Source organism: Pan paniscus, chromosome 6 (assembly GCF_029289425.2).
Source record: "Pan paniscus chromosome 6, NHGRI_mPanPan1-v2.0_pri, whole genome shotgun sequence".
Taxonomy (NCBI): Eukaryota; Metazoa; Chordata; class Mammalia; order Primates; family Hominidae; genus Pan; species Pan paniscus.
The window spans coordinates 162,758,288-162,830,376 of record NC_073255.2 but is presented as its reverse complement, the minus strand read 5'-3'; positions in this window follow the sequence as shown (position 1 = coordinate 162,830,376).

Genomic DNA, 72,089 nt, shown 5'->3' with positions numbered 1-72,089 from the left:
GCTGCCATCTATAGGATCTGAGAGTTTAAAATGATAGGACACAGGTATTATAAATGTATTTCTGGATCTTCCAATTATCCTATTGATATCTTCAAAAATAATCACTTCTTTCTATAACCTTATAGCATCTCTTTGTGGGGTCAGATTTTCTTATGTTGTCAGTAAACAGGCTTATAAAAGCATCAGGCAACTTATTTCAGATGTAAAACGAGATCCATAAAAATGAGTATTCTTTCCTAAGATTCTTTAAAGAATTCTGTTACTGTATTTTTTTAGATTGTTTCTTCTACCTGTCTCCAAATTTTCCAAAATTAGATTATTTATCATTATTCGAGGAAACTAAAGATGATCTAAAATTTATGTCATTTTACAGGTCAGTTTATCCTCTTATTAACCTAACTAGATTTTTGCTAAATATCTATAATGTACCCAAACTGAAATGTCCAAAATAGTGCCTAGGTCCAGCCTTCACATTTTCAATATCAAAAGTTAAGTTGAAATATTTGTTTATTGATTGGATTTTATCTCCATCTAGTGCCTACTTGTTTAACAGTTCCAAAATATCATCTTCATTTTTGACCTATGCATTAAATACAAAGGAGGTTTAAGATGTCCAAATATTGACTGACCTCACACAGATTCTGCACCTTCTGCTGTTTTCCCTGCATACCCATATTCCAGGGGACTTTTTTTAGCATATAATTGTTTGGATATGATGTTGTCTGATTCATGGGTATTGCTTGTTTTAATTTTTGTGAATGAACAATAAAATAGCTGGTTTGAAAGGACACCTGTCAATATTTGCAAATATATCTTCTTTGAGGTCATTTCTTTCATCTCTGAATTACTGGATATACACACTCTGGGGACTTTGCACATTTGAGAACCTGTTGGAATGGTTTTATTCTATTGCTGCTTCTAACAATGGTCCCTAAAGAATATAAGCCTCTGTGCTGGAAGACTACAAAAAACTAACTGTAGAGATGAGTAGTCGCTTTTCCTCATAATGATGAAGCAAAACAAAACAACATCATAATAGACCTAGAACAAATAAAGGCTATAAAGAAAGCCAACACATAAGTCTACAGGGGCATAGAAATATGAAGAAAATAAGCCATTCCTACTCACAATAAAGATTATGCATATCAAGTTAACTGAATAACCCTGCTAAGCTAAAATAGTAACTTTTTTTGAAGAAACAACTCATTTATTTTTTTTCTGACAGTTTCAAATTAAACTTAGCTATTAATTTTAATTAATGGTCAGTTTGATATGTCTTTATTTTATAATAACTGTACGCTAATAGCAAACAAAATAACCATAATGGAGACCTCCAAAATAGTTTGAATTCAAATTTAGGAGGAAAAAAATAACTGAAGGTCACATATTTTTGGGAAATGAAGTAAGGTCAAGCCTACTTCCAACCATTTACTAGAAGTGGACTAAAGTGACTTAAAAGAAGCAGAATTGGAGATAAGATGATGCATTGGCTTCAGTTACTATTGAAATGGAATGAGTTGGAATAGTGCTAACCATTATGGGGAAAAAAAAGTATATCAAACACTGTATAGATAGAAAAAAATTGATAACGGATATCAGTAATTCACATATATTTCTTCTTTCTAAAAGAATCGGTTTTTTTGTTATTTTGGGGAGCAGTGTTTACCTACACATTTCACATAGGCCATTACTATGAATTAACTTTAAAAAGGTTTTATGTCATCCATAGAATGTATGGAAGGGTCCGGCATGGTGGCTGACACCCATAATCCCAGCACTTTGGAAGGCCGAGGCAGGTGGATCACTTGAGGTCAGGAGTTTGAGACCAGCCTGGCCAACATGGTGAAACCCCATCTCTACTAAAAATAAAAAATAAAAAATTAGCTGGGTGTGGTGGCGGGTGCCTGTAGTCCCAGCTACTTGGGAGGCTGAGGCAAAAGAATAACTTGAATCTGGAAGGTAGAGATTACAGTGAGCCGAGATTGCATCACTGCACTCCAGCCTGGGTGACAGAGTGAGACTCCGTTTCAATGGAAAAAAAACAAAATTATGGAGGCACATAATTCATCAGAATAAGAGACAAAATGGAACATAAGTAGGAAAATTATGGCATGCAAGGTCTTAAGGTTAGCACTGAAATATTTAAAAATAAAAATAAGTTTAACTGTCACAATGATATCGTTACAAAAGTACAAAAATTAAATATAATTACTCAATGACCATATATAACAATAATATATGTATAATAGACATTTTATTCTCCAAGAAAAACTAGGAGTTTGCAGTAGAGGAATTATAAATGTGTGCCCTATTTCCCTAAAAGATAATATAAAACACAAAACACAAAGAAAAATATGGGAATATTGAGTAAAAAAGTAAGCATTGCAGTTGAACACACACACAAAAATGACAAATATAAGATCAAACATAATTTTATTATAAGAAATGTAAATGGAGTAAAGCTGAGTATTTAAAATATAGGCCAAATTATAAGCACCTATAAATTACAAACTGTGCAAGAGAAACTTAAATATAAAAAGATAAAATATTAAAAACATCCTATTAATCCATAATTAGATCACTCTCAAACAACTAGGGGTTTTTATTTAACAATAAAAGTATAGGAACAAATTGTAGAAACATGAGTTAATTAATGAAAACTATTTAACATGATTATTGTCATATAGTAAGCACTCCTTATTCATGAACCATAATCTTGTAATACAACTGTGAATCAGAACTAGGGGAACTCAAATGTGGCTTTAATATTAGGAAATATATACCACATAATTAGATAGCACAAGACAATATTGTAAAAATGTTATTTATTTTAAAATTAATGTAAATATACCATGTAATCACGATCAAATCCCTATGGATGTTTCAGCTATTTGTTTTTCTGAGGTTTGGGGGAATAAAATTACTCTTTATTCCTCCACTTAAACGTAATTAAGCACATGGATTAAATTGCAATGACAACTTTATTATTCAAATTATGAGGGCTGGATTCTAGAACTTGTCTTGTTTCTGAAAGTAAAATAGGATTGTGCACTCTTTCCTCTTAAACTGAATTTACTTACGTAGTTTCAAAGGGAAAACCTGGATAACTAAGGAGACATAAATTGAAGGAAGGAGGTGACAATGGAAGCAGAAAGCAAATCAAGTAGCAACTTATGGTTCATGGAATGAAAGATCTATTTTGTTTAGGTTTCAAGGGGAAAAAAATCAGACATTTTAAGTTGAGATTATATGATCTGATTTACACTAAATCACTTCTGCTTTCTTAGTGATAGAATACCGTGTGTGTTGTGGGGAGGCAGGCAGTGAAATAGGCCTGTAAGAAGGGGGTTGCAGTTGAATAAATGAGCTACATTTGTGGCTTTGGCTAGAATAACTGTAGTGGAGATAGTATCAGTGGTTCAATTGGAATATATCTCAGAGTTATAAACATCAGGGTTCAGTTACAGATTGGATTTGAGGAATGAGAGAGAGAGATTTAGGAAACTCCAAGTTTTACTGAATTTAGAGCTGAGAAGCTAATGGATGATAAGCAACTCAACTGAGATAAACCTTGGATGGAATTGAAGTGTGTGTGTGCATGTGTGTAAGGGAGGGAACAGTTCTACTCTAGCATTGCAGGGTTTGAGGTACTAGACATGCAAGCTGAAGTAGCAAATAGATATGTGGATATATATAGCTTAGACTCAGTAAAAGAGGAAATAGCTAGTGATGTGAATCTGTGAGTCTTCAGTTTACACAGGTTGTTTTAAGCCTTAGAACTGGATGAGATCATCTAAAGAAAAGATTGTCAGCAGAACAGAGGAACAGGTCTTTCTAAATTAACAGCTATGTATAAGATACAGTCATTGGGTAGATATATTGAGAAAGAGAGTACAATGAGGAGCAAAGAAAACAAGATGAGTGTAACCATGAAAGTATAAAGAAATGTTTCAAGTTAAAATTAAATATTAAAGCATGCCAAATAATCATTGATGACCTCAACAATGTCTATTTCAGCCATGAAAATTCATAAAGGAAAATCAGTGAATGTAATTAACTCTTTTGAAAAAGAGAAGATAAATGGGGAAAAGTATCAATGGAAGTTCTTTGATTTTTATTTCTAAATGTAATTATATACATGTATGAGAAGAAAGCACCCTTGTATGCTGATAGAAATGGACAAGCAGGAAGATAAAAATGATGATGCTAGTAAAAGGAGATAATTGCAGAAAAAAAGCCCTCAAGAAGATGACAAGTGATGGAATTCAATAACCCAGAAAACTTCTGAACAATATATTTTGGCTGTATATCACCTTCAGAAGAAAAGAAAAAAAGAAATTTATAAAGAAATAGTGAATTCTCAATTATAGGTTTTGTGACTATATTTAGCAATATGACTTGGCAGATTTTAGATTAGTTTCTGTGTATTTAAGGCAGCTAATAATGAAATATATCAATATGTTTATTTTAAACATAGAGAAAAGAGAAATTGGAATAAAGCTTGAGATGCTGAATTGGAATGAATTTATGTCTAATAAGATAGATATAGGTATAGATAATATAGATATATATGCATACAGTTGCTAGTTATGTATGTTGAGAAGGACAAGAAGTGATGAAATTCCATAGCAATAATTCCATCTAGCATGTAGAATTTATAAATATACAAACACACATACATTTCTAAATTACTTTCTTTACTAAAGAACTTGGGGATTACTGGAGAAATGTCTTATTCTCATGCTGAAACAGAGGAAGTATTAAATGTAATTAGAACATTTTATGTTAGAAATTAAAAATAACAAACAAACCCACTTGTAGGGTCTTCCACTAGCTCAATATTAGATAATTTGAAAATCAAAATATAATGTTGTTAGTAGATTGAATAAAAATTTAAAAATCCATAAATTTACTCATAAGTATTATATAAATAAATAAATTGTTGTGAGGTAAATATGAGCTCTTCTGTACAGCAGAATCATCCAAAACTTGAAGAATATTTATTACCAGCCTCTGCAACTCCATCTCAAACGGATTTAGAAAACCACTATTTTGTATTCATCATAGTAATAGTTAATTCACACAGCAGTCATTAATGAAAAAAATAATTGGGAATGTTTGATCTGAAACAGCATTTTACATAGTCTCAAGTACCTCCCACAATTCCTTATAGATTGAAAAGTAAAAATGAAACAAAGAAAAAACAAAACAATATTGCTACAATAATGCCACAATGAATAGGATGGCAGATGCCATATTAACCAGTAATCAAGGTTCATGTCATCAGTCATGGTACAATCCAAAAATCTTCCCAGCATGATGCATTAAGAATAAAACATCTCTTGGTATTTCTACTAAGAATTCCTGGTATTTTTATATTCATGAGGAAACATCAGAGAAACCAAAAAATTGAATGACTTTAAGAAAAAAAGAAAGAAAGAAAAAGAAAAATCTTGTCTATACTTTTCAAATGTCAGATTCGTGATGGCCAGATAAAGTATATTCAAGATTAAAGGAGACAAAATGCCATAGCAACTAAGTGCAATGTGCTATACTGAATTTGATCTTCACCAAAATTTCGATATTTTGGGTTGGTGCATTATAGCATTCTCTCAATGTTAACTAATTTTTTAATTGTGTTTAAGCAATTGTGTTGAAACTTGAAGTAAGTAAATATACATTAAACTGTAAAGTAGGAATGGAATACACACTTGTAACTTACTCTCAAATGGAAGAAAGAGAGAGAGAACCCAAATGTTAGACATAATCAACTAGTCACAATATACTAACCTTATATAGATCAAGATATTAAATATCCAACTATGAAACAAACAGAAAACTTTTTAGGACAATTGGGGACATGTCGACACTGACTGGATATTTAATTACCATTAAGGTAATGTTATAATTTTCTTAAGAATTGAGTATCATATAACATAAATAATTCTTATTCTTTAGAGATATTCTAAAGCATTTACAGGAAGCATATATGAAATTAGGCCTTTACTTCCAATGTTCCAGAGAAAGGAGCTTATTGGTTAGGGTATCAATGAAATAAGATTGACCATTAAATAATAATTGCTTAAAGTGAAGGTTGTTATATGAGAGGTTATTTTGCTTTTCTCACTACTTCTTTATACATTTAAATTTTCCATAATCAAAGTTTTACACATTTTAAGAAATTTATTGTGAATTCATAAAGTTTACCATGGAATACTATTTATAGAACATCAAATGGTATATCAAATGCATATTTTTGGAGAATCCATTTTTTAGTTTAATTTAATTTTATTGTGGTAAAAGCAACTTACTGTGAGCCCTACTGTCTTAACAAATTTTTAAGAGTACAATAAAGTATTGTTAGCTATAGGCACAATGTTGTATAGCAGATCTCTAGGACAGATTCATCTTGCATAATTGAGATTTATGCGTACTGATTAACAGCACTCCATTTCTCTCTTCCCCCTGCTCTTGGTAACCACTGTTCTATTCTCTGCATCTATGAGTTTACTAGTTTAGATAACTCACACAAGTGAGATCATGAGGTATTTGTCATTTTGTGACTCGTTTATTTCAGTTAGCACAATGTCATCCAGGTTCACCCATGTTGGTACATATTGCAGAATTTCCTTCTCTTTAAAAGGTGAGTAAAATTTCATCATATGTATATGTCATATTTTCTTTATCCATTCATTCATCAATGGACATTTAGGTTGTTTCCATATCTTAGCTATTGTGAATAATGCTGCAATGAACATGGGCAATACTCTTCAAGTTCCTGATTTCAATTCTTTTTCATAAGTATCAAAAAAGTGGAATTGCTCAATCATATGGTAGTTCCATTTTTCAATTTTTGAGGATACTCTAAACTGTTTTCTATAGCAGCTGTGCCATTTTGTTTTCTCATCAACAGTGCAAAAGAAGTTCCAATTTCCCCACATCCTCCCCAAAACTTATCTCTTCTTCTTCTTTTTTTTTTTTTCTTGAGACAGTTTCGCTCTTATTGCCCAGGGTGGAGTGCAATGGCGCGAACTAAGCTCACTGCAACCTTCGCCTCCCAGGTTCAAGCAATTCTCCTACCTCAGCCACCCCAGTAGCTAGGATTACAAGCATGCACCACCACGCCTGGCTAATTTTGTGTTTTTAGTAGAGACAGGGTCTCTCCATGTTGGTCAGGCTGGTCAGGCTCGTCTTGAACTCCGGACCTCAGGTGATCCGCCCACCTCAGCCTCCCAAAGTTCTGGGATTACAGGCATGAGCCACTGTGCCTAGACTTTTTTTTTTTTTTTACAACCATTCTCACCGATGTGAGGTAATTTTTGTAGGTGTGTGTGTGGTTTTTACCAGTGTTTTCCTGATGATTACAGATGTTGAACATATTTTTATATACCTGTCAGTTATTTGGATGTCTTCTTTGGAGAGACATCTATAAGTCTTTAGACCACTTTTTAGGCTATTGAATTGTAGGATTACCATACATATTTTGAAAATTAATCCTTTATAGATACCTGGCTTGCAAATATGTTTCCCCATTCCATAAATTGCCTTTTCATTCTAATGATTATTTCCTTTGCTTTGTGGAACTTTTCGGAATTTTTGAAGTTTGATACAATCTCACTTATCTAGTTTTGCTTTTGTTATCTGTACTTTTGGTGTCCTATCCAAAGAAATCATTGCCGAGATCACTATCAAGGAGCTTGTCCCTACATTTTATTCTAGGATTTTTACAATTTCAGGTCTTACATTTAGATCTTTAATCCATTTTAGGTTAATTTTTAATATGATAATAAAGGTCCAATTTTATTCTTTTACATGTGGATATCCAGTTTATTCAGCTTCATTTATTGAAAAGACTATCGTTTCTCCATTGTGCATTCTTGGTACCCTTGTTAAAGATCAGCTGACTGTCTATGCATTTGTTTCTGACTCTCTATTTTGTTCCATTGGTCTATATGTCTGTATTTACACCAGTATCGTATTTTAAATTACTATAGATTTTTAATATATTTTTGAAATCAGGAGATGTGATGCCTCCAGGTTTGTTCTTCATTGACAAGACTTCTTTAAAAACCCGTTGACACCAATAAATTTATTCAGTAACATTGCAAGAAACAAATCAATACACAAAATAAGTAGCATTTCTGTACACTAATTAACTACTTCAAAAGTAATTTAGGAAAATAACCCCATTTACAATAGCACCAAAAGGAATAAAATACTTAGGAAAAAAATTAAACTGCCAAGATGAAAAACTTATATACTGAAAATCACTAAAGAATGATTAAGGAAATTAAAGAAGACACAAACAAATAAAAAGCCTGTGTTCACAGACTGGAAGATTTAATAGTGTTAAAATATCCATGCTACCCAAAGCAATTCAATTCAATCCCAATAAAAATCCCAAAGGCCATTTTTTTTAGAGAAATGGAGAATGCCATTTTTTTTAGAGAAATGGAGAATGCATTTAATGTGGTAATTTATATTTTGAAAAAATATGACAGCCTAGGTAGTCTGCTTTAGATAACCTTTCTTTACTCTACATACATTAAATTCCTTCTTCCTTTCCTAGGCTTTTAAAATTTCACAAGGTGAAGAATATGATTTTCCCCATTTTCTGATGGTAGAATAACCTGTGTGTCTGTTTAGCTTCTTAGTTCCTATTAGCTTTTAGCTCTGTGTTGGTGACTTGGTTGAATATTGATGGAGCAGCAGGAGGAGGGAGGGAGTGTAACAGTTGCTAAGATTACGGAACTCAATGGGTAAAACTTGATTTAAAAAAAAATCTCTGAATTATTACTCAGTGTATAGCCTTTTGACCCTATAAATGAGAGCCTATGGTCTATAATGATTTATAAGGAACAAAGTACACCAACATTATGATAGAACTGAGAATGATTTATTATTCCTCTGAAACCACAAGATGGGATTCTCTCAAAATCAATTTCTGCAATTTCTTTAACTGAACATAGAGATTTTTTTTTCACGTTTTGAATTTCAGATTAAATTTTAAATGACAGAATTTCATTAGTATCCTTAATCAAGATATTCTTAGTGATAGCTTTCAAGTTTGCATAGTGACTATTCAGTCATGTAATACAAGATATTATGAATACTTTCATGTCTTAAACAGTTTTCACATTTCCCCTCTCTTTCTCCACACACATATTATACATTCTGTTAAAATCATATCTTTAAATGTTATCATTTTGTACAATCAAAATATGATTGTGAATCAATATTGAGGTATAAAAAGACATAAAGCTGCCAATGTAATGGATTTATCTGAAAGTGTAGCAATATAGTACCTATTTAATTCAATGGAACACACTAGCACCTACAGAAATGTTATTGACTCATTGGTATCAAAATACTGAGATGTGCAGAGGACTGCTAATGAATTTGGTGACATATCATTGATATTCAAATAAAGATACCAGTGACTGGTTTTCTGTTTCACAAACTAGATAACTTGATATATTCTTAAATAGAGCAATTATTTTGTGTCATGTTAAAGTCTATTGTTGATTAATTCATCTCCCCCTCACCCATCCAATTCTCACACTGTTGATCCACTATTCACTGGGGACACATGATCCTGAGGGGCAAAAATAAATTTATATTTTAATTGTTCAAACAAAATTTTTCTTACCTCTGAGAATAGAAAAATATGTAAACAAATTTGAATGAATGAAAATATGATTTTTCTCAACTACTTAAAGCAAGGAAATTAATGGAAAATATCTATATCTGAGATCAGCAAAATTATGATATTAATAAAAAGCCTCACATCTTAAAGTACGGCGGGGAGTGAAAGAGTAAGTAATGATGTATGTCATGGCATCACAACCATATTACAGAGCTATAGATAAATCTTACTGTCATTCAAATAGCATTTAAGAATTTATTAATTATGGCAAAAGTGTTTTATTCTAGTATTCAAAATATAGTAGAACTTCATCATAAACTTTGTGTTTAGCACAAAATATAGTGGAACAAAGAGAAATTCTAAAATCAGAAAATTATGAAAGCATGCATACTGATATCAACATAATGATGTAATATTGTTATCCTTTTTATGAATATTATTATTGTCTATCACCAACCGCTATAAAATAGCTGCATTCTATTTTCTAAATATGTCCACCAGCACTTCAAAAATAAGCTAGAACTTTTTCTCACTTGATGAGAATAAATGTTGTTAATTAATTTTATAAAAGTAAATATACTAAGTATATTATTATAAATAGGACAATTATGTAGGAAATTATATTTGGAAAAATTAAAATAACATTATTATTTATTTAGTAGTTCTTTTATCAAAGAGAAGTTAGGAATTTCATTTATTTGGGAACCTGAATACTTATAGGACTGCTTTATCTGAGTTACAATTTTATTTTAAATTTCTATTTAGTGGGTTCAGATTAATGATGGTATAATAAAATGACAATGTATAACCACATATATTCATATCTGATTTTTAAATAACATGGCCGAATTGAAATAATATAACTAGCCTCACAGCAATCAAATATCATTAGATTAAGTATTCTCTACAATTATACTATCTCAAAGGGTACTGAGAAAACCGTATACCAAGGCATTTCCTGTGACAATTAAATTCAAGAAGCTAAGAAAAAGGGTTTACTCTGAAGAAACAAAATATTGCATTCCAAGTCTCTCCATCCAAAAGGTAAGAGCTTTTTGAAAGCAATGCTACCCAACAGCTTGTGCTTTCTCTGCTGACTGTCATGCAGACTTGCTGCTGTTAGCTATTTAAGCAGCCTTTTGGGACATTTTTCTTAAATTTGCTATGTGAAACCCCTGCCATCCTAAAATAAGATTATACAAGTGCCTCTTTGAACTGTGGTTGACCACCAGCCGATAAAACTTTCTACTTCAGGGGCACCAGCACAGATTTCCACAAATTTCAAAGGATATAAAGAAAAAAAAAACTTCTGAAGCAAACAAGTCTAGCTACTTAAAAAGCTTCTGTATTCCTTTCAGAATATGGATGTTTATGTTTTTCGTATTAGCAGAATATGTAGTCAGCCTTTAAATAAGTTCACCTTGAGTGATCAAGGATTCTTTATGTGGAATACAGTGGTTACATTGATATATGCTTTCTTATTTGCTGTATGCAAATAACCTACCTATTTCCTCATATTTTGGTATTTGTTGCTGCTTCTTGTTTTTGACTTTGGAAGAATTACAATTTGGAGACTTAATTCTCCTAGGCAACATTTCTGCAATTATTACAGTTTTGTAGCAGATGTAGGAATTCATCTTGTGTTTAGTCGCTGAGGCCAAATTTTAAGTAGTTGTGAGAAATATAGTGAATAATAAGCCTTTATTGTATCTATGACTGAATGTAACTCTTAAAAATAATATATCACTGTTAAGTATGAATAAAAGGCAAGATATATAAAAACACAAAATATACCAATATGTCATCCACACAGAAAGTTCAGCTATTATAGATCTCTACTTAATCTTATTGATTTAAATTTCCTGTAAAAATATATTTTCTTTCTTAGTCTACTATTTCTTTTCCTTTCTCTTCCTTCACTTTCTTTTCTCTTCCTTCACTTTCTTTTTTATTCTATCCTCTTTCACTTCCTTTATTTCTGTTTTCTTTTTCTGCACAAACATAGTACCCAAAGAGCCTAGGGCTCATTTGAGTAACATGCAGGTAATACTTTCTTTAATTTTTCCTGCATAAAGTCCTAGGACAGGTTTGGCACCATCAAAGCAGTTGACTATGTGCTTGTTCCAAATTTAAGGATGTTTGACTTTTTTCATAGTCACTCTTTTTAGACCTCCACATGGTTAGTGTATGTTTCTGTTGATTCTATTTACATATGCATGCATACAGGATCAATATTAAAAATTAAAACTATGCAGTGGGGAAGAGACTATTTACCAATCGGTGTACAGATAAGTAATCCTAAAGTAATAATAATATTCTTCTTTATGGAAAATTTTGACCATTTGCTCCTACCTTCTTCTAATCTCAGTGAATTTATTTTTCTCTAATTTATATGTGTATATATATAAATATATATACACATATATATACAGGAAAACAAGCTTCTAAATCACACAGGCCTTTTTGCAGTAGATATCTTATTTTCCACTTTTAAGACCAAGATTTTTGTTGCAATAGGCCTCTTAAAATTAATTTCATCACTTTTATCCTTCATCACAAGGAGTAAGTCTAGAGAAAATTTAACTCAAATGTATAAGTTATTTATAGTTTTGGTAAAAAAAATCTGGAAATGGTTTGAACTGCTAATAAAAAAGAAACATTAAGGACATTTAAGATTGAATATTGATTGAAGAATTTTATTTTTATTTTTTGTATATTTATTTTTGATAAAACCAATGTTATTTTAAAAAGCAATTTGAATGTCTATTCTCTTCTACAGGGGGGTCCAAATCCTATGGAAATGAAAAAATCAGATACCGTGCTTTAACTGAAAGAGAAAGCATTTTAAGAAAGGAGGCAAGTAAGAAGACAAATTTTTCAGTACAACACATACAGACTATAAAAACCAGATAGATGTGATGCATACGTTTTAGTATTATTATTAAATGATATAGATTTATTAATAATGTGTTACATAAGGAAAATATTGCTTTATAATAAAAGTTGATTATATACCTAATAACTTAATCAGACAAGTTTCACTTTATAAGTAGAATGATTTAAAATATAGAGGTAAAATAGAAGCTAATGAATAAAATTAATAATTTGAATAGCTCAATAAACCAATTTCCTTTAGAATTAGTAGATATAAATATACATTAAGTCACAGAGAAAATCTCAAAAATTCAAAAAATTGGCTTTGTGTGGGCCGTATTTTGTCCAAGAGTTAAGAATAGAAAATATTTTAAAATTATAACTGAAAAAAAAACACTTTAGAAAATTAAGTTAAAAAAAGAGAGAATAATAACAATATTTCAAATAACTTGTAGGCAAAAGAAGAAAAGAGACATGCTATTATAAGTAACTTAGAACAAAATAATAAAAAGCTAGAATATGGAGCTGAAGAGGTTGTGGTAGATTAAAGAGAGTCACAAATTCTTGACATTCTCCCTACAAGAAGTAGAATTTATGAATCTGATTGCTTTGGTCATAATACAGAGATGAAGCTATACCTATATGGCATTTTTACTTTCTATCACTTGGAACACTCCCTGTTGAGGAAGCCAAGCTCCTTGCTAGGTGACTCATGACCTAAGACTGTCACATTAGGCCGTTCTTGCATTGCTTAAATAAAGAAATATTTAAGACTGGGTAATATATAAAGAAAAGCACTGTGATTGGCTCATGGTTCTACAGGCTTTACAGGAGGCATGGTGCTGGCATCTGGTTAACTTCTAGGGAGGCCTCAGGAAGCTTACAATCAAGGTAGAAGGCAAAGGGGAAAGCAGGTATGTCACATGACCAGAGAAGGAGGGAGCAAGAGAGAGAGTGGGGAAGGAGGTGCCACATACTTTTAAATGACCCTATCTAATGAGAACTCACTCACTACTGCAAAGACCAAGCCTTGAGGGATCTATCCCCATTACCCAAACACCTGTCATTAGTTGTTAGCTGCAGCATTGGGGATAAAAATTTCACATAAGATTTTAGCAGGAACAGAGATCCAAACTATATTTACTCTCATGATGTGGGAAACAAGAACATGGAAAAGCCTTAGAGAATAAAATGCCACAGGAAGGGAGAGACACTAAGGAAGTTGTCATATGAGTGCAAAAGCTAACTTGGAAGTTGACACTTCAGATCCAACTGAGCCCTTATCAAATTTCTGAGCAACAAAATGACTAAATAAATTATTGTTTTAGGGACTTAAGTCCCTAAATTATTTTAGTCATTTTTGTTGGTCAGAAGTTTAAGTCTTGGAGAAGCTCAAAGCACAAACATTTGATTTAAATAAATGTTTTAGAAATATAAAATATTGAAAATAAAAAATATTGAAAACAATTGAATTTATTATCCACTTCTGGAAAAGAGAAATAATAACATGCTAAAAGAAAACCTTAAATTAAAATGAAATAAAAAGTGTATAAAACAAAGAAACAAATATTATTTGAATATTAAATTTAATGGAAAAAATTAAAAAGAATTCCTTTAAAAGTTTAATAAAATTAACTAGCGTGGCAAATCTGAGCAAGTAATGGAAAGATACAATAGCATTGGAAACAGTTCTCTATATATATTAAAACTATTCTAAAACAATTTTATTTGTCAATTCCTTGCAATAATTTTAAAAATCATATCTAATAAATGGATTTTATATAACTTTTAATTAGAATTAAACTCAAGAAGAAATAAAATTCTAAATAGTATCCACAGAAGAAATGTAAAAGAATTCCTCATGACATAACTTCTATAAAGATAGAATTGAAAGAAATTAAGAAGCAGATATACATTATATCTTTTGAGTTTGCATGTCAGTCTCTGCTAATCATCTTTCATCAAGCCCTGTAGACTACTTTCCATCGTGAGTACTCCAAATACGCAATCTTTCTTCTCTCTTATTCCATTATATCAAAACTGCTATATAAAAGGCATTACTCATGAATTATTTGCCAAGGCTGATGACCATGTTATTTCCTATGTTGTCTTCTAGGATTCATATAGTTTGAGGTCTAAAATTTAAATCTTTAATCCATCTTGAGTTAAGTTTTGTATATGGTGAAAGGTAGGGGTCCAGTTTCATTCTTCTGCATGTGGCTGGCCAATTATCCCTGTACCATTGATTGAATAGGGAGTCTTTTCCCCATTGCTTATTTTTATTAAATCTATCAAAGATCATGTGGTTATAGGTATGCGGCTCTATTTCTGGATCCTCTATTCTGTTCCATTGGTCTATGTGTCAGTTTTTGTTTAAGAACCATGTTGTTTTGGTGATTGTAGCCACATACTATAGTTTGAAGTTGGGTAATGTGATGCCTCTGGCTTTGTTCTTATTGCTTAGGATTGCTTTGGCTATTTATGCTTTCTGTTGGTTCCACATGAATTTCAGAATAGTTTTTTCTAATTCTGTGAAAAATGATGTTGGTAGTTTGATAATGATAGTGTTGAATCTGTAAAATGGTTTGGGCAGTATGATCATTTTAACAATATTTATTCTTTCAATACAGGAGCATGTAATGTTTTTTTCATTTGCTTGTGCTGTCTGATTTCTTTCAGCTGTATTTTGTAGCTCACCTTGCAGAGATCTTTCACTTACGTGGTTAAGTGTATTCCTAGATTTTTTTTCTGCTATTGTAAATGGGAGTGCACTTCGTCTGTTAGCTTTAACATTATTGGTGTACAGAACTTCTACTCATTTTTCTGTGCTTCAATTTTGTATCTTGAAACTTTACTGAAGTCATTTATCAGTTCTAGGAGCCTTTTGTCAGTCTTTAGTGCTTCTAGGCAGAGAATCATATCATCAGCAAAGAGAGATAATTTGACTTCTTTTTGTATTTGGATGCCTTTTATTTACTTATGTTGCCAGATTTCTCTGGCTAAGACTTTCAGTATTATGTCAAATAGGAGTGGTGAGAGTGGGCATTATTGTTTTGTTCCTACAGAATGGGAGAGAATATCCACAAACTATGTGTCTGACAAAAGTCTAACATAAAGAATCTATGAGAAACTTAATTCAATAAACAAAAAACAAGTAATCCCATTAAAAAGTGGGCAAAGGACATCAACAGACACTTCTCAAAAAAAGGCAAATAAGTGTGCAATAATATATAAAAAATACTTTAACATAATTAATCATCAGAGAAATGCAAATGAAAACCACAATGAAATACCATCTTACACCAGTCAGAATGGCTATCATTGCAAAGTCAAAAAATAACAGATGCTGACGAGGTTATGGAGAAATGGGAACGCTTATATATTTTTAGTGGGAATGTGAAGTTAATTCAGCACTGTGGAAACTATGAAGACTGCTCAAAGAACTTAGAACTACCATTTCGCCCAGTAATCACATTACTGGGTACATATCCAAAGGAAAAATAAATAATTCTACCAAAAAGCCATACTCACTTGTATGTTCATCGCTACACTATTCACAAGAGCAAAGACATGGAATCAACCTAGGTGCCTATCAATGGTGAATTAAATAAAGGAAATGTGGTACATACACACCATGGAATACTATGCAGCCATAAAAATGATGAAATCGGCAGGGTGTAGTGGCTCATGCCTGTAATCCCAGCACTTTGGGAGGCCAAGGTGGGCGGATCACAAGGTCAGGAGATGGAAACCATCCTGGCTAACACAGTGAAACCCCGTCTCTACTAAAAATACAAAAACATTAGCTGGGTGTGGTGGGGGGCGCCTGTAGTCCCAGCTACTCAGGAGGCCGAGGCAGGAGAATGGCGCGAACCCAGAAGGTGGAGCTTGTAGTGAGGCGAGATAGTGCCACCGCACTCCAGCCTGGGCGACAGAGTGAGACTCTGTCTCAAAAAAAAAAAAATGAAATCACGTCCTTTGCAGCAATATGGATACAACTGGGGGCCAATATTCTTTTCTTTTCTTATTTTTATTTCTTCTGGAGAGAGAGTCTCGCTATGTTGCCAGGCTGGAGTGGCACGATCTCGGCTCACTGCAACCTCTGCCTCCTGGGTTCAGGCGATTCTCCTGCCTCAGCCTTCCGAGTAGCTGGGACTACAGGCGCCCGCCACCATGCCACTGGGGGCCAATATTCTAGGTGAATTAGTGCAGGAACAGAAAACTACCGCATGTTCTCACTTATAAGTGGGAACTAAACACTGAGTACACATGAACCTGTAGATGGGAGCAATAGACACTGGAGAATACTAGAGGGGAGAGGGTGGGACGAGGGCTGAAAAATGACCTACTGGACACTATGGTTACAACCCGGGTGATGGGATCATTTGTACCCCAAACCTCAGCATCAGGCAATATATTCATGTAACAAACCTGCATGTATACCCCTGAATCAAAAATAAAAGTTGAAATTATAAGAAGTAAAGAAACAAAAGGCATTACTAAGGTAAGAAACACAAATGGTAGATGAGAAAGTAATGTTTTAACGTAAAACTGCCAGCAATGCCATCATGTAGCAACTGCAACAAAAAGCAGTTTTGGTTTCAAAAAGGATTCATCAAAAAGTTCTTCTTTATGGGCAACAGAGATTATATTACATTATTTTTTGATAAATCTACAGCGTCTGTCTTAAAAGAAGTACATTTTGGCTATTGTCTCATGGGAATTGTCTTATAAAGCAATGTTAGGCAGTTTTGTATGTGGTCCTGCATAGTGACTAAAGCCATATGCATAGATCCAGGAGGATACTAGACTAGAAGCAAGTAACTTGAAAACCCAGATTCAATATAAATATCTGAATTTTAGAATTAGAACCTCGACTAAGAAGTCTGATTACAGTTTTGACATAGAACCCTGTCCCCCACGAACACATACACATACTTGGCAAATAGAAGTGGACACAATAAAAGTGTAAATAGTAAAATTCATTTGGAAACTTCAGGGTTATATATACTTAAACAATAGTTTTTATTACAGGATGTCTTAGCAATTTCTTATGCTAATACAATTTGTGCATTACTTTTAAAAAGGATGTAGGTTACAATGTTTTCCAACTACGTTCACTCATTTTCCCCAATGCTAGACTTTGGAAAGGCTAATATAATGGAGAAGATAACAGATGCAAAAATGACAATTTTTGAAATAAAATTTTAGCTCTGCAGCTGATTAATGATTTTTTCAGTGACAAAATGGGTATAAGTAAAAACTACCTGATGGGACTGTGATTAGGATTAAAAAGAATGATCTTAAACTTTTTATCAGAGTTTAACCCTGAGTAAGCATATAGATAAATGACATTTATAATTATTATTAAATATTATCCACAATTTAAAAATAGATATTCTTCATAAAATGTTTCTCTCTCAGATATACACAAAATATAGCTAAAATTATATAAGTATGTTCGAGTACAATTTTCAAAGGGCTTTAGCATGTATTAATTATTTCTTTCTGGAAACAACTTTCTGAATTATGGTTATTATTGTAGCTTACATATAATACAAGAACACTGAAATTTAAATAAGTTGTAAGTTACCTAAGATCAAGAATCTATTAAGTAGTTGTATTCGTCTGTTCTTACACTGCTACAAAGAACTACCTGAGACTGGGTAATTTATGAAGACTACCTGAGGGACTGGGTAATTTATGAAGAAACGAGGTTTAATTCATGGTTCCACAGGCTGTACAGGAAGCATGGCTGGGAGACCTCAGGAAACTTGTAATCATGTCAGAAGGCAAAAGGGAAGCAAGCATGTCTTACTATGGCAGAGCAGGAGAGAGAGTGAAGGGGGAGGTGCTACACAATTTTAAAGAACCAGATCTGGTGAGAACTCTCCCATTATCAGGAGAACAGCAAGGGGGAGACCTGCCCCTATGATTCAATCACCTCCCACCAGGTCCCTCCCTCAACATTGGGAATTATTATTCCATGTAAGATTTGGGTGGGGACACAGAGCCAAACCACATCAGTAGTGGAGTTGCTATTCACTTGTAGTCTAATAACATCAATGCTCAAGTTCCTTCCTCTGTAAGATATCTTAATACTCCAGAAGGCATATAAGCAAGCACATATATAAAGATATCCAAACAACTGAGTACATGTAATTTTATTTCAAGCAATCCCTGCCATTTTTATCCATATTTTAGATCCAATATTTATATAATTGTATACATCCTATATGACAGGATACTTTCGGCTTCTTGAATGAATGTGCTATTATTATGTATGACCTAGATTCAAAATTCAGGTTTATAACAAATATATATGATTAAATATTGGCATACTTAATCAGTAGTCTTAATTATGAATTTGACTAGCTCTAAACTCATAGTTTTAAGTGTTGTGAAAGATATAAAATTGTTCATCAAAGTGACTTTAAGGATCATTGAAAATTATCCAATCAAAATAAACAGTATGTGGAGGCTAATTTGCAAAGAGTGTATACTTATAAAATGTAAATTTTTAAATATAAATAGCCTTTACACATGCTTTAATAATATCATTTATAAAAAATACTGATGGTATTTTAGGTGAGTGAAAAATCTTATTGTTTTTCAAATGTTTCTGTTGGCTTGTTTTTAGTTTCATAGCTTTGCACACTCAGAAATACAAAAATAATAAATAACGAAATAAGAAATAACACTGCCCTTGAGAAAATAAAACTATGATTGTGTTTGTCAAATTTGAAGGTCATGAAATGACCTTATTAGTTCAGATGAACAAGAACCATGTAGCATAGCACTTCCCTTTGTAGTCTGTTTCCTATTCATCACATTCCTGTTATTACATGCCTTCTTTCTACAAGGTTTAATACATGTCAGAGTACTTCATGTCCTTCTAAAATGTGTAACTTCTATGAAATAAAATTATAACAATAGGGTTGTATATGTGAAAATTTAGCCTCATTCTTCAACTGCATTGTAAAAGGAAAGATGATTTCCAGATAAAACTGCAAAGAAAATAAACTTAATTTTGCCCACATTTTTTTTCTGTGTCCATTTTTGGCCTCAACATACCCTCATAAGCTCTATGAATCTGATATTCTTACATTATTCTTTAGTGAAGTTCTTATCCTACAAAGCCTCCTCAACACCTGAAAAATCCAAGCATTGTCTTGTCCTTTTGTCCTCTCTACCCATCATAACAAAACACTGAAAAGTTGTGTAAGGTAGTAGAAAGTTCAAGAAATTGTAAACACAAGCGGAAGCAGTAGAGGTATAAAAATCTATGAACAAACTAAAATTTAGGAGATTGCATAATTATATAAGAAGGCATATAGTCAGTTTAGCTGGAGATTAACAAAAATGGGACATTACAAAATCAGTCAGAAATCCTTCCCATTCATGTATTCAAATTCCTCAGTCACAAATTCTTCCCATTCATATACTCAAATTCCTTTTGTAAAGTGATTTTTGCCATTTATGCCATTAAAAAAAGAGGACTATTTTTCTGTCTCTTGAAATGGGCTTGCCTGTGTGACATGCTTTGGCCAATTATGACGTTAGCAAACTTGATAAAAGCAAAGGCATGAAGCACACTCATTTGGACTTGCCTTCTCTTGCTTATGTTTGGAACCCTGCAACTGCCATGTAAAAAAGTCTGGCTGGCCTATTGGAAAACAAAAAAGCTATATTTTGTAGAACCAAGTAATCTCACCCAGCCCAACTCACCCACCAAACTGACAAGCCATTTATTACTAGACAAGCTATGGTCTATCCTAGACCATCTGGGTCCAGCCAGATTAGTCCAGACCTGAAGAACTGTCACACTGTCTCCAAGAAGAGTGAGAGAAAAATAAATGTTTCTGTTGTAAGTCATCAAGATTTGGGGTAATTTTCAGACCGCAGTGATAAATGATACAAATATTTGGGTTACTTTTCATCTTTATTTTTCTTAAGCTTAAATTATGTTTAAATTATTTTCGATATTTCACGTAATTGTAGTTTTGAAAAATCTGCAATTACCTGGAAGATAATTTAGCCTCACACTTTAATTTTATAATTCAGAAAAACAAGTCTTAGAGAGGTTAAACTGATGGGTCCAAATCACACATTTAGGGAAAAAAAAAAAAACTTAAATTCATATATTCTAATTTTTAGTATGAAACTCTTTCTACTAGGCCATGCGGTAAACCAGCATTTGACATCTATAATCATTTTTCTTTGTTTCTAAGAATGAAATATGGAGCATGATAATTAACTCTCTAATTTTTAAATTTTACTTTTGTAACCCCAATATACCAGTTATGATTTTCAAGATTGTCAATATTAACACAGCAGAAGTATACTTTCCTATACAAATTTTATTATTAAACTTTCTCATCAGGAAATACCTCTGGTCTTTTACAAGTAAGTATTGCTTCATATTGATTTATGGTCTATAATACTTTTACATTGGTATACAGATGCTTTTACATTGGTTCTTAAATTATGTATACTTTATTTGTATGCATATCAAATATATACATATGTTTACTTACAAATTTCTGACATATATTTCTATATGTACATGTATTTCTTATTTTTCAGTGTATATTTATTTTATAAATATATTATATATATTATTTTCATATGTACATATACATACATTTCATATAAGTATGTATGATGAAAGAGAGCACATGGAAAGATTTAGAAAATGAATAAGTGAGAGACAAAGAGAGAGAATATGAAACAAACTCATTTGAAGTATTGACACATTGGTAATGACATGTTTGACATAATTAATATTTTAACTGTCATTCAAAACTGGGTTCATATATTAGGCAATTGATGTGATAGCTTCAGCAAAAACTCTTTTTAAGAGAGAAAATAGTCTTTTTAAAATATGCATATGTGTGACCTGTAATTTCGTCTAATGTCCATTAAGTTCCAGGTTAATTTCCTAATCCTTAGTCTACATATATAAAAATTTTGATTCAATTTAGAATGCATAGAGATCTCAGACTGAGGAACTCAACTGATAAATCTCGGAGAATTCACAAATGTTTACTTGTGTAAGCATGACCATGCTGAATCTTCTCCTTTTCTTTCTTTCCTTTTCTTTCTTTCCTTTCTTTCTTTCTTTCTTTCTTTCTTTCTTTCTTTCTTTCTTTCTTTCTTTCTTTCTTTCTTTCTTTTCCTTTCTTTCTTCCTTCCTTCCTTTCTTTCTTTTTTTCTTTCTTTTCCTTTCTTTTTCTTTCTCTCTCTCTTTCCTTCCTTCCCTTCCTTTCTTCCTTCTTTCTTTCTTTTTCTTTCTCTCTCTCCTTCCTTCCTTCCTTCCCTCCTTCCTTCTTTCTTTCTTTCCTTCTTTCTTTCTTTCCTTTCTGTTTTTTTTCTTCAGTCTTGCTCTGTCGCCCAGACTGGAGTGCAGTGGCGTGATCTCGGATCTCAGATCACTGCAAGCTCCGCCTCCTGGGTTCACGCCATTCTCCTGCCTCAGCCTCCTGATTAGCTGGGACTACAAGCGCCCGCCACCACACCCAGCTAATTTTTTGTATTTTTAGTAGAGACAGGGTTTCACCATGTTAGCTGGGATGGTCTCGATCTCCTGGCCTCGTGATCCGCCCACCTCGGCCTCCCAAAGTGCTGGGATTACAGGCGTGAGCCAGCATGCTCATCCCATGCTGGATTTTCTATCGTTAGTTCAGCTTCACCATATTCTAAGGCTGATTACAATGTTTCCAAGAATCCTCTGGTTCTTTGCCCAAAAGAGGACCTTCTACAAGAATAGCAGAAGCCATTGTTCTCTGTAGGTGTTTGCAGCTAGGCTGGTAGGTAGACAAAAGATTCATGGTAACTCCCTTGCAAGCTTGTGAGAACCACCTCACCACTGTTTCAACGTCAAATCCTCTGACCTGCAGTGCAACCTCTTTGACCTCTCTTCTCTTTCAACTTAATTCTTTGTTTTAATTCAGGTTATATAGAGTAGCTTCTGTTTTCCTGGACAATCCTTGCTCAGTACCAATTTTAGCATGTGAATAGGGATGGTCTTGTTATAGTGGGAAGCTAGTCAGGCATGAGCAGGGCAGGAGAGGGCTCTCCCCCTACACACACACCAGAAATGTCTGGCAACCATTAGATGATGGTCAGGTGGTTATTAACAATCTCTCTAAAATAATAATTGGTCACAGCCAACACTAGGAAAAGGCAGTCTCCCAATAGAAAGAAAACATCTGAAACTGGTTTTCAGCAGCTTCTGATAAGATCTTAGGAGTTGGGCAAGTGGGTTCAAGCATGCGCATTAAGAGGCAAATAGTAGAGTTTAACTGGTATATGACCTCCTATGGACATTAGACTGGTAAGGAAAGGACACCTCAAGTGAGCATGCGTACAGCTCCAGTAACCACACCGTTCATGCTCTCCACCCAAGTGCTAGTAGGCCCTACACCTGTGGGAAGAATCAAGGGAGAAATAATGCAAGACCCCAGAAGTATGCCAACATATAAAACCCCAAGTCAAAAGGTCAAACCATGCATTTCATCTCTCAAGTCACCCACTATGCCCTATTCCAAGTGTACTTTACTTTGTTCACTCCTATTCTATAGCTTTTCAATAAACTTTCACTTCCTTTCTAAAACTTGCTTTTGTCTCTCCTTCTGTCTTATGACCCTCAGTCAAATTCTTTCTTTTGAGGAGGCAAGAATTGAGGTTTCTGCAGACCCGTATGTATTCGCCACCCATAACATACTTTGGTGTCATGTCTCAGATACATTCTGCTGCTAACAATGTCAAAACAAACAAACAAACAAAACTAAAAAATGTACATTGGCATATGACAAAAAAAAATCAGAGGCAAAAATTACAATCTATAATGTTCTGTAGTAATAAAACATTTAGTAAAAACTATTTCTACAGTAACTTTCACATCTGAAATGTATGTAATAAGTGTGCTGTGTTGAGTAAGAAAGTTTTGATGCAAAGATTTGAACACATGAGGTAGCTTCCATAATAAGGTACAACAAAAGGAAGGTGAGCAGAGAAAACATGGCCTAATTTAAGGGGAATATTAGGGGGAATATAAAAAGACCAGAAGTTTCAGTGTTTTAAAATATATCTGCAGCACACTAAATCAAAGGTGGATGACATAGCCTTGGGTTATGTGCAAGGAAAATACCTAATTGTTTCTAATAATGTCGACTATGGCTTCCTCGGTCATGGAATATGCTGCTTCTCCTATTGAGGTTTTCTATGTGACTTCTTTTGAGCAACGAGATATTAGCAAGTATAACATGGAGAAAAGCTTATATTTCTTGTACAGTTTCGTTGCCTTATTGTGCAACTGCCTTTGTCATAGAAAAAAATACACTAAGGATACACATGGTCTGTCTCTTGGTCCAAGAGACAGGGAGCCAAAGTGGGTCCTCCATAGTCCCATAACTTGAAGCAGAGGCATCCCAGCCAACTATAAACATGTAGGCAAGAAATACATGTTTATCATTGCATGGTATTGAGATTTCTGTGGCTAGGTATAAAACATTAGGTAGTAAAAGCTAACTAATGAAATAGGCCTGACCAGGGAGTATGTTGATTGGTAGAAATTCTTCCTAAGGAAGAGAAGAAGGTCAAAATACACACATTTCTTCCTGAATTAATAGATTCTCATCAAAAGGAAATGTGAAAGATTGAATTGTTATTCTTTTTCTTTTCTTTTTTTTTTTTTTTTTTGAGACAGAGTCTTGCTCTGTTGCCCAGGCTAGAGTGCAGTGGCGCGATCTCGGCTCACTGCAAGTTCCGCCTCCTGGGTTCACACCATTCTCCTGCCTCAGCCTCCCAAGTAGCTGGGACTACAGGCACCCGCCACCATTCCCGGCTAATTTTTTAAATAGAGACGGGGTTTCACCGAGTTAGCCAGGATGGTCTCGATCTCCTGACCTCGTGATCTGCCAGCCTCGGTCTCCCAAATTGCTGGGAATACAGGCGTGAGCCACCGTGCCCAGTCCTTGAATTGTTATTTTAAATATTACTCCATATGATATATCTACACATTTAAAATATTTCAACTTACGCATTTGCAAAGTTTCCCTCTCTAAGAGGAACATGTATTTCCACCCCATTGAATTGGGTTTGGCCAGTTTACATGATGCAGGGAGAGGTTTTTAAAATGCTTCCTGCTTTGGATTATCTCCTGCTGGCCTATGATCATCAGTGAGAAGCATGTTCTACAGCAACCACTGATCTCATATTCATGAAGACACACGAAGCAGACCTGGCCCAAACCGAAAGCCTTAGGAAGAGTCATTCCACCTGATCTACAGATCCACCAGCTAGAGAAACAAACTTTTTTTTTTTTTTTTAGTAGTAAGTATAGATTATGGAGTAATTTGTTATTCAGCAAAAATGGACTAATAAAGGGTAAGTGTGATATTAATAACAAAATGCTCTTGGTTATTTGTATGGCCTGCTGTCTTTGAATCCAGGTTAAATATTCTAACAGTGGCCATCCAATAAAACAAAATAAAGTAAAATAAACAACAATGAGATCCAGTCATATTGACCAGGCTGTCCTTGACTTTCAGAGTAGCTGGGACTCCAAGCACATGCTACCATGCCTGGCTGCCCTGTGGCTTTAATTTATGTTTCACTAATGACTTTTTGAGCAAAATGACATAATGACTGACATGGTTTGGCTGTATCCCCTCCCAAATCTCATCTTGAATTATAGCTCCCATAATTCCCACATGTTGTTGAAGGGACACAGTGGGAGATAATTGAGTCATGGGGGCCGTTTTCCCCATACTGTTCTCGTGGTAGTAAATAAGTCTCACAAGATCTGATGGTTTTATAAGGGGATACCCCTTCCGCTTGGTTCTCTTATTCTCTCTTAGCTGTAGCCACCTAAGACGTGCCTTTTGCCTTCGGCCATGAGTGTGAGGTCCCCCCAGCCACGTGGAACTTTGAGTCTATTAAACCTCTTTTTCTTTATAAAATACCCAGTCTCAGGTATCTCTTTATCAAGAGCGTGAAAACAGACTAATACAATGAGTAATGATTAATGTTAGATGTTGAACACCTTTACATTTGCCTATTAGCCATATATATTCCCCAAAATCAGATATTTTGCCCATTTTTAAATTGAGTTGCTTTTCATCTTCTTTTTTTGAGCTTTATTGAGATGTAATTGACAAACAATTATATATATTTATCATGTACAAAGTGTTGTTTTGATATATATGTGTATATCACCACAATGTACAATGATCACCACAAGCAAGCTAATTAATACAACTTACAGAGTTACATTTTGTCATGATAGCACTTAATATCTATTCTTTGCAAGTATCAAATATACAATATAATATTATTAGCTATAGTCATCATGCTGCACATAGATACATAAAAATTATTAATCTTATAACTGAAAGTTTATACCCTTGACCAACATCTCCTCATTCTCCCCTCACCCCCAGCACCTGGAAACTATCATTCTACTCTATTTCTATGAGTTGGACTTTTTTCAATTCCATGTATAAGTAAGATCATGCAGCATTTGTCTTTCTATATCTGGCTTATTTTACTTAGCATAATGTCTTCCTGGTTTATCCACATTGCAAATGCAGGATTCTCTCATTTTATAAACTCTATTGCAATTAAATATACATGTATGTGTGTGTGGGGTGTTATATGTATATATGTGTATATATGTACATATGTGTCTGTGTGTGTATATACATATATACACATACATATATACGTATATATACACACACATATTATATATATGTTATATTTTATGTATCCATTTATCCCTTGATGGACATTTGAGTTATTTTTATATTTTAGCTGCATTGAACACAGATGTGCAGATATCACTTCAAGGTACTGATTTCATTTTGGGGGGGATATATACACAGAAGAAGAATTGCTAGATCATATCATAGTTCTGCTTTTAATTTTTAAGAGACCTACAAACTGTATTCCATAATGGCTGAACCAATTTATATTTCACTACTAGTGTACACACACTGCCTGTTCTACACATCTTTGCCAACACTTGTTAAAATTTGCCTTTTTGATTATAGCCATTTTTGGGGTATGATGTGATAGCTCATTTCAGGTCTCATCTCTTCACAGTCTTCTGCCTGCTTTTTATTCTGGCTGTGCTGGCAGCTGTTTAGATGGTATTCACACAGATTAAGGGTGGGTCTGCCTCTCTCAGTCCACTGACTCGAATGTTAATCTCCTTTGACAACACTCTCACAGTCACACCCAGGAACAATACTTTGCATCCTTCAATCCAGTCAAGTTGACACTCAGTATTAACCATCACAATAGGACTTTATCAAAATTAAAATGGTCTGTTTTTTGATATACACCATTATATAAATGAAACCTAAGCAACAGGCTCAGTGAAAATTTTTTTATTCAAAACAAAAAAATTATATGTCACAATAAGAAAATGACAAGACAGATAATGAAGTATCAGGCTGTTATCATGCAAGTGGCTGAGCTGCAATTAAAGGTGCACTCACAGCCTCACCAGGTGTCTACTGTTAAAGTGAGGGCATCAGTTGGTAAAGAATGGGACCCTGCAGCTTGGAATGGGATGTATGGGAGGACCCTAATGAAGCTGGGAACACTGAGCTTGTAAACTCCGATGAACCTTTTTTGCCAGAAGAAAGAGCTTCCCCATCCCTGGTAGTGGCAACATCCCCTTCCTGACCCATGCTGCCATCAGCCTTTCCACCTTTGTCTGAGGAAATAAACCCTGCATGGCTGAGGTAACAGTGATGGCCTCTCCTGAGGAAGTTGTGAGGCAAGACAATGTTGATTCTCTTCAGGACTTACTCTGAGCACCCCTGTTTGCTTCTAGTCTATAACTAGGCTAAACTCCCAGCAAGCCCCTAGAGGTGAGGTTGAGAGTGTGACCCATGAGGAGGTGTGCTACCCTCAAAAATAACTGCTTGAGTTTTCTAGTTTATATAAGCAGAAATCTGGAGAGCAGGCATGGCAATGGATATTAAGGGTGTGGGATAATAGTGGAAGGAATATAGAGTTGAATCAGGCTGAATTTATGGATTTGGGCCCACTCAGCACAGATTTTGCATTTAATGTTGCAGCTCAGGTAGTTAAAAAAGGTTCTAATATTTTATTTGTTTGGTTGGATGAAATATGGCTTAAAAGATGGCCCACTGTGAGTGAGCTGAAAATGCCTGATCTTCATTGGTTTAACGTAGAAGAAGGGATCCAGAGGCTTAGGGAGATGGGGATGCTGGAGTGGATTAGTCACTTTAGTCCTAATCATTCCAGCTTGGAGGGTCCAGAAGATATACCTTTGACCAATACTTTGCAAAATAGATTTGTGAGGGGAGCACCTGCATCCTTAAAGAGCTCTGTGACTGCTCTTCTTTGTTTGCCAGATCTTACAGTAGGAACCACAGTCACTCAACTACAAAATTTAAATGTAAAGGGAATACTTGGATCCCAAGGTGGCAGAGGCCAAGTGGTGACACTCAACCATCAAAGGCAAGGTGGATGTAGCTACCGTAATGGACAGCAGAGGCAAAGCAGCAATCAGAATAGCCTGGCTTGTGTAGAGCTCTGGCATTGGCTAATTAATCACGGTGTTCCTAGAAGTGAAACTGATAGAAAGCCTACTGCATTTTATTTAATTTATATAAGCAGAAAACTTTCAGGCCAAGTGGACAAAAGACTAATTTGAATTATAGAAACCGAAAATCAAGATCCTTTAATCAATTTCCAGACTTCAACCAGTTTACAGACCCAGAGCCCCTTGAATGAATGGGGGGCCAGGTCCCCTTGAGGAAGGACCCTATTACACTATCAACAATTTATGCAGTAAATTTTTCTCCAATCTTTCCCCAAGAGGACCTACAGCCTTTTACCAGGGTAACTGTGCACTGGGGAAACGGAAATGATCAGACATTTCCGGGACTACTGGCCAGTGGCTCTGAGCTGACGTTGATTCCAAGGGACCCAAAACATCATTGTCATCCTCCATTTGAAGTATGGGCTTATGGAGGTCAAGTAATTAATGTAGTTTTAGCTTGGGTTCGATTTGCGGTGGGTCCACTGGGTCCCTAGACAGCCTGTGGTCATTTCCCCAGTGCCAGAATGCATAATTGGCACAGACATATTAGCAGCTGGCAGCATCCCAGTATTGGCTCCCTGACCAGTAAGATGAGGGCTATTATGGTGGGAAATGCCAAATGGAAGCCATTAGTAAATCAAAAACAATATTGCATCCCTGGAGGGATTGCAGAGATTAGTATCACCATCAAGGACTTGAAAGAGGCAAGGGTGGTGATTTCCATCGCGTTACCATTCAACTCTCCTATTTGGCCTGTGCAGAAGAGAAACGGATCTTGGAGAACGACAGTGGATTACTGTAAGTTTAAACAAGTGGTGACTCCAATTGCAGCTGCTGGACCAGATTTTGTTTCATTGCTTAAGCAACTTAACATATCTGGTACTTGGTATGCAGTGACTGATTTGGCAAATGCCTTTTTCTCCATTCCTGTCCATAAGGTCCACCAGAAGCAATTTTCCTTCAGCTGGCAAGGCCAGCAGTATACCTTTACGGTCCTACCAGGGGTATATCAACTCTCCGTCTTTGTGTCATAACTCTTGTTTGGAAAGAACCTGATCCTTCACCTTAGAAGGACTATCTCGTCAGGCCCCACACCACTGGACCCCTAGAAATTTTACTGAGGTAGAAGTTTCCTGAATTTTAGTCTAATTTATTTCCCATCCTCTAGCATGCAAATGTCTCACTAATAAGTCCAGTATGTTTTCTACTTCTCACTCACTGGATCCAATCAGCATAATGTCATCAATGTAAAGTGAAGGGGGCCTGCCTCTCCACACCTGTGGGTATTTTTCGCAAGGTGGAGACAAGAGACTGAGAAAAGAAATAAGACACAGAGACAAAGTATAAAGGAAGAAAAGTGGGCCCAGGGGACCGGTGCTCAGCATACAGAGGACCCACACCGGCACTGGTCTCTGAGTTATCTCGGTATTTATTGACCACTATCCCTACTATCTCGGAGAGGGGGATGTGGCAGTACTATAGGGTAATGGTGGGGAGAGGGACAGCAGGAAAACGTGAGCAAAGGACTCTGTGTCATAAATAAGTTTAAGGAAAGGTGCTGTGCCTGGATGTGCACATAGGCCAGATTTATGTTTGATTTTATACAAACATCTCAGTGCAGTAAAAAGCAGTATTGCTGCCAGCATGTCTCACCTCTAGCCATAAGGCGGTTTTTTCCTATCTCAGTAAATAGAATGTATGATTGGGTTTTACACTGAGACATTCCATTCCCAGGGATGAGCAGGAGACAGATGCTTTCCTCTTATCTCAACTGCAAAGAGGTCTTCCTCTTTCACTAATCCTCCTCATCACAGACCTTTTATGGGTGTTGGGCTGGGGGACGGTCAGGTCTTTCCCTTCTCACGAGGCCATATCTCAGGCTGTCTCAGTGGGGAGAAACTTTGGATAATACCCAGGCTTTCTTGGGCAGAGGTCCCTGTGTCCTTCCGTAGTGCATTTTGTCCCTGGGTACTCAAAACTGGAGAATGGCGATGACTTGTACCAAGCATACTGCTTGCAAACACATTTTTAACAAAGCATATCCTGCACAGCCCTAAATCCATTAAACCTTGAGTCAATACAGCACATGTTTCTATGAGCACAGGGCTGGGGCTAGGGTTACAGATTAATAGCATCTCAAGGCAGAAGAATTTTTCTTAGTACAGATCAAAATGGAGTTTCTTATGTCTTCCTTTTTCTACATAGACACAGTAAAAGTCTGATCTCTCTTTCCTGCACATAATGGATAAGTGTGATATCTTGTGGAAGGGAAAATTGATCAAGTTCTCTTGTTTAAGCTTACAGTAAGCAGTCTTTGACTGCTCTCAGTAACCTCCACTGTGGTGGACCTACCATTCTGGGGTCTGGAGGGTCTGGAGGATGGTGGCCCTCTTCTCACAGCTCCACTAGGTAGTGACCCAGTGGGGACTCTGTGTGGGGGCTTTGTCCCCACATTTCCCTTTTGCACTGCCCTAGCAGAGGTTCTCCATGAGGGTTCCAGCCTTGCAAAGCACTTCTGCCTATACATGCAGACATTTCCATACATCCTCTGAAATCTAGGCAGAGGTTCCCAAACCTCAGTTCTTGACATCTGTGCACCTGCAGGCCCAACACCATGTGGAAGCTGTCAAGGCTTGCAACTTGCACCCTCTGAAGCCATGGCCTGAGCTGTACCTTGGCCCCTTTTAGCCATGGCTGGAGTGGCTGGGACACAGAGCACCAAGTCCCTAGGCTGCACAAAACACAGAGGCCCTGGACCATCTTAGGCCTCTGGGCCTGTGATGAGAGGTGCTGTCAGGAAGATCTCTGACATGCCCTGAAGACATTTTCCCCATTTGTCTTGGCAATTAGCATTTGGCTTCTCATTACTTATGCAAATTTCTACTGTGGGCTTGATTTTCTCCCCAGAAGAAATTGCATCATCAGTCTGCAAATTCTTCAAACTTTTATGCTTGGCTTCCTCTTGAACACTTTGTCCCTTAGAAACTTTTTCCACCAGATACCCTAAATCATCTCTCTCAAGTTCAAAGTTCAACAGATCTCCAGGGCAGGGGAAAAATGCCACCAGTCTCTTTGCATAGCAAGAGTGACAGTTACTCCATTCCCAACAAGTTCCTCAACTCCATCTGAGACCACCTCAGCCTGGACTTTATTGTTCATATCACCATCAGCATTTTGGTCAAAGCCATTCAACAAGTCTCTAGGAAGTTTCAAACTTTCCCACATTTTCCTATATTCTTCTGAGCCCTCCAAACTCTTCCAAACTCTGCCTGTTAGCCAGTTCCAAAGTTTCTTCCATATTTTTGAATATCTTTACAGCAGCACCCCACTCTGCCAGTACCAATTTACTGTATTGATCCATTCTCATGCTGCTAATGAAGAAAAACCTGAGACTGGTCAATTCATAAAGGAAAGAGGTTTAATGGACTCCCAGTTTCACATGGCTGGGGAGGCCTTATGATCACGGTGAAAGATGAAGGAAGAGCAGAAGAATGTCTTACATGGTGGCTGGCAAAGACAGCGTGTGCAGGGGAACTCTCATTTATAAAACCATCAAATCACCTAAGATTGTTCACTATCATGAGAATAGCATGGGAAAGACTCACCCCCATGATTCAATTACCTCCCACTGGACCCCTACCATGACACATGGGAATTATGGGAGCTACAAGTCAAGATGAGATTTGGGTGGGGACACAGCCAAACCATATCAAATTATAACAATAATTTCAGCAAGTTTTTTTTTTATTCTACCAAGGACAACAACCAAATAATCATCGAGATAAAGTTTCTTCACATTTTAGTAGTTTTGAGAGAAAAAATAGGATTTTAAAGAAACAAAAGAAATGTGTGATTTTATATCTCAGGTTGGAGAGAAAAGTTCATACCTGCTACAAGTGGAAATCCCTAAATATAAAAGTGATGTTTTGTTGAAATAAATCTGGTTTCTGTATTTAAAATGAATTTTATTAGAATAAATTTGGCTTATCAATGTAAAGGAACACAGCATTTACACATTAAAGTGTTTGTCAAGAAAAATTAGATTTTTTACATATACATCAAAACGTAGATCCAGGCTAGAAGATAATAAAAAAATGTAATACAATTGATTGGGCTATTTTTGGCTTGTAGACCATGGAGAAAAATTCTGTTTCACAAGGATAAGAAGTTGTATTTTAATGGCTCATGTTTGGACTCTTCAAATAAACTGATAAATCAGCTTGAAAGAGAAATAATAAGACATGTGGTTTTAAGTCAGGCCACTAAGAGCATCACAGAACTGTTTACTTTCTGTGATAAAAATAAAAATTCAGACACAAAGGCTTAACATTTAAAACTACTGAAGAATTTCTAAAATATAGATTTATCTTACCATGGTATGTTATACATTTATTTGTCATTGCACAATTGACTATTAGTCTGTGACCAGAATATGCACCCAGCAGATGTGCTGGAATTGTGCTTGCCTTTTAATTGAGCATGGCACTCAGGTTCCGTAGAAGGATATTACTTCTACATTTTTACATGAGCAGACATGTGTTGTTCTGAATATTAATAAGCCTTATTGCAGAGCTATGATTGTCCTTTATCAATGGCATGTTGACAAAGTTCAAATATATGCGCAGAAGTGCAGGGAGTGCTATGTTCAGGCATGTGTCTCCAAAATGAGGCAGGTTTGTAATATAAGGTAAGGATCTGGCCCACAATGTAAAAAAACTGGTAAATGGTCAATAATTTAAATGCAAATATTTACTAGCTCAGTATAAATTTAAATAAAATTATTAGTAATTATTCATAGAAACTTTGATGGAGTACTGCCAAAATGTAGTATTTCTTAATATGTAAAAATAACTTATTTATTCACCTGCCTCCCGAGGTTGTTACAAGTGACAAGAAACTAACTCCACTGAGGATTCCTCAATGCTATTTCCATTATATTTCAATATTTTAATCAGAGTATGAGTCTTTCTTGCCATCATCTCCATGAAATTTAACTTCTGCTCTTTGCACTTTAAAAATGAGACTATTAAGGAATATTTATTATACACATTCATCCATTGTTTAGCTCTCTGATATTGTACACACTATTCCCTGTTGCTTTTAAGTTAATTATAATTAAATAAAATTTAAAAATCAGTTTCTCATTCTCACTAGCCACATCTCAAATGCTCACTAGGCACATGGACCTTGTAGCTATGATGTAGAATGCTTTTATCACTGCAGCAAGTTTTATAGGGCTGCATTCCTCTAATGTTTTTCTGAGAGTATATGTAAATTTCATGCTTAATTTAAAATAAATGAATTTTTTAAAACTGTAAACAATACTATTCTCCTTATGATTGTACTTATGATAAGAATCATTATAGAAATGAACACGTTTCTTAGTAGCCTTTTTAATCTTTTATTGTTAAAAAGTATATTTAAGATTTTTGTATTTAACTATTGTCACCAATTAACTAATAGTTATTACCTTCTAATTATTCCGTACCTCCTGTTTGGCTTTAGGATATTCTGATTAAGATGACAGGCATGATCTCTGCCTTTATGGAGTTGACATTTCAGTGGGATAAAATGAACATTAAACATACTGTTAATCATAACAAAGTAGGATTTAGTGAATATTGGGAATGGAGGTGGTTAACACATTCTGAGAGGGTTGGAGAAGTTTTCCTTGAGTGTCTGACTCTACTTGATGCTTTGATAATCGAATAAGAAAATAATTTACACTGGTAAAGTTGTATTTATTGGGCACTGACAAAAGGCAGCAGTGGTAGGTCACTGAAAGGGTGATTAAGTGGAATGAATAACCTATGTGAGGGTCTTGAGACAGAGAGACTGAATATCAGCTAATGTTGCTGTGACCAGTGTGGCTTGTTTCTAGGAACAATTTTTAAAGGCTGAATAAAGAAATTTAGGGTATGATCATGCAAGCTCTTATTTCTGCAGTGAAGATGTTTGATTTCGTTTTAGAAATGATGGCAAACCATGGGATAGTTGGAATCATAAGAATTCATGGTCAAGTTTGCAAAACGATTTTGTCACGAAATGATAAATATGACGTGGAAACATTAGAAATATTCAATTAACCTACAGGGATGCTTTCTGTTCTTTTGTTTTTAGACCATCAGTGGAAGAAACAGTGGCATTGATTCATAGTCCTGGTGCTCTTTCATGGATTTGCCTGTGCCCTCTTTCCCTATTCTTCCTTCCTCAATTTTTCTTCCAAGTCCTGTTACTAGTCTTTTTATATCATGATTTCAAAGACATTTTGGTGGTCACTCCCAGATAGAAGACCTTATGCACAACCATAGGCACATCTCCTAGTCTCAGGTAGGAACGTAATATCAATGGCTTCTATCAACACAGATGTTCTTGTTCCTTTACTTCAGGGTGATCTAGGAGAGAATCAATCACTCTTCTTCTCAGTATTATCTTGGATTATTCCAGAAATTCCAATATTTTCATGTAATTTCACATCTTTTAAAAAACAATTTATATATCATGTTATGAGACACAGAAAACTCTGCTGTCTAAGAAGCCTACTTGTGTGTTCATAGACCATGTTGATTCCTAAAAAGGCCCCACATTCTACTAGAGAAACTTTCCTAACTCACTACTGGATTAAAGAAGAGAAGGACACATCTCTATTCAGTATCCGCTATCAGTTTTTTTTTTTTTTTTCAGAAGTTGCAATTTCTCCTATGTAATAATGCTGGCAGCAAATCATGTGCTAAGTATATGGCCTGAAAATTTCTGACTCAGATCTTGGCCTGAGACCCAATTTAGAACTTCTTGAATCCTTCTGGGTTTAAATATTCCATTCAGTAAACAAGAAAGGATTAGAGGATTATGTGATTGCAATTTTCCTAGCAGGTTTTGCTGATAAAACATGAGATCCAACGTCCTGCAAAGTGTAAAGATTCCTGTTTGTAATTTGTCTTATAGATTTTCATTTAAAGCATGTGTGCTCAAAAATCATTCTTTGAAAGAGAAAAAGGCAATTGTTTCAGTGGTGGTTTTATTACATCTTTTTTCTTTTGATCGGTTGTTTTTAGTTTATATTTTATCTCCTGCCTTGTTTTCTTCTGGATAGAGGCAGCTGTTGAGTCAGCAATGTGTAGGCAACTCAAGTAGGACATGATTACTGAGATACCTTTTATGTTCCCCTCCAGGGCAGCCACCTGCTTTGTCACAGGAAAAAAATGACTCATGTGGCAGCCTGACAAACACCTCGTTGCTCAGCATAACCCTCTGTGAGACTCACTTGTAGCTCTGCTTTAAAAAAGGGTAAAAATGAATATTAAAAATTCATTGAGATATCCCTGTAGAGCCCAGCTAAAAGGCAAGGAAAAGGCCTTGATACCATAAATAAAACATTAGTGGAGTCAGTACAGGGCAATGGGCCTGTTTTATGATTATTATACCTAAACGATGCAAGAAAACAAGACAACAAGATACAAACATATGTCAAAGCAATATCTGAGTCCCGAATGTGTTCTTTGATCCAACAGTCAAACTCTTTTGGTCATAAGTTTCTTTGTAGTTTAGCCTTTAAATCAGAATATTCTGTTATATATGTGCCAAAATTTCAGTATAGTTGGCATATGTTGCATAATTTAATGTGAAATAAATTCTCCCTCTCTTCTGAGTGGTATTAAAAATGGTTTCACTTATTTATTTTGGTGGAACATACTGCCCCAACATTTTGAGGCTCATAACACCTATTTTGGAAAAACAATTTTTCTTATGATATGTGCATCAGGAATTCTGTAAAATCTTGACTGAGTGGCTTGTTTCTGATCCATGGTGGTATCAGCTGAACACGTGGAGCTGGAGACACCAATTCCAAAATGATCATTTCATTCAAATATCTAGTGCCTCAATTCTCTTTGACCTTTCTTTCTTTCCACACAGTGTCTTAATATTCCTGGTTTGTCGTATAGCTTGTATGTCTCATCACATGGCAGTTTCAGGGTAGTTGGACTTCTTATACATTAATTTGCTTTTCCTAGAGAAAATGCTCCAGTAGGTCCAGGAGAAAGATGAAAGGATTCTTATAATCCAGCCTTAGGAGTCCCAGGATGTCACTTTCACCCATTCCATTGGTCCATCAAGTTACATCCCAGATGCGAGGTGGAGAGAAATAGACTCCAATTCTGGATGCAGGATGGGAGATGGATCATGGACATATTGAAAACAAACTGCCATGGAAACATTTCAAGCATTTCCCTTACATGGTATTTTCTCTGTAGTTTGTGGGCCTCCTGTTATTTTTGGCTCTAGCCCTTGGCTATATGGTTTAAAGTCCTTGCATTTTAAAGTTGTTTGCAATCATGAGTTAATTACCATATTGTTTTCTCTGGCAAACTTTTCTCAGTAGAGCCTCCACTCACTCAATAATAATTTATTACACATTTACTATGCATCACTTTTCTAGACACTGTGCAATAAAGATATTCTTCTCTTAGAAATGTTATTCTAGTGGCTATGATAAACAAATACAAATGTATAATATGTCAGGGGGTGATAAGTGCTAAGGAGAAAATATATCAATTATTAAGAAATTCCAGGAAGTCTAGGTCGAATTTTCTTTCCTCAGGGCCAAGCTATCAACTTATGTAAGCCTCTTATCACCTTCTTCCACTTTGTTCAGTAGTTAACTAAGCCACATTGCTGATGTAATAAAAGTAATAAGATTATATGGCTTGAAAAGTGGTACTTAATTTTAATATTACACAGACATATTTGAAAACTTTATGGGTACTTCTGTCTATAAAAATTTATTATTCACAATAGCAAAGACTTGGAACCAACCTAAATGTCCAACAACGATAGACTGGATTAAGAAAATGTGGCACACATATACCATGGAATACTATGCAGCCATAAAAAATGAAGAGTTCATGTCCTTTGTAGAGACATGGATGAAACTAGAAACCATCATTCTCAGCAAACTATCGCAAGGACAAAAAACCAAACACTGCATGTTCTCACTCATAGGTGGGAATTGAACAATGAGAACACATGGACACAGGAAGGGGAACATCACACTCCAGGGACTGTTGTGGGGTGGGGGGAGGGGGGAGGGATAGCATTAGGAGATATACCTAATGTTAAATGACGAGTTAATGGGTGCAGCACAGCAACAGGGCACATGCATACATATGTAACAAACCTGCACCTCGTGCACATGTACCCTAAAACTTAAAGTATAATAATAATAAAATTTAAAAAATGTATTATACATTTTTTGGTGTACAATTTAGTATTCATATAGTCCTTGAAACGCTTCCAGGGTTTTCAGGCCAGATAAAGAATAAAGAATCTGAGCTTTTACACCCTTATTGTAGAAATAATCCTTAATTAACAAAGGGATATTGTTTTTTACCAGATTCTACCAGTGGGATCACATGGATAAACTTTGCACAAGATTATACATACACATACACACACACCTGAACACATGCACATATATGTGTGTCTGTGTGGTGTGTGTGTGTTCATGTATCTTAGAGCTCAAAAATAGTCCATTTGCTTAGTATCCTTATGCACTTTATTGTGTAAGATTACATTGAGGTAAAACCTCAAAAAAGGAAATAATATTATAAGTTATGGGATGGACTTCTACATATATCCTTCATGAGAAGACATAAAATGTCAATAATGCAGAATTTGTTTGACTGAGAATTGTTGTTGAAATATGGTCCTGTTCTCTTTTCAATTATCCACATGTATTTCTTCTAGTGGGCTATATTTGCAATATCTACAATGAGTAGATGAAGTTGTTCATAGTTCCTGTATGTAGTCAGGGCACTCTGATAAAAAACTTTTTGGCCCATTTTGTTTCATAAGCAATATATAATCATTATAGATTTATGGAATTTCATTTAAAAAACATTCAATATGAATTACCTAAAGTGATAATTTACAGATACATTTCTGTTAATACATGAGACATTTTCTTGTAATCATTTTTATAAATCAATGTTTTATTATATAATTACATTTTAAATACTCTATTTGTGTTACTTTTAAAAGTAATCCATTGGGAGCACATTTTTCTCATAAGAAAATGATTATTCTAAATTTTAAAGTGATTCTCCTGATGCTACTCTTATTAAACTATAGACATCCATAAGAGAATATTTCTTGTTTTTATCATACTTGAGAATTTGGACAAAGTATATTTTGTGTGTTCTACAACCTGTAGTTATTTCATGTAACTAAAACATTATAGATTTATATTTTTAGGATAAAAGGCTGACTGATTTTACCAGTGAGTTTGTGAAAATTAATATCATAAATACATATTTTCAGATGAAGAAAGATGACAGTGAAAAATAGCTGTTGGCATAATGTCATGGGACATTCTTCAAAATTCTTCAGAGGTAAAGATTTGGTGCTTAAAATGATTATATAACTACACTGTATGCTACATAGAATTGATTGTGATACTGTTAGAGTCCTCTGTTAAACAATTATATACTACAGAGGGACTTATTCTGCTCTTTAAAGCAGGCTTATAATACCTTTGTGGGCAGGGCAGTTAATGAGGAGATTCTATGTCATACCTTGAATGACTTATTGCCAAATTTGTTTTGTAATAATAGGCATTCACTGCCATAATAGACCAATGGCTTAAAAATATCTTAAAACATAAGATTATTCACATAATTAAGTCACAACCTAACTAGATTCCAAATATGGTCACTTAAATAACTCAATTAATTTTGGACTTACGGGCTCTAATAATGAAAGTCAGCTTCTGATCTTCAGGGAATTCTCATGGAAGTTTTCTGGCAAATAATAGCACCAGTGCTGACTCATATGGTTTGGCTGTGTCCCCACCCAAATCACATCTTGAAATGTAGCTCCCATAATTCTCACGTGTTGTGGGAGAGACCCAGTGGCAGATAATTGAATCATGTGGGCAGTTCCCCCCATGCTTTTCTCATAGTAGTGAATAACTCTCAAGAGATTTGATGATTTTATAAGGGGTTTCCCTTTTCACTTGGCTCTCATTCTCTCTTGACTACCACCATGTAAGATGTGCCTTTCACTTACCACCATGATTGTGAGGCCTCCCCAGCCACATGGAACTGTAAGTCCATGAAACCTCTTTTTCTTTATAAATTACTCAGTCCTGGATATGTCTTTATCAGCAGCATGAGAAAGGACTAATACTAATAATATTATTATTGCTGCTTCTACTATGACTACTATTGGTAAATTACTACCATAGAAACAATAACGATTGTTTTGCAGAAAATTACAAACTATAGACATCAATGTTAAATATTTATCACAGTAGCATTTTTTATATTTTCAGCTAAGGACTTTTTAAAGTTTAATTTCACCAATTTCTAACTTAGATAATTTGCCAATAATTTAAAAGTCTCTTTCAAAAAATTTTGATGTGAATTTTCATATATCATCATTATTTTCATGAAGAAGCTATAAAATAGAAATTTAAAATTCAAGAAAAAGCTTGTTTGTTCAGCAATATACTTTGAAATTAGTATAAAGGTAGAAAAAGCATTGCACATTTGGAAATCACTCTTCTTACTCTTGCATTGTGCCTGTAGGCACCACAATATCCAATTTTTATCATCTGCCATTATTTGATTTATGACATCCCATTAATTGTACCACATAACGTATTGTCTTATTTTATTGACTTAAACAACATCAGTTGTGGAATTATGTCAATATAGCTATAGAGAACTATACAAAGGAACAAATAAAATAAGGATTGCTTTTATTTATTAATTGTACTTTTCCATTATGAATATCAACTCATCCTTTAAGTGATAGCTTACACAAAATTGAACAAAATTTACAGCTTTGAAACATTAGGATAATAATACATGATTTAGTAAACATGGGGAAATAGTTGCATTGATTAATTTGAGTACAAAATTTTTACCAATATCATTCATAAAATCTCCTAGATTCAAGATTATAGATTTTACATATCTCCTACCTAGCTATACAATATTCCAATTAAAAGGTTTTTGTTCTTTCTGTCATATGTTAGTGCCTATGTAAATTTTCTTAAGAATCGGAATTAGAAAGTAGGGAAAACATTAAACATGCCATTTTTTATCTGGTATTTTATACTGCACTAATAGTGTTTTATATGGAGAAACAAAAATCTACTGTTCTATTTTTAAACTTTGATTCTGGAAAATTATGCAGTATACATTCAGAGATTGGATACAAAAATCTACTAATTATTAGTACATTTGACCTTCTGAAAGACCTTATTTGTTCTATTATTCTATTATTTTTGGGGTTCTTTATAAAACACTGATTAAAAACAATACAATATAATTAATGTCTAGTTTTCAAGGCTGAAGACAATTGGAAATAGATACAAACTATGTCTCATTGAAATGTACTTTTTCTATATATATTCCAATATACTTTGTGTCAAAATATAATTGCTTTATGTATTATGAATGTCCAATATGATTAGATAATAATGTTATAATAATCTTAACAATATTTAATGAGATGCCAGTATTTGTTGCCACCAGAAAAAGGAACGGGTAATGATTGTTATATAAGGGCAGAAATGAAAATATCACTGTCTTTCAATGTATCTAGCAAATATTGCCCTACTTTCACTAAGGCTGACACCTTTAGCCTCTTTAGCCATATCCATACATAGTATTCTAGAAAAGCTTAAACATTTAGAGCCAGAGAACCTCCATTTCATTGGATAAAACAACTTGATGTACCAGTACAAATCCAAGCTGTTAAATAGTACAAAAAGGTGAGTGAGTGTATTTGACAGTTAATGGTACTCATTTTCTTTCTTTCTTTCTTTTTTTATTATACTTTAAGTTCTGGGTTACGTGTGCAGAATGTGCAGGTTTATTACGTAGGTATGCATGTGCCACGGTGGTTTGCTGCACCCATCAACCCGTCATCTACATTAGGTATTTCTCCTAATGTTATCCCTCCCCTAGTCCCCCACCCCTGACAGGCCCAGGTGTGTGATGTTCCCCTCCCTGTGCCCATGTGTTCTCATTGTTCAACTTCCACTTATGAGTGAGAACATGCAGTGTTTGGTTTTCTGTTCCTCTGTTAGCTTGCTGAGAATGATGGTTTCCCACTTCATCCATGTCCCTACAAAGGACATGAATGGTGCTCATTTTCTAAGAACTAACAAAACAATTTAAAAACCTAGGAGAGAAAATGCATAAGAACCAAATGAAATGCTTCTTACTAAATATAAATTTACACACTAGAAGCTCACAAAATCTTGCAAAATGCAAAACAGGGCTGACAATGGTGTAGTGCCATTGGTTATGTGGTCAAATAGACTTTGGGAATGATGAATACCACATATCCTACTTTTTCAAAACTGTGAAGGATCTTGTAAAATACTTAATAAAAGAAATGTGTTTGTTAAACGATTTTTATACCTAAATCTCCCCAATATATCTAACCTTCTTTTATCTCTTTGCTTAACACTTTTAACAAAAAAAAAATGCAGTTTTCTAAAAAAAGATAGACAATAATGTAAATTCCAAATTATTTTGCATAGTTTAATTGTACAGGGTAAAGTTAAAAGAAATGCATCAGTATTTAGAAATTCAGATTCTTTGACAACATTAGTTTGAACTTCACTATATTTTAAAAATAATTAGTTGAATGTGTTTTAATTTAATGTTTGATATTCATTGTGTATATGTAAGCATAGAGCAGATGTTATTTATACACGTAATCATACATTTTTCTTTCATTTTCTACAATGAAGTTTTTATTTTATATTATCTGACACTTCTGCTCTAATCACTTCAATGAAACAAGTTAACTTATATCCTGGAAATCTTGGTTTGGAAGGCTTCTAGAGATTTAGTCATTTATTCACAGTGATCTGGTTTCTTATCTGACTTACTGCTTGTTTGTATTTCAAAGATAGCATAAATCATAAAAGATCTTTCTGTTTAAAATATTAATGAGTTTTGATTTTGATAATATCATCTCTACTATTACCCGAGAATAATTTCAGAGAGCATATTGGAATTCTGTTTTGTTTCGCTATGCTTGATCACAAATACACACAAACTGGCAGGCACCAGCGAGAGAGAGACAGAGCTACTTATGTATGCAGCAGAATAACATCACATTGAATTGAGGAACTAGTCTCTCGGGACCAATTTTATGCCTTCCTCTACAGCTGTATGGAGCCACTTTGGAACATAATATATTCTTTTGAAGTCAATGATCCCTGAGGGTTCAAAGCAAGATAAGAATTTGGCTCTTGATAGAGTGGATGCATTGTGTAGAATAGAGTCTTTAATTCTAAGCCTCACTGAGCACATACACATGCCCACACACATATAAGATGAAGAGAAAGCAGGAGCAAATCACAGGAGAATTCTTAAAATGATTAGGACCCCAAATATAGATTTGACATGCAAGAAATAAAACAGAAGTTTATCCATCCTTTGTATTGGAGGTGAAGTTGTAGCGGTATGTTTCTTAATTTGTCTTTACTTAAATGGAGTAGAAATAATAAGAGGGAAATAAAAGAAAAATGATCAGATGGCCCGAAGGTGTATGTCTACAGAAAAAATGATCAAGCTTAAAAAGGAAACTAGTTTTTCCTGGTAGAAAAATTACCAGATTTTTTGAAATTTGGTTTTACAATATTCAACCTGGAACCAATTTCTAAGAATGACTCAAATTTCCAAAGAGATCAAGTTGCTCATAGTCTTAATTCAAATTTAGGACAATTCATTCAACAAGAGTGTGTGTGTGTGTGTGTGTGTGTGTGTGTGTGTGTGTGTTCAGCATCTTTAGTAGAATTTCTGCTGGTTGAATTATTTATATACAAAAAACAAGGAAAATTAGTTTTTCTATTCATAATGCATGCAGATAAACAGTAAAAGCTGTCAGTTCATAAACCACAGTGATTAGTTCTCTTAGTGTTTATTTACCTGTTTTTGGTTACATTTCATGTCATATAGGATGTTTTCTCCAAAAGCAGTTTAATTGTACCTGGTTTCAGGTAACTTTGCTTTGGAATTCATAGCTGAAGCTCCTGCTTAACATTACTAACACATATTTTAGAGCCTAATCACATGCTAATAAGGAGGGGCTCTAGGGCTCTTATTCAAAGTGGTTTATAATTGGAACATAGTTGAAATTCCATAAAAACTGTTAACAGAAATAAAACTTGTAAAACAGAAACTGCTGGGCAAATACCTAAGACAAAAAAAAAAGACTTGCTTTTGTCAGTAATTCTCCTTGAATTAGAAAGAGAAAATACAAGGAGACATTTGCTCAAGGAAAGGGATTCATACACATAGTTATTCAATGGGTTATAGATGACTAAAAATGTAAAGCTTAAATTGAGAATAATGTTCAAACAACATGTAACAGTGTACAGCCTATGCTCTTTTGTTGCAAGGTTAAGATTTTTGTGTGTGTAGAATTGTGCAAGTTTGAGGACCCCTTTGATGGAAAAGGAAGCAGATATGACTGCACAGTAAAGGATACCCTGGACCAATTCAACATTTTGATTATTGCTGGGTTCCTCCACATAATCAAAGAGTTTGATTGTACTTCAGCTAGAATCTCCTGACTTTTTCACTGCAGTCCGTAAGCTACAAGTTGGAGGCTTCGATCCTCTACTTGTAGCTATCAGAGATAAGTTAGATAGGTTACAGTATCAGATAAATTACAGACTGGTCAAATCTTCTAGGTCATCTGTAGCTATTTCTTGCCCTTCTTCTCCAATTGCTTCTAAGAAATCCCTCTACACTTTCGAGTTTACGCAGTTAACTTTGGCATTTCTCCATTGATTTATTGCACTTATTTAACTTAGTAAACTGCTTCTTGAACCCTAAAGCATATTTATTTAGCAAGGACATGAGATTGTCTTTTTAACTCTTTCTATATGTATAGGCTCCTGGGACAAACCAGGAGCAGACCCGTATAGGATTTGTTTAATGTTTGATAAATCTTTAATGCACTGTCACATTTTGAAACAACTTATGATACCAGTTTCTAATGAACACCAGCAATACAGAGTGTCAGTACTGAGGCACAACTTAAAATTATTTTATCTTAAAACAAACAGGGGGACATTGCCCATAGGTGAACAAACCATATTGAACATATTGATACAAAGAGAGTTCTATTACCCTGTCATTCTAATTGATTTAGCAGAAAGGAATGATGAAAAGAGACAGAGGCATTAGGGTATATCATATATCTAGCACAGCTAGCAGCCACCCTCCATATGCAAAAGTGCAAAATGAGAACATTTCCTTGCCAACAAAGGAAGGGGGAAGAAATTATGCATTATGACTTAAAAGGTGGAGATTTTGTGAAAACAGAAGTCAGAAAACAGCAGGATGACATCAAAGGATGGAAAGTGATATAAACCCTTCACATTGAATTCATTTTCACAACGCTTCTAGATTAACAATTCAAAAATGCAAATCATATTATTTCAAATTAAAATTCTTTTATGAGACCACATCTTTGTGAACAAAATTTTAATTTGATCATAAATGGAAGCTCTTCATGATCATGCCACCACTAGGTATGCTTAAATTCACCAAGCCAACTCCTGCATGTCTGCTTATGGTTAGACATCTTTTCCCTCAAGTTGCCTTCTTTGCCTGGATAATTCCTTTTTCAATCACAACTCAAGTTTGATATATCACTGACCTATTGATGTCCCCAAGGCTGGACTACATAACCATTCTTTATATTCCCATAGTATCCTGTGCTTGACTCCATTACACCATTTTAAAAACATCTTTTCATTCTTTTATCTACCATGAAGTAATTCATTGCTATGTGGGCAGAGCCTATCACAGAGCTTCCTACATAGCATCAACTCACTTAATATTTTCTGACCAAGTGGGAATGAAATAGTTGGTTTAGAGGGTCATTAGAAAGTACTTCAGAGGATTCTGGTATGCCTTTTACAGAAACTTGAATTTTATGGAGGACTATCCCTGTAGACCTGTAATTACTATATAGTAATATAATAATAGCATTTATTAATCAATGCTCCTGGTAAAGCATTTGGCTTTTCTTTTTATCCTTTTTGCTAATTTTAATATCTGAGTTGTTATATAAATTACAGCCAAAAAATGGTGCTCCAAAATATTTTCTACTCTTTTTTTTGTTTGTTTCATTTGTAATGTTATGTGCAGTTTGATGAATTTGCCTTAGGACAAAAGAACAAAGTTCAAATCCTTCATGAAACAAAGATATAAATTCCTAGCAGCAGAAATTAGTAACACAGTATGATGCCATTTGCAAAATTTTTCTCTTTGCAGCCCACACCAACAAAAAATAAAAGATTAAGTATTTTCTCAGTGCCTGGCAAATTGGCAAAAAGTATCATATTTGTAATAGCTGGGAGAAAATACAGTTTCTGGAAACCCAGAAACAATTCTGTTTTGTTATTCTTAAGCATTTCTGTGCAGTGAGTATCTAAAGGAGCAAGTTGAAATTAGGAAGCAGTAAGTAAATACATGGTCATAAACTGAAAAACTTACATTTTGTTTTCTTCATGCAAGAAGTGTTGGATACTTTCTGCTTTCCCTTCCAGATCTACCGTGTACGCATGTACTGTTTTTTCCTCATGTCTCACAGGAGCAGACTCCAACAAAACTTGGGTTTTCACCAAGTAGGGTTCTTTATGCAGGTGGCAAATGTCAATCTTCCTCAGGACTGGCAGAGGAGAGAAGGACAGAGAGTAAATGAAGAGAAACCTGTAGGCTTTTGTAAATACAATCATTTAATTTTTTCAAACTCTTAAATATAGGGTAGTTTCATGCACTTCCGTGTGAAGAGACCACCAAACAGGCTTTGTGAGAGCAATAAAGCTTTTAATCACCTGGGTACAGGCGGGCTGAATCCAAAAAGAGAGTCAGTGAAGGGAGAAAGGGGTGGGGCCATTTTATAGGATTTGGGTAGGTAAAGGAAAATTACAGTCAAAGGGGGGTTGTTCTCTGGCGGGCAGGTGTGGGGGTCACAAAGTGCTCAGTAGGGGAGCTTTTGAGCCAGCATGAGCCAGGAGAAGGAATTTCACAAGACAAAGTCATCAGTTAAGGCAGGAACAGGCCATTTTCACTTCTTTTGTGGTGGAATGTCATCAGTTAAGGCAGGAACCGGCCATCTGGATGTGTATGTGCAGGTCACAGGGGATATGATGGCTTAGCTTGGGCTCAGAGGCCTGACATTCCTGTCTTCTTATATTAATAAGAAAAATAAAACAAAATAGTGGTAAAGTGCTGGGACGGTGAAAATTTTTGGGGGTGGTATGGAGAGATAATGGGCAATGTTTCTCAGGGCTGCTTCGAGTGGGATTAGGGGCGGCGTGGGAACCTAGAGTGGGAGAGATTAAGCTGAAGGAAGATTTTGTGGTAAGGGGTGATATTGTGGGGTTGTTAGAAAAAACATTTGTCATGCAGAATTATTGGTGATGGCCTGCATATGGTTTTGTGTGAATTGAAAAACTAAATGGAATAAGAGAAGGAGAAAAACAGGTATTAAAGGTCTAAGAATTGGGAGGACCCAGGACATCTAATTAGAGAGTGCCTAAGGAGATTCAGCATAGTCCTGCCAGCAAAGATTATTTATTTACTTTAAGAGTTAAGAGTGGCAGTTTGGGGATAGCACCAGGAGGTATCAGCTGTGATGGCTTGGAAAAACAGTGTAAACCGGCAGTGTAAACAAGAGCAGGGCACATATGAGTAGTTGAGAACGGTGAATAGGAGTATGACTAGACAGAAGATAGTAGGGATGACAAGTTTTCTGGGGCACAGTCTAAGTTGGTCTGGTGTCTGGAATGAGACTGGGGCCTAATAAAAAGGAGTGTCGATACAGGAGCTCAAATGGGCTGTACCTTGTAGCATTCCGAGGACAGGCCTGAATTCTGAGAAGGGAAAGTGGTAAAAGTATTGTCTAGTCCTTTTTAAGTTGGTGGCTGAGCTTGGTGAGGTGTGTTTTTAAAAGACCATTAGTCCGTTCTACCTTTCCTGAAGACTGAGGACTGTAAGGGATATGAAGGTTCCACTGAATACCAAGAGCCTGAGAAACTGCTTGGGTGATTTGACTAGTAAAGGCTGGTCCGTTATCAGACTGTATAGAGGTGGGAAGGCTAAACCGAGGAATTATGTCTGACAGAAGGGAAGAAATTACCACGGTGTCCTTCTCAGACCCTGTGGGAAAGGCCTCTACCCATCCAGTGAAAGTGTCTACCCAGACTAAGAGATATTTTAGTTTTCTGACTCAGGGCATGTGAGTAAAGTCAATCTGCCAGTCCTGGGCAGGGACAAATACCCGAGCTTAATGTGTAGGAAAGGGAGGGGGCCTGAACAATCCCTGAGGGGTAGTAGAATAGCAGATGGAACACTGAGAAGTGATCTCCTTGAGGATAGACTTTCATGATGGAAAGGAAATGAGAGGTTCTAAGAGACGGGCTAGCGGCTTGTAACCTACATGGAAGAGGTTATGAAATGACGACAGAATAGAATGGGCCCGTGAGGCTGGAAGGAGATATTTTCCTTTGTCTAAGAACCATTTGCCTTGTGTGGGAAGAGATTGATAGGTGGAAGTTCCAGCGGGGGAGTAGGTGGGAGTAACCGATGTGAAGGAGAAAAACTGGCCGTGAGGGACAGAAGTTGGAGAGCTAGCTTCTTGTCTAGCCACCTTATCAGCATAAGCCTTGCTGTGAGAGACAGAAGTTGGAAAGCTAGCTGCTTGTCTAGCCACCTTATCATCAAAAGCATTGCCTAGAGCGATGGGATCTGATGCCTTTTGCAGTGAATGACCCCAGCTTCCTTTGGAAGTAAAGCGGCCTTGAGCAGACTTTTTATTAAAGAGGCATTAACGATGGAGGACCCTTGTGTAGTGAGGAAACTTCTTTCAGCCTATACGACCACATGGTGGTGCAGAATATGGAAGGCATATTTAGAGTCAGTATAAATATTGACGCATTGTCCTTTCGCAAGAGTGAGGGCCTGAGTTAAGGCAACTAGTTCGGCTTGCTGAGAGGTAGTGGAGGGGGGCAGAGTGGTAGCCTCAATAACAGATGTGGAAGATACTATTGCATAGCCTGCCTTTGCTGGTGAGTGGCGATTAGGCCTGGTGGAACTGCCATCAATAAACCAAGTGTGATCAGGGTGAGAAACAGGGAAGAAGGAAATGTGGGGAAATAGGGTGAACGTCAGGTGGATCAGAGACATGCAGTCATGAGGGTCAGGTGTGGTATCCGGAATAATGTAGGAGGCCGGATTGAAGTCCAGGCCAGGAACAATGGTAATTGTGGGAGACTCAACAAAGAGTGAGTACAGCTGAAGGAGCCAGGGAGCAGAAAGTATATGCATCAGGTGTGAGGAAGAAAATAGATTTTGGAAATTATGAGAGCTGTAAAGAGTGAGTTGAGCATAGTTTGTGATTTTGAGGGCCTCTAAAAATATTAGGGTGGCAGCAGCCGCTGCACAGAGTCATGATGGCCAGCCTAAAACAGTAAGGTCAAGTTGTTTGGACAAAAAGGCTACAGGACATGATCCCGGTCCTTGTGTAAGAATTCCGACTGCACAGCCCTGCACTTTGGCTGTGTGTAATGAAAAGGGTTGGGATGAGTCAGGGACAGCTAGGGTCGGGGCAGTCTCTAAAGCTGTCTTCAAGGAACGGAAAGAGGAGTGGGGAAAGGATTTAAGATCTGTGGGGTCAGCTAGGTTTCCTTTTGTGAGTTTATATAATGGTTTTGTTAGGATGGCAAAACCAGGTATCCAAAGGTGAAAGTTTCTAACCATGCCTAGGAAGGAAAGGAGTTGTTGTTTTGTAGAAGGGGTTGGGGTTTGGGAGATTAGTCAGACACCATCAGCAGGGAGAGCACGTGTGTTTTTATGAGAATTATGCCGAGATAGGTAACAGATGAGGATGAAATTTGGGCTTGACTGAAGTAATGGGGGCTGTCTGTGAAGCCTTGTGGCAGTACAGCCTAGGTAATTTGCTGAGCCAAATGGGTGTCAGGGTCAGTCCAAGTGAAAGCGAAGAGAGGCTGGGATTAAGGGTGCAAAGGAATAGTAAAGAAAGCATGTTTGAGATCCAGAACAGAATAATGGGTTGTAGAGGGAGGTATTGAGGATAGGAGAGTATATGGGTTGGGCACCACAGGGTGGATAGGCAAAACAATTTGGTTGATAAGGTGCAGATCCTGAACTAACCTGTAAGTCTTGTCTGGTTTTAGGACAGGTAAAATGGGGGAATTGTAAGGAGAGTTTATAGGCTTTAAAAGGCCATGCTGTAGCCGGCGAGTGATAACAGGCTTTAATCTTTTTAAAGCGTGCTGTGGGATGGGATATTGGCATTGAGGGGGGTAAGAGTGATTAGGTTTTAATGAGATTGTAAGGGGTGCATGATCAGTCGCCAAGGAGGGAGTAGAGGTATCTTATACTTGTGGGATAAGGTGGGGGGATACGAGAGGAGGATGCAAAGGAGGCTTTGAACTGGGGAAAAGGGCAGCAATGAGGTGTGGCTGTAGCTAATAAGGGAACTGGGCAGGTGGGGATAACTAAAAAAGATTGCATAAAAGAATGTTTTCTAAGTTGGCACCAGAGTTGGGGAGTTTTAAGAGATTTAGAAGCCTGGCCATCAATACCTACAACAGTTATGGAGGCAAGGGAAACAGGCCCTTGAAAAGAAGGTAATGTGGAGTGGGTAGACTCCATATTGACTAAGAAGGGGACGGACTTACCTTCCACTGTGAGAGTTACCCAGAGCATCTGTGATGGTCCTGTAGGTTTCGGAGGCAATTGGGCAGTGTCAGTCTTCAGCTGCTAAGCCGAGAAGATCTGAGAAGGAATCAGAGAGCCTTGGGCCGGAGTTCCAGGGGCTCTGGGAGTGGCTGCCAGGTGAGTTGAACAGTCTGATTTTCAGTGGGGTCCCACACAGATGGGACTTGGCTTAGGAGGAATCCGGGGCTGTGGGCATTCCTTGGCCCAGTGGCCAGGTTTCTGGCACTTGTAGCAAGCTCTTGGGGGAGGAGGTTCTGGAGGAACCCCTTGCAGCTGTGGTTCAGGCATTTGGAGTTCTTGTGTGCTGGAGATGTGGCTGGGGTTTGTCTCAGAGTGGAGGCAAGGAATTGCAACTTAGAAATACATTGCTACTTGGCTGCCTCTACTCTATTATTGTGCACCTTGAAGGTGAGGTTAATTAAGTCCTGTTGTGGGGTTTGAGGGCCAGAATTTAATTTTTGGAGTTTTATTTAATGTCAGGAGCGGATTGGGTAATAAAATGTATATTGAGAATAAGACGGCCTTTTGACCTTTTAGGGTCTAGGGCTGTAAAGCGTCTCAGGGTTGCTGCCAAATGAACCATGAACTGGGCTGTGTTTTTATATTTGATGAAAAAAGCCTAAACGCTATCTAATTTGGGGAAGGTTGGATAAAGAAAAAGGACCATTAACCTTGACTATGCCTTTAGCTCTAGCCACCTTTTTAAGAGGAAATTGCTGGGCAGGTGGGGGAGGGCTAGTCACGGAACGAAACTGTAAGCCGGACCAGGTGTGAGGAGGGGAGGTGATAAAAGGATTATAGGGTGGAGGAGCAAAGGATGAGGAAGAATTGGGACCTAGCTTGGCCTGGCGAGGAGGGGAGAGGTCAGATGGGTCTGTAGAAAAGGAAGATTAGAAAGACTCAGCAACGCTTGGGGTTGGGACTGAGGGGACAGATGGGAGGGAAAGAAGGAAGATTTGGGACGAGTTGCATTGGGCACAGACTAGGAAGGGACTGATGTGTAAAAGAATGCCTGGACATCAGGCACCTCAGACTGTTTGCTCATTTTATGACAAGAATTATTTAGATCTTGTAGGATGGAAAAATTGAGAGTGCCATTTTCTGGCTATTTGGAACCACTGTCGAGTTTGTGTTGGGGTCAAGCGGCATTACAGAAGAAAATAAGGCATTTAGGTTTTAGGTCAGGTGTGAGTTGAAGAGGTTTTAGGTTTTTAAGAACACAGGCTAAGGGAGGAGAAGGAAGAATGGAGGGTGGAAAGTTGCCTATAGTGAAGGAGGCAAGCCCAGAGAAAAGAGAGAGTAGAGACACGGAGGGAAGGAGTTCAGGGGTTCTTACCTTCCAGAAAAGTGGGAAAGGGGTTGGGGTGCAGAAATAAGGGGTTGGGGCACAGAGATAAGAGGTCGGGGTGTGGAAATAAGGGGTTGGGGCACAGATAAAAGAGGTTGGGGCATGGAAATAAGGGATCGGGGTGCAGTTAAGAGGTCGGGGTGTGGAAATAAGGGATCGGGGTGCAGAGATAAAAGGTCAGGGTTCCTGCCTCTCCCCTAGAAAAGTGGGACTTGCTGCTAAGGGTGAAGGGGCAGGGGCTGAGGGGCTCTTACCCCTCACCCAGAAAAGCAGAAAAGGGGTAGAGACATGGAGAGAAGGGGTTGGGGTTCTTGCCTCTTAGAAAAGCGGGACTTGCCGCTTAAGGGTGAAGGAGCAAGGCAGGTGTCCCTGTGTGGTCTGACACCTCTGAAACCTGGGTGAATAATCAGAGAGGTGTCCCTGCCATGATTAAATACCAAGGGAAGGCTGCCTTCCCAGTCTGTGACCAGCGCCGGAGTTTTGGGTCCAAGGATAAAACGTGTCTCTTTTGTCTCTACCAGAAAATGAAAGGAATTGAAATTAAGAGAAGGGAGAGATTGAAGTGTGGCACCAAGATTGAAAGGATAAAGAGGTTGAGGGATAGTGAGGGAGGTTGGAGAACAGAGTAAAAAGAGGCCGCTTACCGGATTTGAAATTGGTGAGATGTTCCTTGGGCTGGTGGGTCTGAGGACCAGAGGTCGTAGGTGGATCTTTCTCATGGAACAAAGAGTAGGAGGAAGGACAAGGGATTGATCTCCTAAGGGAGGTCCCCCAATCCCTGGTTTCGGCACCAATTTTCATGAGTGTCCATGTGAAGAGACCACCAAACAGGCTTTGTGTGAGCAATAAGGCTTTCAATCACCTGGGTGCAGGCTGGCTAAATCCGAAAAGAGAGTCAGCAAAGGGAGATAGGGGTGGGGCCATTTTATAGGATTTGGGTAGGTAAAGGAAAATTACAGTCAAAGGGGGGTTGCTCTCTGGCGGGCAGGTGTGGGGGTCACAGGGTGCTCAGTAGGGGATCTTTTGAGCCAGCATGAGCCAGGAGAGGGAATTTCACAAGACATTGTCATCAGTTAAGGCAGGAACAGGCCATTTTCACTTCTTTTGTGGTGGAATGTCATAAGGCAGGAACCGGCCATCTGGGTGTGTACGTGCAGGTCACAGGGGATATGATGGCTTAGCTTGGGCTCAGAGGCCTGGCAGGTAGTATGTGAATAAGTGAAATGAAAGTTTGACAAGTATATATGGCCATGATTTTTTTTTTTTTTTTGAGACGGAGTCTCACTCTGTCGCCCAGGCTAGAGTGCAAGTGGCGTGATCTTGGCTCTCTGCAACCCCCACCTCCCAGGTTCAAGCAATTCTCCTGCCTCAGCTTCCCGAGTAGCTGGGACTACAGGAGCCCATCACCATGCCCGGCTAATTTTTATATTTTTACTAGAGATGGAGTTTCACCATATTGGCCAGGCTGGTCTTGAACTCCTGACCTTGTGATCCACCCACCTTGGCCTCTCAAAATGCTAGGATTACAGGTGTGAGCCACCGTGCTCGGCCTGGCCATGACTTTAAAATTAAAACATATACTACAGTTTTTGGAAAAAAAATTATTTACAGTTAGGAATACATTCTTTAAAAAACCTTTTAGAAACTGGAAATATAAATTACCATGGCCTGTTTTAGGTGTCCGTTATGTGTATCAACACACTTCTATCTATTATAATACATGCAAGGATTTATGGCTTTCATTTAAATTCACCTTTCTCCTACTGAAAAGCTTTTGAGAGAAGAAATTATGTCATATCTACTTTTTGTTGTGGCATTTCTCCCTTTAACCATTTCTGGCATATGGTATATACTTACAAGCTTCTACTGAATAAATAGATGAACAGTTAATTAAAAGCAAAAGTTTGTGGATAATCATGAAATTAATATAGTTTCTACCCAGTTACTTTTGTATTCAGATAATTCAGTATAATCATTGGGTTACAACCACAGCAGCAGAAACAATGAAGTGAATCTTCAAATCAGTATGCAACCCTGAATAAAGCAACTTAATTTAAAATTGACTGTGTTTCACAATGTGGAGGCAAATTGTGTGTTTCTTTTTTCTTTTTTATAAGTATACCAGCACTTCTGGGTGCAAACTCATGCCTCAAGATGCTTACAATAATCAGATAGATCTGTGTATTGGGGGCAGTTAAATGCATTAATGGCATGATCCATGACCATCATCCAAAGCATGGAGATGGTAAAAGACATATACCTGCTAATCTAAATCAGTAAAAGAAAATAACCTGTATATTTTCCCTGCTTTCAAAAGGAATGCAAAAAACCATCATCTCTCAGCAAATCAAAACCCTCATATGCCTCCATCTTTTCCTTTCAAATATAAGTATTAAATGTTTAAGGAGAAAAAAGGTCATTTGTCACTATTATAAATCAATTTGATTTAAATTTTCCTCTTGCTTTTCTGGAAGAAGTCTCAAATTTGATGGGTAATGAAGTCAAATAGTCAATGCCAAAGGTTCAGTTACTCTGCATGGTTTTTATTGTAATAGCATTCACAAATGTGTATGTCTAGCTTTAAAACTAATCACTAAAGCACATCTTTTAAAATGCTTTAGTGCAGAGACAGCAATGAAAAGGAGAGATCTCAAATTATTCTGAGTAGAAGTAATTCAGAATATTTTTCTTGAAATTGGGCATATTTTAGTGAAATATTTACAGCTCTAGGGCTCTAGGAAATGTTTTTAATGGGAATAATACACTTAACAAAAAATCTTATTTTTTCTCTGTGATTGTTTATACAATTTTGACTCAGTAATATTATCAGGACAATAAAATAATTAGTAAAATAAAACATATATGATTAATTGAAGTGATAGCCTTCAAATGTGGACACACATGAGCAGCTATAATCATCACCACTTCATGATCATAGCTCACTGTAATCTCAAACTCCTGGTCTCAAGGGATTCTCCCACCTTAGTCTTCTAAGTAGCTAGGACTACAGGTAAACACCACTTTCATGCACTTCCCTGTGAAGAGACCACCAAACAGGCTTTGTGTGAGCAATAAAGCTTTTAATCACCTGGGTGCAGGTGGGCTGAGTCTGAAAAGAGAGTCAAGGAAGGGAGATAAGGGTGGGGCCGTTTTATAGGATTTGGGTAGGTAAAGGAAAATTACAGTCAAAGGGGGGTTGTTCTCTGGCAGGCAGGAGTGGGGGTCACAAGGTGCTCAGTGGGGGTGCTTTTTGAGCCAGGATGAGCCAGGAAAAGGACTTTCACAAGGTAATGTCATCACTTAAGGCAAGGACCGGCCATTTACACTTCTTTTGTGGTGGAATGTCATCAGTTAAGGTGGGGCAAGGCATATTCACTTCTTTTGTGATTCTTCAGTTACTTCAGGCCATCTGGACATATATGTGCAAGTCACAGGGGATGCCATGGCTTGGCTTGGGCTCAGAGGACTGACATTCCTGCCTTCTTATATTAATAAGAAAAATAAAACAAAATAGTGTTGAAGTGTTGGGGCAGTGAAAATTTTTGGGGGGTGGTATGGAGAGAGAATGGGCGATGTTTCTCAGGGCTGCTTCAAGCGGGATTAGGGGCAGGGTGGGAACCTAGAGTGGGAGAGACTAAGCTGAAGGGAGGTCTTGTGGTAAGGGGTGATATTGTGGGGATATTAGAAGAAACATTTGTCATATAGAATGATTGGCGATGGCCTGGATATGGTTTTGGATGAATTGAGAAACTAAATGGAATAACAGAAGGAGAAAAACAGATATAAAAGGTCTAAGAATTGGGACGACTCAGGATATCTGATTAGAGAGTGCCTAAGGAGATTCAGCATAGTCCTGCCAGCAAAGATTATTTATTTACTTCAAGAGTTAAGAGTGGCAGTTTGGGGATAGCACCAGGAGGTATCAGCTGTGATGGCTTGGAAAAACAGTGGAAACCGGCAGTGTAAACAAGAGCAGGGCATGTATGAGTAGTTGAGAACGGTGAATAGGAGTATGACTAGACAGAAGATAGTAGGGATGACAAGTTTTTTGGGGCACAGTCTTAGTTGGTCTGGTGTCTGGAATGAGACTGGGGCCTAATAAAAAGGATCGTCTATACAGGAGCTTAAATGGGCTGTACCCTGTAGCATTCTGAGGACAGGCCTGAATTCTGAGAAGGGAAAGTGGTAAGAGTATTGTCCAGTCCTTTTTAAGTTGGTGGCTGAGCTTGGTGAGGTGTGTTTTTAAAAGACCTTTAGTCCATTCTACTTTTCTTGAAGACTGAGGACTGTAAGGGATATAAAGATTTCACTGAATACTAAGAGCCTGAAAAACTGCTTGGCTGATTTGACTAATAAAGGCTCATCTGTTATCAGACTGTATTGAGGTGGGAAGGCTAAACTGAGGAATTATGTCTGACAGAATGGAAGAAATGACTGTGGTGGCCTTCTCAGACCCTGTAGGAAAGACCTCTACCTATCCAGTGAAAGTATCTACCTAGACTAAGAGGTATTTCAGTTATCTGACTCAGGGCATGTTGAGTAAAGCTAATTTGCCAGTCCTGGGTGGGGCAAATCCTCGAGCTTGATGTGTAGGGAAGGGAGGGGGCCTGAATAATCCCTGAGGAGTAGTAGAATAGCAGATGGAACACTGAGAAGTTATTTCCTTGAGAATAGATTTCCACGATGGAAAGGAAATGAGAGGCGGGCTAGTGGCTTGTACTATAGTATAACCTGCCTTTGCTGGTGTGTGGCGATTAGGCCTGGTGGAACTACCATCAATAAATCAAGCATGATCAGGGTGAGGAACAGGAAAGAAGGAAATTTGGGGAAATGGGGTGAATGTCAGGTGGCTCAGAGAGATACAGTCATGGGGGTCAGGTGTGGCATTAGGAATAATGTGGGAAGCCAGATTGAAGTCTGGGCCAGGAACAATGGTAATTGTGGGAGACTCAACAAAGAGTGAGTACAGCTGAAGGAGCCGGGGAGCAGACAGTATATGCATCAGGTATGAGGAAGAAAATAGATTTTGGAAGTTATGAGAACTGTAGAGAGTGAGTTGAGCATAGCTTGTGATTTTGAGGGCCTCTAAAAGTATTAAAGCAGTGGCAGCCACTGCACGCAGACATGAGGGCTAGGCTAAAACAGTAAGGTCAAGTTGTTTGGACAGAAAGGCTACAGGGTGTGGTCCTGGCTCTTGTGTAAGAATTCTGACAGCGCTAATCAAGCCTAGCAAGAAAAGGAGTTGTTGTTTTGTAGAAGGTGCTTGGGTTTGAGAGATCAGTCGGACATGATTGGCAGGGAGAGCACCTGTGTTTTTGAGAATTATGCCGAGATAGGTAACAGATGAGGAAGAAATTTGGGCTTGATTGAAGTAATGGGGGCTGTCTGTGAAGCTTTGCAGCAGTACAGCCCAGGTAATTTGCTGAGCTTGATGGATGTCAGGGTCAGTCAAAGTGAAAGCGAAGAGAGGCTGGGATTAAGGGTGCAAAGGAATAGTAAAGAAAGCATGTTGGAGATCTAGAACAGAATAATGGGTTATAGAGGCAGGTATTGAGGATAGGAGAGTATATGGGTTTGGCACCACTGGGTGGATAGGCAAAACAATTTGGTTGATAAGGTGCAGATCCTGAACTAACTTGTAAGCCTTGTCTGGTTTTAGGACAGGTAAAATGGGGGAATTGTAAGGAGAGTTTATAGGCTTTAAAAGGCCATGCTGTAGCAGGTGAGTGATAACAGACTTTAATCTTTTTAAAGCATGCTGCAGGATGGGATACTGGCCTTGAGTGGGGTAAGGGTGATTAGGTTTTAATGAGATGGTAAGGGGTGCATGATCGGTCACCAAGGAGGGAGTAGAGGTATCTTACACTTGTGGGTTAAGGTTGGGGGATACAAGAGGAGGACGCAAAGGAGGCTTTGGATTGGGAAGAAGGGAGGCAATAAGATATAGCTGTAGTCCAGGAATAGTCAGGGAAGCAGATAATTTAGTTAAAGTGTCTCAGCCTAATAAGGGAACTGGGCAGGTGGAGATAACTAAAAAGGAGTGCTTAAAAGAGTATTGTCTAAGTTGGCACCAGAGTTGGGGAGTTTTAAGAGGTTTAGAAGCCTGGCCATCAATACCCACAACAGTTATGGAGGCAAGGGAAGCAGGCCCTTGAAAAGAAGGTAATATGGAGTGGGTAGCCTCCGTATTGATTAAGAAGGGGATGGGCTTACCTTCCACTGTGAGAGTTACTGGAAGCTCGGCATCCATGATGGTCTAGGGGGCTTCCAAGGTGATCGGGCAGTGTCAGTCTTCAGCCGCTAAGCCGAGAAGATCTGGGAAGGAGTCAGTCAGAGATCCTTGGGCCAGAGTTCCAAGGGCTCTGGGAGTGGCTGCCAGGTGAGTTGAACAGTCCGATTTTCAGTGGGGTCCCACACAGATGGGACGTGGCTTAGGAGGAATCCCGGGCTGCGGGCATTCCTTGGCCCAGTGGTCAGATTTCCGGCACATGTAGCAAGCTGCTGTGGGAGGAGGTTCTGGAGAAATGCCTGGCTGCTGTGGTTCAGGCGTTTGGAAGTTCTTGTGTGCTGGATATGTGGCTGGGGTTTGTCTCACAGTGGAGGCAAGGAATTGCAACTTTTTTCTATTATTGTACACCTTGAAGGGGAGGTTAATTAAATCCTGTTGTGGGGTTTGAGGGCCGGAATTTAATTTTTGGAGTTTTATTTAATGTCGGGAGCAGACTGGGTAATAAAATGTATCTTGAGAATAAGACGGCCTTTTGACATTTTAGGGTCTAGGGCTGTAAAATGTCTCAGGGTTGCTTCCAAACAAGTCATGAACTGGGCTGGATTTTTATATTTGATGAAAAACAGCCTAAAGGCTATCTGATTTGGGATAAAGAAAAAGGAGAATTAACCTTGACTATGCCTTTAGCTCCAGCCACCTTTTTAAGAGTAAATTGCTGGGCAGGTGGGGGAGGGCTAGTCACAGAACAAAAGTGTAAGCCGGACCAGGTGTGAGGAGAGGACGTGATAAAAAGATTATAGGGTGGAGGAGCAGAGGCTGAGGAAGAATTGGGACCTAGCTCGGCCTGGCGAGGAGCAGCCTGGGGAGGAAGGGAGAGGTCAGATGGGTCTGTAGAAAAGGAAGATTAGAAAGACTCAGCAATGCTTTGGGTTGGTACTGAGGGGACAGGCGGGAGGGAAAGAAGGAAGATTTGGGATGAATTGCACTGGGCACAGAGACTAGGAAGGGACTGATGTGTAAAAGAATTCCTGGACGTCAGGTACCTCAGACCGTTTGCCTATTTTACGACAAGAATTATTTAGATCTTGCAGGATGGAAAAATTCAAAGTGCCATTTTCTGGCTATTTGGAACTATTGTCGAGTTTGTATTGGGGTCAAGTGGCATTGCAGAAGAAAATAAGGCATTTAGGTTTTAGGTCAGGTGTGAGTTGAAGAGGCTTTAAGTTTTTGAGAACACAGGCTAAGGGAGTAGAAGGAGGAATGGAGGGTGGAAGGTTGCCTATAGTGAGGGAAGCAAGCCTAGAGAAAAGAGAGAGTAGAGAAATGGAGGGAAGGGGTTCGGGAGTTCTTACCTTCCAGAAAAGTGGGAAAAGGGGTTGGGGTGCAGAGAAAAGAGGTCGGGGCACAGAAATAAGGGATGGGGCACAGAAATAAGGGGTCGAGGCATGGAAATAAGGGGTCAGGGCATGGAAATAAGGGATTGGGGTGCAGAGATATAAGAGGTTGGGGCGTGGAAATAAGGGATTGGGGGGCAGAGATACGAGGTTGGGGTGTTTGCCCCTCCTCTAGAAAAGTGGGACTTGCCGCTAATAGTGAAGGAGAAGGGGTTGAGGGGTACTTGCCCCTCCCCCAGAAAAGCGGGACTTGCCACTAAGGGTGAAGGACCAAGGCAGGCGTCCCTGCGTGGTCTGACACCTTTGAAACGTGGGTGAATAATCAGAGAGGCGTCCCTGCAGTGATTAAACACCAAGGGAAGGCTGCCTTCCCAGTCCGTGACCGGCGCCGGAGTTTTGGGTCCACGGATAAAATGTGTCTCCTTTGTCTCTCCCAGAAAATGAAAGGAATTGAAATTAAGAGAAGGGAGAGATTGAAGAGTGGAAAGGAGAAAGTGGTTGAGGGACAGTGGGAGAGGTTGGAGAAGAGAGTAAGAAGAGGCCGCTTACCTGATTAAAATTGGTGAGATGTTCCTTGGGCTGGTCGGTCTGAGGACCTGAGGTCGTAGGTGGATCTTTCTCATGGGGCAAAGAACAGGAGGACAGGGGATTGATCTCCCAAGGGAGGTCCCCCGATCCGAGTCACAGCACCAAATTTCATGCGCGTCCGTGTGAAGAGACCACCAAACAGGCTTTGTGTGAGCAATAAAGCTTTTAATCACCTGGGTGCAGGTGGGCTGAGTCCGAAAAGAGAGTCAGCGAAGGGAGATAGGGGTGGGGCCGTTTTATAGGATTTGGGTAGATAAAGGAATATTACAGTCAAAGGGGGGTTGTTCTCTGGCAGGCAGGAGTGGGGGTTGCAAGGTACTCAGTGGGGGTGCTTTTTGAGCCAGGATGAGCCAGGAAAAGGACTTTCACAAGGTAATGTCATCAGTTAAGGCAAGGACCGGCCATTTACACTTCTTTTGTGGTGGAATGTCATCAGTTAAGGTGGGGCAAGGCATATTCACTTCTTTTGTGATTCTTCAGTTACTTCAGGCCATCTGGGCATATATGTGCAAGTCACAGGGGATGTGATGGCTTGGCTTGGGCTCAGAGGCCTGACAACCACCATGCTTAGGTCAATGCTAAATAATGTCTTTCAGTGATACTGGAAATGGAAAATCTAATATAACACTTTTTCTAAGCATGTGGCTTACAGTTTTTTTGTTGATTATGGTATGTTTTCTGTTGATATTAATGATATCATATTCATTAGATATAATACATGTGAAATTCTGTTTTTTTATTTACTAATTTGTCCTACAAGTTGAAATCTTGCAGTGCTATATTCTAAGTCTACACAGCAACCTACTTTATGACTCTAAGATTGCCACTTTTCACTTTTAGCTAAGAGCTCTAAATAGTTGTAAGAATTTTCAAGTTGTTACAAAACGGCAAAATATTTGGGAGCTCACAAATAATACATGTGAATAATTCAAAAAAATATAATTCAGTAAGTAAATTTATGACTCACAAGTTATAGATAATCAATTTGAAACAATGAATAGTCAAAGATATAACTACCATAAATTTTAACTGACTAATATAAACCTCAGGCACTAGCTAGAGTCACGAATTCTTACATGATTTTATAAAACAAATAGAAATTTAAATGAGCAAGCAAAATAATTGAATCAAGATGTTGACTATTAAGGTTCTCTATTCAATAAGCTTAATTGTTCCTTTACCACTTTTCAAAGTAAGTAAATAGATTTATTTACTAGTGTGAAATTATACTCCTTAGTATTTCTAATGAATATGTTTATAACAATTAGTATTATAACTAATATTAAAATTCATAATTAAAATACAGAAGGAAACTTGAAAACTTAGACAATTCCATGAAGCTGTTATCAGAAAAGAGTCCTGATGTAGACCCCAGGAGAGGGTTCTTGGATCCCGTTCAAGAAAGGATTTGGGGCGAGACCATAGAATAAAATGAAAGCAAGTTTATTGAGAAAGTAAAGGAATAAAAGAATCGCTAGTCCATAGGCAGAGCAGAAGCATGGTTGGCCATTTTTATGGTTATTTCTTGGTTATATGCTAAACAAGGGGTAGATTACTCATAAGTTCTCTTGGCAAAGGGTGGGCATTTCCTGGAACTAAGGGTTCCTCCCCTTTTTAGACCATATATGGTAACTTCCTGAAATTGCCAAGGTATTTGTAAACTGTCATGGCGCTGGTAGGAGTGTGTTTTGTTTTGTTTTGTTTTTTTGCATGCTAACGTATTTTAACTAGCATATAATGAGCCATGTGGACCACCTGTGGTCACTCTAATTGTCATCTTGGCTTTGGTGGGTTTTGTTCAACTTCTTTACTACAACCAGTTTTATCAGCAAAGTCGTTATGACCTGTATTATTTTGCCAAACTTGACCTCCTATCTCTTCCTGTGACTTAAAATGCCAAACCTTCTGGAAATGCAGCCCAGTAGGTCTCAGCCTCATTTTACCCAGCCCGTATTCAAGATGAAGTTGCTCCAGTTCAAATACCTCTGAAAAAGCCAATGATTAATGAATAATCTTTGAATAATGCTACTTATAGTAACATGGAGTTTTTATTAATATTGATTTAAAAAAATTTAAAATAACTCCATTTAAAAACACCTTAAAACAACTGTGTGTGTGTATGTGTATTTGTGTGTGTGTGTTTTAATTATTTGTTATCTATTTGTGTATTTTACTATAGTAGGCATGATGCCAGCCTATTTGAGCTGGCACAATTTTACCATCTAAGAATTTAAAATTTAAGTTAGAAAACACAGATGTGAAGACACACAAAACTTAAAAACGAACAAAACCCCTAAATTATTGTTGAATGAAAGTAGTGTCTTTAAGTATCTCACACATCTCTTTTTGTACCTGTCTGTACCTTTTCTCATTATTCATCTACTACTGTTACTACTATTCATTTATTTTTCTTATAAATTTGTTTAAGTTACTTATAGATGCTGGATATTAGACCTTTGTCATATGCATAGTCTGCAAAACTTTTCTCCCATTCTGTAGGTTGTCTGTTTACTCTATTGATATTTTATTTTGCTGTGCAGAAGCTCTTTAATTAGATCTTATTTGTTAACTTTTGCTTGTATTGCAATTTTGCTTGTATTGTAATTGCTTTTGGTGTCTTCATCATGAAATCTTGGCCTGTGCCTATGTCCTGAAGGGTTTTGCCTGGGTTGTCTTCCAGGATTTTTATAGTTTTAGTTTTACTTTTAAGTCTTTAACCATCTTGAGTTAATTTTTGTATATGATGTAAGGAAAGGGTTGAGTTTTAATCTTCTGCATATCGCTAGCCAGTTTTTCCAGCATCATTTATTGAGTAGGGAGTCATTTCCCCATTGGTTGTTTTTTCTAATACCTGGGTGATGAAATATCTGTACAACAAATTCCCATGACACAAGTCTATCTATATGACACAAGTCTATCTATATAATACACCTGCACATGTATCTCTGAACTTAAAATGAAAGTTAAGAATTTTTCATTTATATTTTAAGCTTCTCAAAGTGAAAATCTGCATTTGATTTACTTAGCAGAGTGTATTGATCACAGTAATCATGTATTAAGAGCTCAGCAAATATTTGCCTAATGAGTGAATGATTTATAAGTAAAATAAACCATACCTCTGGTGGAAAATAAGTGACAGAAATATTAGGAATATAAGATCTGTGCACAAAGATACTCAAGGAATTTTTTTTTCCTGTTTGGTAAAAGCTTGGGAGTAAAACTTTAACCCAACTTTATTGGATTCAATGTGAGAAAAGACATGGGTAATTAGATGAGGGCAGCATGCTATGCACTGAGGACAAACAGTGAAGCAAGAGGTTGGTGGGTAAAAAACCATCTTGGATTACCCTAGTGGAGGACTGACACATATAGTGTGAAGACTTGTAAATAAAAGAAAGATGTAATTTTGGCCAGGCACAATGGCCCACACCTGCAGTCCCAGAACTTTGGGAGGCCGAAGTGGGTGGATCACCTGAGTTTAGGAGTTCAAGACCAGCCTGGCCAACATGGTGAAACCCAATCTCTACTAGAAATACAAAAAATTAGCCAGGTGTGGTGGCTGGTGCCTGTAATCCCAGCTACTCAGTAGGCTGAGGCAGGAGAATTGCTTGAACCTGGGAGGCGGAGGTTGCAGTGAGCCGAGATTGTACCATTGCACTCCAGCCTGGGCAACAAGAGAGAAACTCCATATTAAAAAAAAAAAGATACAATTTAAAAATTTTAATATAATGATTAGAGATGGCTTTTTGTGCAATAATATTAATAATTAAGGTGCTGTGTTTGGTCTCTCAGACTAACCTCAATCTCTAGCCATTGGAAGAACTCACAAGACTCAGAAATTGTTATACACATAGTTATAGTTTATTTCAGAAAAAAGATACAGATTAAAATCAGCAAAGGGAAGGGTGCATGAGGTGAAGTCCAAGAGTAACCATGTACAAGCTTCTACCTGTCCTTTCCCGTTGGAGTTACACAAATGCACTTAATTTTCCCAGCAATGGTATATGACAACATATGTGAAATGTTACCAACCATAAAAGCTCACCTGAGCTTTGGTGTTCACAGTTTTTACTGTGGGTCAGTCATGTAGGCATGCAATATTTTTGTGCTCCAAACACCCAGAGCAAAAACAGGTGTTTAGCACAAATTACATTGTTATGTTGCTAACATGAACTATCTGATCAAACTGGTACTACTTGGCCCATGGCCTGAGGCATACAAACACAGGAGTTCACCATAGATTACATGGTTAGCATAAATTATCTGATGAAGTTGAATAACAGGGGCTAAGCCCTCAGGCATACGAAGACATTCTTATCAGGGAGAATATCCCATGGGCTCAGAACTCATCCCCTTAGAGCTTGCCTAAAGCCAGTCCTAAAGACAGGTATTTCTTGGAAATGTTCCAGGTTTTAGGAATGCAGAATTTTCATTTGTGGATGCCACAAAGACTATCATGAATAAGAAAAGATATAGTGGTATAGTATGTAATAGTTTTACAAATTTGTTCATTTATATTGTTTAAATTCACAGATAAAATTGTCATGTATGACATGATTTTAATAAAATAACTGTTATTTCAGATATTTAATTTTGAAATGCAAAGCACTGAATACAAACTGAACCATGAAAAGGAAAAATGCTAAATTTGAAGGTAATAAAGACAAATAAACAAAAGAAAAAGTTAAATAGAAAATATAAAATAGTAGCCAGATGCCATTCTAGCAAAAAGACACATGTACTCATGTTCATCGCCACACTATTCACAATTACAATGACATGTAATCAACCTAGGTGCCTATCAATGGTGGAGTGGATAAGGAGAATGTGGTACATATATATCATGGATTACCACACAGCCATAAAAAGGAACTAAATAATGTCCTTTGCAGCAACATGAATATAGCTAGAGTCCATTATCCTAAACAAATTAACATAAGAACAGCAAACTAAATACCACATGTTCTCACTTATAAGTGACAGTTAAACATTGAGTACACATGAACTTTAAAATGAGATCAATAGACATTGGAGACTACTAGAGGAAAGAGAGAGAGAAGCAAGCAAGTGCTGAAAAACTACTTATTGGGTACTGTGCTCACTATCTGGGTAATGGGATCATTTCTACCCCAAGCCTCAGCTTCATGAAATACAGTCATGTAACAAACCTGCACATGTACCCCCTGAATCTAAAATAAAAGCTGAAGAAGTGAAAGTGGAGCATGAGGGCCAAATAGAAGTCTCTACCAATCATCCTCTCTGTAGGAACACCAAATTAAACAATTATCCACACAAAAAAGCACTTTCATAAGAATCTAAAATCAACTGAGTGATCACAGTATCTGGTTTTAACTTCATATCACTGAAAGTGGCACTGAGGAGGACAGAAAAGCCAGTCCTGAATTGCCAATGCCTCCCCTCCCCTATCCCACAGCAGTGGCCACCACAGTGCAGAAAGATAATCTGTGCACTTGGAGGATTGAGAACACAGTAATTGCTCTGACTTTGAAGTCAGAGAATGTTGGAACTTCAATATAACTGTTAAGTGAAGAAAGAAAGAAAAAAAATCACTGAATCCCTTCAAGTGATTCCCATGTTCCTGCTCTGTTGCAGGACTTTGCTGAGAAAAAAAAAATAGGCTGACAAAAAAATGTAGCATGAATAAAAGGAAAAAGCTAATAAGAACCTATACTCATCTTGTGTTATTAAGACAAAGAATGGAAAATAGCTAAGAGTTGAAAATGGGTACACTTCCTTTTTATGATATCTCCTCAAACTTTGCTTTTTTAAAAAATTGAAATTATTTTATCTATTCATTTGCATTCCTAATGTATTATTTGTACAAAGATAGAGCTGGACATTAACTATTTTTGAATTTTTCCCTTACTCTGAATGCATAGTCACTACTTGCTATCACCAAGGAATATTATTTCAAAAATGGTGATTTACATGCTCATTTAAGGTATAAGATTATACATTATTTTTACTATGTAGTTTTTCACTATTTTTCTAATTGTAGACCAAGAATGAGCAAGTTGCTGATTCACATGCTCCCCTAATGCACACTGCAACCTGACAGTGTCTAGCACGAAGTTCAACATAAATATTTGCTTTAAAATGGCTAAGTCTGGAGTTTTTACGTATTGATCTTTCTAAACTTGGATCACTTTTAAAGCTAGTAATGGTAAAGCAGCTGATTCATCACAATCTAATAGTAACAGAATTTTCAACAAAAGCTTTGATTCTCTAGGCTTAAGCCTACATTTCCTCAAAAGTGTGAAGAATATCATTCCTTTGAAAGATGATTTTCAGATATATTTTAATCAAAGTTAGCATATTTTGCTGTCTTCTTCCAAATATACAAAGTAGGACAAGGCTTCCTTTTATATACTTTGAATTGTTTATTAAATTTTATTGACATGAATGCTAGTGGGTTAAAATATTTAATGAACTACCGACAAAGCCCTGTATTTGTAAGGCTTCTGGCCACTGACATTACTGCTTTAGTGTGAACGTCAGCCTTATCCTCATTAGGGCTCTGCTCCATCTTTCCTTTTCATGCCCAGAGTCTCTCAGGACCACTTCCATGCCATTATTAATCATTACACTAGGCATCTGATTACCCAAGCCTCTATTTACACAAAAAGGACACTGATGACCAGGATCTTTGTCAGAATGGCAAGGTAGCAAGCATTTGACCACAGGCTCACTGATTCAGAGTCCCTGATTCCTACAAACCTACATCCATCAGCAGACATCTAAAGGCACTTTTTAAAAAATCTGATGGATGCTTAAACCCCAGGACCTTCATAACCTTGGTCATAGAGTACTAAGTAAAGACCTCTCCTTATACTTCCTCAGAAGTTTTTCACTATATGATTGACAGTGTGTTGTCTCCTAAACTTAACTTCTCTTTGAGAAGACAGCTCCCTGCCTTCTCAAAACTTTCAGCTTTGTATTTTGGAACTTTCAGTCCATGATACAGAGATCTCTTATATCCTCATTTTTTTTTTTTTTTCCTTAAAAGGTTCTCTATTTTCTTGATTTATTTGCAACCTAAGGCTCTCTCGAGGGCATTGCTTCCTACGCATCCATATAAAATGCAGTTTCTTCCATAACCATAAACCTCAGGGTTTAGAGGCAATAGTAACATTCTCAACACTCTTTAATGCTGTTTCCTATTTATCCTGTATTCAAGCAGAAAAATAAGATTCAATCTACACCAATGATTCCTTCCGTCATACAATACCCATTGATTGTAAGCAACTAATTCATGATTTTGCTCTCTATCTGAGGTGTTGCCATCATTCCACATGGCCTCAAAAGTCTTGAATAATCCATCCCATGTTTCCTCCTTTATCTCTTCCTTGATATGTAATAGAATTCCATTCCATTTAAGGTCCACTGTGTTAGAGGTTGTCATGATCCTGCACTGACTCTAAAAAGCACTCACTTTGAAGAAAACTAGTTGTTTTCATTAAGTTAATGCCCTTACAGCATTATTATTATTATTATTGCCTTTTGTTAGTCTTACAGTGCCTTAGCCTCTTGCACTTCTCCCTTGCAGCTAGCTATTTCTGTGTTCATTTCACGTTCAGTTTAAACTCCATCATTTCAGTGATTTTCTTACATTTATTCTTGAACTTTTTCAGTTGTCCTTCTGTTGCCACTCCCTGGTAAAACATCTCTGGATCAATCTACTGTCCTAACTTCAGTTGCTTAATACTCCTGGAGCCATTAGGAATTCATGATCTCAAATCTCCAAAAGGTCTTCAATAGTTATTCTCACCACGTCTTTATTTCCTTAATGAGTTTTCTCCTATTTTCCACTTTCTTCCCTTTACTGGCCCCAAAACGCTTATTATGTCAGGTTCCACCTAATTTTTAGCACACGATCTAAGTCATCATGTAAGTCCCAAGCAGTAGAAGTCCATTGATCTACTAACAGTTATGCCACACTTAGTGCCTTAAAACTGCCATTTTACTATGCTCATGATTTTCTGGGTCAGGAATATGGAACTAACTTGGCTGATTTGCTCCCATCCATGTGAGATCTTTTGGAATGGTTAAGGTTGGAGAACCCATTTTCAAATTAACTTCTTCCCACAGTATTCCTTGGCTCCTCTCTCATCACCTGGCCCTTAATTCTCCTAGGCATCTACACCTGGCTTGAGTGTGATTTTCTCAAGAAAGTCAGTCTTCCCAGGTGAAGACTGGCTTCTAAGTACCAGCATTCGAATAGGGGGAAGCAGAGGTTACCATATTAGAATAATTGACCTAGGACTGACACATGACCATTTCTACCATACTTACATGTTCAAAGAAACTATTAGGCCTGATCAAAGGTGAGGGTATGTAGACTAGACTTCTTAATGGGGCCGTGGCTAATTCACTTTAAAGAAGAATATGTGGGATGGAATCTATTGTTGCAGCCAAAATACAATCTAACACAAAGACAAAGGACCCTCTTGACTTCTTGCCATTAAATTAATAAATATACTCACATCAACACCTACCCTTCTTTACTTCTCTTCTGTTGTATTAAAATAACTTTGCTATTCATGGTTTAAATCTCATTCTGTCTTTGCTTTTTTAAGAAATGATTTTGATAATAGTTCTTTTGTCTTTTGTATCTTCCAAATTTATTTCCTATTATTATTTAAAATAATTTGAGAACTTATTCATAAAATGTCCCTTTCTTAAGATGTCTGTGTAGGTCTTCTGAGATTCAGACCCAAAGAGGAGAGTAAACATGTGGAGATTTTATTAGACAAAAGCCTATGTGAAAAGAAACAGGAAAATATCTTGGTAACAATGAGAGAACCAATCAGATAGTTATATAATTTAATCCTCAGTGATAGAGAAAGAGAAAGTTGTGTGGAAACTGCAAACTTTATCAAACGTTCAACATTAACCACTTGCAGGTACATGGTTTGCAATTTTTTTTCCCCATTCTGTAGGTTGCCTTTGCACTTTGTTGTTTCCTTTGCTGTGCAGAAACTGTTTTTTTGATTTGTTTTGTTTTGTTTTTAGATGGAGTCTTGCTCTGTCACCAGGCTGGAGTGCAGTGGCATGATCTTGGCTCACTGCAACCTCTGCCTCCCAGGTTCAAGCAACTCCCCTGCCTCAGCCTCCTGAGTAGCTGGGACTACAGGCATGCGCCACCACACCTAACTAATTTTTTGTATTTTAGTAGAGATGGGGTTTCACCATATTGGCCAGGATGGTCTCGATCTCCTGACCTAGTGATCTGCCCACCTCAGCCTCCCGAAGTGCTGGGATTACAGGTGTGAGCCACCATGCCTGGCCATTAAACTTTTTTAATGTTATCCCACTTGTCTACTTTTGCTTTTGTTCCTGGTGCTTTTGGTGTCATAGCCAAGAATTGTTGCCAAGACCGATGTAAAGCTTTCCTCCTGTTTTCTTTGAGAAGTTTTATAGTGTCAGGTCTTATATTTCGATTTCTAATCCATTTTGAGTTGATCTTTATGTATGTCATAAGATACGGGTTAAATTTCATTCTTTGGCATGTGGATATCTAGTTTTCCCAGCACATTTTGTTGAAAAGACAAACTTCCATTGCGCATTCTTGGAATCCTTGACAAAGTCAGTAACTATGTAGTTCATAAAATTCACTTGGGGTCTTCTGTTCTGTTCTATTATTCTGTCTATAAGTCTGTCTTTATGCCAGCTGCATACTGTCTTAATTACTGAAGCTGCATAATATATTTTGAAGTCAAAAAGTATGAGGCCTCCAAATTTGTTTTTTTTTTTTTTTCTCAAGATTCTGGGTCTTTTGCAGTTGTAAATGCATTTTAGGATTGCTTTTTTCTATTTCTCTAAAAAAAATCCCATTGGAATTTTGTGTGTGTGTGTGTGTGTGTGTGTGTGTGTGTGTGTCAAGGTCTCTCTCTTTTGCTCAGGATGGAGTGCGTTGGCTCAATTTCAGCTCACTGCAACCTCCATCTCCCCAGTTCAAGCGAGTCTCATGTCTCAGTCTTCCAAGTAGCTGAAACTACAGGTGCATGCCACCATGCCCAGCTAATTTTTGTATTTTTAGTAGAGATGGAGTTTCACCATGTTGGCCAGGCTGGTCCCCAACTCCTGACCTAAAGTGATCTGCCTACCTCGGCCTCCCAAAGTGCTGGGATTACAGGCGTGAGCCACTGTGCCTGGCTCCATTGGAATTTTGATAGGAATTGTATTGAATCTGTAGATTGCTTTAGGTAGCAAGGATTATTTTAATAACATTAATATTTTTAATCCATGAACACAGGTTATCTTTCCATTTATTTATGTCTTTAATTTCTTTTGTCAATGTCTTGTAGTTTTCAGTGTATGGGTTAAGTTTTTTTCCAAGTACTTTATTTGTTTTAATATTGTTGTAAAAGGGATTATTTCTTACTTTTCTTTTCAATAGTCTACTGTTAGTTTAGTGAAACATAATTTTTGCATGTTGATCTTGTTTCCTACAACTTTACTAAATTGGTTTATTAGTTCTAACAGTTGTCTTGTTTTGTTTTATTCTTTGCAGTCTTTAGGGGTTTTATATAAGATCATGCCATCTACAAGCATGAACAATTTAACTTCTTCCCTTCCAATTTGGATGCCTTTTATTTATTTATTTTTTTTATCTATTTGCTCTGGCTGGAATTTCCAGTACTATGTTAAATAGATGTAGCAAGAGTTGGCCTCCTTGCCTTTTTCCTGATCTTAGAGGAAACACTTTCAGGTTTTCACCACTAGTTGTGATGTTGTCTCTGGGCTTTTCGTATTATAGCTCTTAATATGTTGAAGTATACTCCTTCCATACTTTGTTGATAATTCTTATTGTAAAAGAGTGTTGAATTTTGTCAAATTTTTTTCTGCTTCTATTGAGATGTAATTTTTATCTTTCATTCTGTTAATGAGATATATCACATTAATTAATTTGCATATGTTGACCCATCCTTGCATCCCAGGGATAAATCCCACTTGTCATGGTGTATGATGCTTTTAATGTATTGTTGAATTCAGCTTGCTAGTATTTTGTTGAGGATTTTTCATGTATGTTCATTGGGGATGCTGGCTTGTATTTTTTTTTTTTTTTGTGGTGTCTTTTTCTGACATTGGTATCAGGGTAAATGGGAGATATTATTCAGTCCTAAAAAAAGATGAAAACCTTGTCATTGGCAACAACATGGATAAACCCGAAGGGCAATATGCTCAGTGAAATAAGCCAGTCACAGAATAACAAATTCTGTATTATTTTATTTATATGAAGTACTTAAAATAGTCAAACTCATAGAAGCAGAGAATAGAACAGTGATTACCGGGGGTCAGGGGAAGAGGGAAATGGGAAATCATTGTCAATTGGTATAAAGTTTCAGTTATGCTAGATTAATTAGCTCTAGGGATCTACTGTATCACTTAGTGCCTATATCAACAATACTGCATTGTGCACTTAAAAATTTGTTAATGAGGTATATCTCATTATAAGTGCTTATACCATAAAAACAGAGAGGAACACAGGGGAACTTTCGGAAGTGATAAATACATCTTTCATCTTGACTGTGGTGATGGTTTCACAGGTTTATGCATACGTCCAAACTCACAAAAATGTGAACATTTAATATGTGCAGTTTAAGAAAATGTGTATATCAATTATTCCTCAATAAAGTCACTTACAAAAAAGTTTGACAAAGTCATCAAGGAGTGCTTGAGCCAATGTCAACCTCTGTAGGCCAGAAATGGTCTACTTGAGATCCATCCCTACCACACTTAGTTATTGGTGAGATAAACCCTGTAGAAGGTGTGGCCTTGATGCAGATGCTGCAATGAATTTTAAAGATCAGCTGCTGGGAGTCTTTGTCACTTGTGCTCCTGGTAGTAGGAGGTACACTAGTTGCATTCTCAGGGCTGCCACATTTGTCTCTATGTGAGTAGTCAGCTACTACCTTCTTTATGTCTTCATCTTCAGGGTCCCATTCCTTGAACACAGTTTCTCCCATCATTTTTCTACTTCTTCACCTCACATTCGTACATTAATCAAGTTCATCAGTCTAGTTCAGAAGTTTATGACTTCTTCTTAACCACTTCATGAGAAATATTGTTTTAAATTCACCCATATGTTTTTGCTGCTATCACCAATACATACTTTTCAGTTTTACTCTTAGTCTCTGAGGTGCATTCTATCTGTGAAAATAATCTTCTTTTGAAACACTTTCACAAAAATATCATTGTTTTGTTTCTTTTTGATTTTTAAATCTTGTGTTCTTTTTCCTTGACATCTGCTTCTCACTCAAATTGGTAGTTGACATGTTTCACAGGATCATAATATCATTCTACCAATCTCTGTGCTCAAATACAATTTATATACCACTTAAATGTTAAGTTAAATCTCAGGCCCAGATGTCTCTCTTTGAGCTTTAGACCCAGCTATCCAACTGCTCTTAGATACCCCACATATATTCCTCAAATGCAAGTACAAAATGAATAATCTCCCACCAATCTTATTCTCATGTTCAATGTATAAAATAATCATGTTGGTGTTTTCTCAACTGTCCAGGTCAGGAACTAGAGCAGTATATGGTCCCCTTATCTTCATAACTGCTGTTCACATGCAATTTATTGAGCACTGTTGAATCTTGGAATCAA